Source organism: Lepisosteus oculatus, chromosome 9 (genome assembly GCF_040954835.1).
Source record: "Lepisosteus oculatus isolate fLepOcu1 chromosome 9, fLepOcu1.hap2, whole genome shotgun sequence".
NCBI lineage: Eukaryota > Metazoa > Chordata > Actinopteri > Semionotiformes > Lepisosteidae > Lepisosteus > Lepisosteus oculatus.
The window spans coordinates 45,903,248-45,964,195 of NC_090704.1; the positions used below are offsets into that span (position 1 = coordinate 45,903,248).

At 44.6% G+C, this 60,948-nt stretch overlaps 2 protein-coding genes and 1 long non-coding RNA gene across 3 annotated transcripts in view; all 3 read right to left on the minus strand.

The window, feature by feature from the left end:
• The window catches only part of cacng1b (calcium channel, voltage-dependent, gamma subunit 1b), a 22,322-nt gene extending 12,784 nt beyond the window's left edge, over positions 1–9,538 (minus strand). The window contains exon 1 of the mRNA XM_006635213.3: positions 9,042–9,538. Within this exon, the coding sequence (XP_006635276.1) occupies positions 9,042–9,282 (241 nt within the window). The 5' untranslated portion in view covers positions 9,283–9,538. The remainder of the gene's footprint in view (positions 1–9,041) is intronic.
• An 8,472-nt stretch (positions 9,539–18,010) lies between these two features.
• Positions 18,011–23,638, minus strand: LOC138241292 (uncharacterized). The gene is made up of 2 exons (XR_011190521.1): positions 19,581–23,638; positions 18,011–18,779 (listed from the first exon to the last, which is right to left on the minus strand). It is a non-coding gene; the product is annotated as an uncharacterized lncRNA (long non-coding RNA).
• Positions 23,639–23,648: 10 nt separating this feature from the next.
• cacng4b (calcium channel, voltage-dependent, gamma subunit 4b) lies at positions 23,649–40,759 on the minus strand. Its single transcript, XM_006635214.3, has 4 exons — positions 39,942–40,759; positions 26,990–27,073; positions 26,099–26,239; positions 23,649–24,705 (listed from the first exon to the last, which is right to left on the minus strand). Exons 1-4 carry the CDS (start codon positions 40,162–40,164, stop codon positions 24,182–24,184), a joined length of 972 nt encoding a protein of 323 aa, XP_006635277.1. The 5' UTR covers positions 40,165–40,759; the 3' UTR covers positions 23,649–24,181.
• Positions 40,760–60,948: the final 20,189 nt, after the last annotated feature.

Sequence of the window (60,948 nt, forward strand, 5' to 3'; positions counted from 1 at the left end):
ATCAACAGAGCCTGCCTTTTCACTTCATATCCTACTGTAGATTCGCAAAACACGGCGTGTGACTTCGGATGTCCGGGCATCGCAATCTAACTGTAGAGACGCTTAAGAGCAGGAAAGCGAAATCTGTGGATTTCTATCATAAAAAAAGGTTACTTAGCAACTGGCTTTTCACTGCGTTATCAGATATGGAATAGGGATGAGGAGGGGAGAGGAGTTCATTCCGCCTGATGTTGAACATACAAATTATTTTTAAACGATTATTTTGAGAGGGTATAAATGTCATCGTGTTCGTGTCTGTTTTTCTACAAGCAAAACAGGAATAGGCTTTTTATTACTAAACGCATGACTCCACATGATCCCTGAGGGCAGGTCAAAAATCAAGCTGCGTGGGGCCGTCTTCGTGGCTCTGTGTCGGTAACCGCCTGTGGCTCGGTCCGACAGACGGTCTGCAGGGTGACACGCCGACCATTTCCTCTCCCCTAGCACGATCTCTCCGGGTCCCTCCTGTCATTCTCTCTTATTTTTTTTTTTTAAAGACTGTGATTTTTTATTCAATGTTTCACAACAAATAGAAACACAACCTTTCCCGTCATTACACAAAATCCCCTCGCGCTGGCCACAACCCTACTTGATGGCTAAATAAATGTCTGGACTACTGCTTCTCTTCAGATTTCCTTTTTAAAGGCTCTGGAAAAGCAGCAGATCGTCAAACAACTGGGGAAATATCTGACACACCTGTCTGATGAGCTTTATTAAAATCTCGTGATGTCACATGCTTTGTATCTAGGTACATTCCTGATTGAAAAGACAGATTTCTGAAGAAAATAGTAATAGTAGAACAAAACAAGAAAAATCGTGCATATCTGAACCTGAAATCAGGATGTGAAGCACCGATTTCAAGAAATAAAATGTATTTATTTTCCATCCTTGGTTACTTTCTGAATGAAGTGAGAAGGAGTAGAAAATGAATTAAAAGTAAAAAAACACAGGATGGGAGATGAAACGGAGAGGGATGAGTGCACCCTTCTTTTCGGTGATTCTGGCTTCAGGGGACTGTGCTGCTCTGCAGGAGCACGGGCAGCAGGCAATGAGCACCAGCCCAGTGTCTGATGCACAAGCCACCACTTCCTCTCCATCAGCAGAAACAGCAGCTCAAGCCCTGCAGTGATAAGAATGCAAATGTCTTGCTCTGGCTGGATAAAGACGGGTAAGACGAGAGGCCAGAGCCCCCAACCTTGAAGACTGTGGACTCTTTCGAAGGTCATCCATCCCTCCCTTTCCTAACCACTTTGTCGAGTGGAGCGTCCTGGGGGGGGCCGGAGCCTATCCCAGCAGGCAACAGGTGCAAGGCAGGGTACACCCTGGATGGGACGCCAGTCCATCACAGGACACACACTCACACCAGGGCCAGTTAACCCAGAAGCCAATCTTCCAGTATGTCTTTTGGACTGTGGGAGGCAACCAGAGCATCATGCTAACATCCAGACTCCACGCAGTTAACAGCCCAGGGACCCAACGCAATGCTAACCCCTGCGCCACCATGCTGCCTTGGATCAGGTCACTCTCGTGCTTTTGTTCTTGTTGTTCCTCATATCAGGTAAGTACACCAAGGGCTCCCTCAGGAAAGGCAAAATGCCGTCATCCTTTACTACACTTTTACTATGCTGTTACTGCGCTTAGCTGCACTCTGGTTTGTGTTTTTCCAAGCTATGCCGCAGTGAACTTCTCTGAGCACTGCTGTGAAGGGAGAAACGTCCCGAGGACGTCTGCGAGACAGGCGTTGAGGCCAGGTAATTGACCTTGTTGGTTCATTAACTGAGAAGCTCAGTCCTTGCTGCGGTCAATTATTCATCTGTACTGCCTGTCTTGTTGCGTTTTATTTCTTAATTAAAACTCCGCTTTTTTAGAATCTCGATACGGATGCTGTCAGTCAAGATAATCTACAGACAGTCTGCAGTGAAAGACAGGGTAGAGACAGGGCATGCCAGCTTCGCATGAGAGGCACAATTGTTCCACTGGGGTTGCTTATTAACTTTGACCTTTTGTGTTTATTTTAAGACCAGGTTAATTTCCTTTCATTTGAAAGTCTGTTGTTGATATGAATTTGTCCCGTTAGGAAAAAACCCGTCAAAGATTGACAGAAATTAAAGCCTTTCCACAGAAACAGAGGAAACAGGGAATAGATTGCTAAAAGGAAACCCTCAATTGTCAATTCTCAATTCTGTTGTGAAGTGTAAAGACGAAAATGCTGATTATCAGAAGAAATCTTTTAGAATCATGCATTAGAACAGATAGCCTTTTGTTTTTAGGACATTCTGAATAAAGCATTTAGTAATTTCCCCATCTGCAATAAAATTAAAATGTCTGAATTGCTCTTAAGGGGCATTGCAAATGCCTAATGTGAAAGCCTTTAGGATTCTTGTCTTGATACAAGTGGTACTGTTGCCTTTTTTAAACTGTCTCTATTTTTAAATGGGGTTATAATACAAGATGGGCAGCACAGAGTGCCCAAGGCTCAATCACCTGACCTGACACTTTACACTCTATGCCTGTAGACTGCCATGCGCCAGTTCAGAGCCTGGGATCCGTGTTGCAATCGCACTGCGGCTTCATGGACAGTCGCCAGGGCTTTCGGAATCACAGCACTGGGAAGCAAGACCATGAAACCCATTGAAAGTGTGCAGACTGTCTCACACCGGCCGGTGCCCGGAATGAGCCTGACTAGCCCCAGGCTGGGGCCGCTGACCTCATCTGCATGGTGTGGAAGCGCGTGGCTGCCTCTGGGAAGGGAAACCGCGACACCGTAAAGCTTTCACTGCGCTCATTTCTGGCCAGCGCCGGGTGTATTTCCAGAACAAACAGGTGGTCCTTCTGAACTTGGAAATCTATTTACTAATGTCAGCTGGCAGGGGACTCGCATGTGATACTCTAATGCTCTGCCTGATTGCAGGGTTCCCGTTAGTATCCACTGAATCGAGCATTTGTCAGTTCCGAGGATTAGCCTGCCACTTTTTACACTCTCTTCAACCTGCTGCAGTCGCCAGGCAGAGCTGCAGCCTCGGGATCTGGAGTCTGGGACGACTGCTTCCCTTTGGGTGAGCGGGGAAGTCCCTCAGTGAGGTGGCTGTTCTCCCACCCCCCTGTGGGACTGCACAGAAAACAAGAGTGTGGCGTTGGCGTCCTCGTGGGAGAGCACCGTGCTGGCAGGCTGAGTAACTGTGGCACTCGGGGTCATTGTGAAAGGCATGTGTGGCACAGCAGGCTTGTTAGCAGAAGAGCAGGATAGGTTCCTGATTAATCTAAAATTTTAACCCAGTTACAAATACCAATCTTAACACTTGGCGACAGCTTTGCCATTGAGGAGCACAGATGAGAGCAGCCCGCGGCAGACAGAAAGCTTTCATCACGAGATGGGTATAGCACTGACCGTCGTGAAGCTGCAGTTTAATACTGTGTGGCTCGGGCCTTTCAGAACAATTTTTCTTATCATCCCATTGCAAAATGACCAATTCATCTACAACATTTGATCCTTTATTGTGCCACAGTGAGCAGAATGTATGAGTCCTTAATGATGCAATTATGTCATTTATTTTAGTTCTAGTATTCTGTGATAATAGTAATTAATTATTAATTGAGTGTAATTTTTTTTTTTAGTTTTTACCGTACAGTCCGTTACTGAAGTAGGTCTATCCATCCAACATCAAAAGCCTATTTTGAAGAACAGGATGTGGTAACCGTACAACACAGTGTGCAAGACGGGACTACACCATGAAAGGAATGCATGTATGCCAAAGGTGTTCTTGCAGTTACAGTTACATCGATGATAATGCCTGTATTTTTTAAATTTGTACTTTAAGATGATAACAGCCTGTGAACATCCTGATCTGATCTGGAACAACAGGCACTCCTTCAAGCATCAGATTTGCACAGTCAATACTCTGAAGAACTGGTCTCCCGGCACAGGCGAATGCTTGTTGGAAAACTGTGGAATCACAGCCACCTTTCAGACTGTAAGATTCGCTACACTTACAGTATGTGCGCACACCTCATGTCTGAGCTCACATGCTGTCCCCTGTCGAAATGCGAAGCACTTGAAGAATTTAACATTAAGAAGGAGGGGCCGTTGTATGGTGTGTACATGGATATTAGCCCAGGAACAGCTATTTCTGAGCTTTCGGTTTTGATTTCCATAGCAAATGCAAAATGATTTCAAGTCAGAAGTGGAAAATGGGTGCAGAGGGGAGTATTCTGAGGGGTTTTCTCTGGGCATCCAGCTGGAACACGTTCTGCTAATACCAAGCGAGTCTCAGAAGGCAGCCACGTGGGGACTGTGTGACAGGCATTGCTTCTAAGAATAAAGGGCTCTTCTGGGCTTATAAGGGACATGCATCATCCTGTAGCTGTTGACATGACAAAAGCTGTTGTATTATACCATTTCTGTGCTTCTCTCCCAGCCTGGCTTTCTCCTGACCCCTGTTTTCCGACCCCATGTAAACTCTTTTTTGTCAACAAGAGACACATTTTTAATCTCTTTTGCATTCTGCAGGAAACAAGCATCCCATGAACTATCCAAGCAGATGACTCCGAGGTGTCTTCATAAGTTTGTTGGTGTTGAGGTGAAAAAAGTAGCTTGGTTAAATGCCTTTTAATTAAAAGGTGTGTATTTTAAATTGTCACACTTCTGGGGTGCCGTTTTGTCAAATGCAAATGAAATCGCAAGCTCGGCGACAGCCCAGGCTGGGATTGAGGGCGCAGGGTTCTGAAACAAGTTGCAGAACATTGTCACAGGGGAGCCATGTGTTTAATGATAACGTCTTAACCTGTTGGCACTATCTGCAAAGCTAAAAGGCTTTCAGCTTGACTCCGGCAAACAGGTGTAGACAGAGCTTGAGGGTGTTCTTTTTCTAATCACAAGGAGAACAGATGGCACCTTCTGTCCTTACCCACTGTGCTTGCTGTGTGTCTTTTGATATACTGGGAACCAGGCTGGACTGTCTTTCACCAAAAAATGACTCCACAGGATTCAACGTTAGTTTCTCTAATGGTTTGTGAGCTGGATGGGCCTCGGACAGGGAGCAGTCCCTGCTGGGCTCCTTGCTCTGCATGAAGTATGTGTGCTATGTGAGCCCAGCACACATGGCTCTGTCACTCACTGGTGTTTGGAACTTCAGGGAAAAACTTGGCTCTGCAGCTTCTTTTTATTGGGACAGCTGGCCATTGACTGAAGCCTAAAATTATCCAACCACATGCTGGAGGAAGAACCAAAGTCCCTTTCTGCAGATACAGTACATTAATGTGGTTGTTGCAATCATATATACTGTTTATGTAATTAAGATTTTCTCTGTGTCTGTCTGGCTACTAATGAGTAGTCCTTCATGCTCGCTTTCAGCAGACAGGGGATCTCAGGAGTGCTCGGACGAAGTCAAGCAAGCCAAAGGCAACCCGTTCCCAGCGGAAAGAGAGACAAACACACCTCTCTCTCAGCACTTCACCTGGAAACCCGTAACCTCTAGTTTATAGTCTGTTTGTGTTCAGCTTCGTTTCTTATGCAAAATTGAAGGCTGAAAAACAGTTGTATGAGATCCTTGGGTCATTTAGCTATTACCATCTAAACATGCCAGACTGGCCACATGTCCACCCCTCATTGATAACCTTTCTCAAGTTCATCTGTTCCTACACAGACGCAGAACTGACAAATTGTTCTTTTAGTGAAATGCCCAGAATTTCTTCACCTTAAAAGCTACATCTGGAGAAATTGCTGTTATATCTTGTAGTCAGTATTGAGCCCATAGACCCGTACTGGATTTATTTTTAAAAAAAGCAGAGCTCTAAAATAGTACAGCCTGACCCCTCTTAGGCTCCAAAACTACCATGATACTGCTGTAGTGCCCTGATGATATCTGCATGCGCTGTATCAGGCGGACTTTGACATTTCGAAACCGTCCTGTCTTTATGATACCAGGTAAAAAACAACAGCAAAGCAATACTGTTGTACAGCACCCAAGAAAACCTCTGCTTATTTTTTAATAAAGCGAAGGTGCCTCAGTAAACTTCAGCCTGCGCTGGAGAGCACTGGGTTATTTCTGTCCTGGCAGCCCTGCCCACTGTAGCCTCATGCACGCAAGGTGGTCTCATACCAGCTGGCCCCGTCCAGATCTCTGGGTGATTAGAAATGTTCTGCTCCCCGGGGAGCTCATACATGAACACGCACTAATGCACAGTAGCTGTTCATGCCAGATTATATCCGAAGCAACTCACATTTGTGTCCGTTCATACAGCTGCGCATTTTACTGAAGCAATCTGAGTGATGTGCCTCACTCAGGGGTGACAGCGCCACATGTTGAACCCATAGCTTTTCTGGATCTGGGTCTAGAGTCCTAGCCATTATTCTACACTGCTGCCTATATATAGTTTTCATCAAATGAAACCTCCAAAACAGGAACCCCTATTGCACACATTTTGCACAAAGCATGCAGAGCTTCTCTGTTTCCCCAACTGTTCTTTTTCACCTGCCTTGTCTTATTAACACTGTCTTATTAAATTGGGCGGTTTTTTGAATCAGTTCCACTGTCATTTTCTTCGGTCTCTACTCGCTGCTTCTCCCTGCGTCTGTTTCATTGAACGAGCTTAAGCAAGCCGACACACTGCGCTGCCCCAGGCCGCTAACGGAAAAGTGAAGACTCTCAACCCTCCAAAGACAATCCAGTGGCAGAGTACGATGAAAGGAAGGGAGACTGCGGAAAGCAAATTAAAAACCGAAGGAGCAGGCAAAGCAGGGCACTAGAAAGAGAGGTTGTCCTCACTCCAAAACAAACTAAAAGGGCTGAATGACTTTCGTTATGTTTTTTATGTGTTGCAAAGCAGGTCACAAAACTGGGATAGCTTGATAAGGATTGGACTAGTAACAACATGTAACGGCAGAAGTCTCCGTTTTGCTAGAAAGCTGTGAAAAATCACATTGTGAACCTGCAGGATGCCTTTGAAACGCTCAGAAGCATGAGGGTCTGTGGTTTTCTGTCTCTGCGGCGACGAGTTCAGAGCTGTTCTGCACAGCCCTTGGCTGTTCCACTTGTGAGGGGATTCTGTGTGCAGATCTCTCACAAGACTCGTGCGTGTAATGTCCTTTAACTTCATTTTTTCAACGCACAGCGAGGGAGCTCTGCGCTGAGGGAGGGCTGGCCGGCTGCAGATTCGGCACACTGCGGCGGCTGTAGGAAGAGCCCTCAGCCCTATCAAGCAGGGAAACGGGAAGCAATTGCAGTGGAGTTGTAGCTGAGGTACTGGATGCGAGTAATTCAAAGAAAAAAAATGCAACTTTACTTGAAACAGCCCAGGTGAGACACAGTGAAACATAGGGTTGATCTTTAAACATTTTTTGAATGACACAATATTCACAGTTCACTGAATATTCACTTATGATCCTCTTCTTTCCACCTTGGGTTTGGGGGCTTTTCTCTAGGTGCTGTAAGTGCTGGAGGCAGAAGAGAGCTTTTCCCAAATATGTGCTGCGGTTAAATGCTTCACTTCATGAAAAAAAAAAACTGAGGCCACATTTCTCTTTTTTAACAGACCCTGCTTTATGAAGACATGTCTTTTTCAACCAGGGGGCATTTAACGCCATAGACTTAAGTCTTAGGGAAGAAGAGAGAAAAGCAAATGCCATTCTTTCTTTCTTAAAAGCTATTAGACAATTGTTTGCCAATCAAATCGGATGGGTTAATGGTGCACATTTACCATTGCTCATGCAATAATTCTTTTTTTGATGCACTACTACAAAAGTGTGCAAAGTGAGACCTATTGCTCTGTGACTGTAAATAGTGTTTTTAGGCAAACAGAGACCTCTCCCAGCTCCTATCTCACCCAGATATTGGAAGCCAGGTCAGCCAAATATACAAACAGGCTCCTTTTTAAGAGCTCTGTCTTCCATGGTACCATGCCATCTTGTTTTGCAAACATATAACACACATACCGACACAGACAATTACTTGCTTCAGTTCACTGCACATAAATTGTGCATTTAAAGGGGCCCTTGTGACAATGAAGAGCCTCATTTTCTTTTTTCTTTTGCAAATAAATCTTTCAGGCAAAACATTTCTATGTCTACTCTTGTAGTTCATGATGAAAAGGAGCTGGGGTTGTGTGTTGCTTTATGATTTGCATCAAATGAATCTCTGCTCTTCTGGTATTAAGGTTCCTTCTCTATCAGAAATCTCTCAGTGGTGAGTTGTCTTACCGTCTGTGTTAAAAAGACGCTGTTTCAGCAGAAGAGCCTGTTTCAGTTTCTAACAAGCAGACCAGTGGGCTGGCTTGTCTGTGACTGGTGGCACAGAGTTGTCATCGCAGGACTTTTCTTGGGATGTTACAGCACAACACGTGTGAAGAACAGGGAAGACCTCTGCTCTTTTGTTAGGCTGAAGTTGCATAAATCATGTTTGTACGGATGTTGGTTTTGTCTAAATCATGAACACTAGTTTCATTAAAATGTGCGTGGAGCATTTTTTTTGTTAAAAAGGATTAATAGTGCTGATTTTTAAAGACTGTTTTTCGCCATTGCCGTGATTATCTGAATATTCTGTGCGTCCGATCGGTATTCTCAATAACGTAGTGTTTTCCCATTTTGGGCTACAGACAAGCTAATGGATAGATGTACATATACAATACCCACAACTCTTCTATGTATAAAGTGTATGTGACTGTACGTACTGCAGCTGGTCTTGGAGGAATTTGAATTTGAATTCGAACTCCGGGTGTAGTGAGTGATCCCGCTTGTCTGCGTGAGCGAGGTTTCCAGGTCCTGAGCGCCCGAGCTGGCTCTGACCGGGGCGCGAGGAGCACACCCACAGGGAGAGGCGCGGTGCCCAGATGTTTATCTGTCAACCCTGCCAAACTAACGCTGTAACAGCGCCTTCCTCCTGGAGCAGCCCTGCAGCCCTGCTGGGTTAGAGCCCCTCGCTCTCTCTGTCCTTTCACACGGCCCCGCACCTCGGTGTTACCCCTGGTGGGCCTGGGGCCCAGAGCGCTCAGAGACGGAAGGGTCTTACCTCCAGGCAGACTGATGGGCCCGCAGCCCTTGCCCCTAGGGTCCGGCTCCTCCATGTAGATGGTCTTTTTACAGAGCCTCCAGAGTCCGAAGTGAGCCGCTTCGCACGTCGTGTTGAGGCGCTCGACCCGCGGGCTCAGAACCGCCCAGTGATCCGTCGTCACGGCGGCGAACATGGCGGAGATCCCGACAAGGATGACGAAGAACGCTATCCTCACCTTGGTGGTCTTGTCCTCCAGCATGGCTCTGCTTGTCGGTTCTCACTGGAGCGGGGGTTTTTTTTTCTTGCCTCACAGCCTCACCTCCGCCGCTCTGCCTGTGGACTCTGCAGACCTCTCCTTAAGCCTCCACTCCCACGTCCCCTCTGCTCGCAGCTTCAGCCCACTCCAAATCCCTGTCGCTCGTTGGGAGGAAAAAAAAAAGTGGCCAGAAAACAGTGCCCTAGTTTTCTTTTCCTCTCTCTCTCCTCATGGAGTGAGGAGGAGTGTGGTTCAGACTACAGCTGTTGATGCATATCAGAAAAGTTGATGACCACACTGGCTGCCTGTGATGGGCGGGTAGCTGCTGCTATTAATGTGAGCTGTGAGTCAGGTTGTCAGGATGTCCACTTATCAGGTTTCGTCTCTATGTTTTCTCAGCATGCCCGTTAAGCACAGGGCTGTGGCCGTCTGCTAAACTACAAGTACTTCATTAATCACCGAGAAGAGTGTGGGCATAGTTTTTGAGGTTTCTGCTGTGTGTTGCTGAGTTTTCTACAGTTAATATAAAGCCTCGATTTTCCTGGTGTTGTTGTGTTAGTGCAAAGTGAAAACGACTGAGTCTGAATTTCTTTTCTCCTTCCTTGAAATCACTTTGCAATATCTCTCTCCTTAATTTTTGGAACAAAGGGAATAATAGTTTTTTAATGCATTTCTTAGTTGCATTCGAATTTTATTTTCTGATGAGCTTTATGAGGATAGCTTGGATAACCTGAATGTGTGAAAAGCTCTGTTTTGTTCTGAAGAGTGCAGTCTGTGTTCACAGTCTTGATTTGTCCCCATTTACTGAACTTTTATTCAATTGCATCATCATAGTATTCTTAACATTCCTAATCTAAACTTTATTCCCACCAGGCACTTAGTTTAAATGCTACTATAAACTATTTATACAGAGAAATCTGTGTCTAAACAACAGCTGTTGGTTTTCGCAGACATGCAAACGTGCTGTCATTGCTCTCAGAGATGCAGGAGGTGTATTTGTTACCATAAATTAGCTTCTCATTAAACAGAACATTTCAGATCTCCGATCTACAGGCACTTAACGTTTGACGGATAAACAGATGGGAAACTATGGGCCTTATATCATCCTTGTTGTTATTGGAGTGAAAGGGGAAGATGTGACCCTTGTCACACCAGTGATAAAATAGTTTCTGGCATAGCATCACGTAGAGCTGTTTCTATTCATGCTGTAGAAATAAATGGGAAACAGGAAAGTCTGAGCCTCTGTTTAAGACACTTTGGTACGCACGGTGAGTATGTTAGATAAAGGACTGTCTGTGTAACTGCTATTGTAAGTAAAAAAGAAAGTTGGCTTCTAGAATGTGTTAAATTCAAAATCATCCCGGTGCCCCTAACCTCTGATCCTAGTAGTTGTCTCTCCAGCACTTTTCCGTAAACCCTAGGAATTGCTGTGTAGTAGCATACAACTGTGGACATTGTAATCGTAGAGGACTGCTATGAGGTGCTGGGGGTCTGGGAGGTTCCCCTACCAAGATGACAGCCCTTAAAGAGACATCTCCATTGTTGGTGAATGGAACCTGTGTCAAATACCAGTGGGGCTGATTCGGACCCTGCGCGAGGCAGGAGTGAGAGAGAGTGCGTGTTCCATTACCGAAGTCCAAATCGGAAAGCAGTGCTGTGGTCAGGAAGGAGGGCGGAGATCCGCTATCCAGAGAGCAGAGTCCGAACACCGAATCCGGTCGGTGAGGCAGGTCCGTAGTCGGTGGTGAAGGCAGTGTCCGTTATCCAAAAAGTAGTGCGACAAACAGGCGGCAAAAGGTTAAACTCAGGTGGGTTGAACTCAATGGTGAGCATGGAGAGGGCAGGTAGAAAGGTTTAAGAAGAACAGAAGGGGAGACGTGGTGGGATAGCAGGTTAATTGCAGTGAAGAGAGCGTGGTGGAATGTGGTGGCGAGTGCGTGGAAACTGTCCTACAGCTCCCCCTGGCCCAGTGTGAAGAAGGACTGCACCCTGTCCCAGGCTTGCTTAACCCAGCACATCGCAGGGACCCCTGCAGAGTGAGGAGAGGTCAGGGGGCCACCTCGGGTTTGGAGCCCTGACTTTCTGGACCCCAGGGCTTGACTCATGGCCGTTGAGAGACGAGTGGGTCTGAGAAGACAGAGGGTCTTCTTGCTCCGAGGGACAACTGGAGCTGAACCGAACCTGCTTTCAGTGTCCTTCGTCCTCCACATTTCCTGTTCGCTCAATGTCAAGCGGCCCTTCACGCCTTCCGCGGTCTGCAGCATATTCTCCATAGGGCACTCCGTAGTGAAGTGCTTTTTATAAATTGTCAGCTGTGCTCTACTTTCTTAGTCTTCTGACCCAATTACTCCTGTGACAATTTAAATAGAGCTTTTGGATTTTAACATGGGATGCCAAAGTGTTTCTGCACTTACAGGTTTCTGTTTGAGATTAGTAATGAAATCTGAAATGATATGCGACTCAGGTGTGCACAAGACAGAGCACTTATGTACAGTAATCACACTGTGGTTGGAGCCTGGGTTCCCAATGCATAATGCATTACAGTGGTAAAACCCAGTTAGATTGGATTCAGAAGCTGGGGAATGCTGGTGGGATATATATTTTGTATTTATGAGATGCAATATAAAAAAAATCCAAATGACAACTTGAACCATTTAATCTCTGTTAAAATGCAGTAGGGGTAGTTCTTGATTCATGTGAATGAATGCGTTCCTGAAAAATGCCGCACAGTTCAGAAATGGGTAAATTAAAAATGAATTCCACAGCAGTTTCACATAAATATGAATGTATATAGGGAGGAAGCATTCTGGGGTTCACCCTCACCCAAAGATTTTAACCCCTTAATAACTAAAATAAGCAAATGTTTCAATATAAGATGCTTATAGAGTTGCACTAAAAGTCATTTGGAAGAAATGTTCGTTAATGTCGATCAATTTCATATGAAACATGAAGTGAAGACTGTTGTTAGGGGAGGGTAGTGAATGGGGTGGAAGCTTATTTGATTTATTCAACGTCATAAATAAGTGCCAGCTTTTCCACATTATTGGACGAGCTCTGATCAAAATGTTATTCGCCTTACCAAGCATTTCTATAGCACGCTTGCTAAACCCTCGTCCCTGCGAGGCGTAGTTCAGGACCCTGTGCAGACGGTATAATCCGGAAGTAAGTGGAGAAGGACAACAGGGAAGGTACAGCAGGCTAGGACGGGTTGGCAGACAGGAGAGCGTGACGACAGTGATCCGGCGCTCGGGGGGCGTGGCATGGGCAAACGAGTCCAGACAGTCCAAGGGGGAATCTGGGGCACAGTCCAGGAACTGGGAGATCCATCCGAGACAAACAAGGTTAAAATCCGGAATGGGATCCGGAACAGGAACAGGGAATAAAACCAGGGTGACGAGGCCAGGCGCTCTGAGCCCTGGACTCAGATGGTCAGGATGCTGCTGGTAGGCGGGCTTCTGGGCATCCATCCCTCAGTGCTGAGCCAGGACTAGTGAGACCGCCAGGCTTAAATAGTGTCAGGCTAAACAGGGGGCAGGTGCACGAAATGAACTAAAATACGAAAGGGTCGGAGCGCCCTTAAGAGGAGGGATGACGATTCTGACAGCGCCTTAACACAACTTAACGCTAACAGCAAGAGTGAGTTAGGGAAAATGTGTTCCTTCGCATACAGGCCGATACTGGGTACACGCAGAATACACTCTCTAAGACTTTGTGGCCAAGCATGTTAAAGTAAGAGTTATTCTGTTCTAAATGAGGAAATATATTATAAGGAGCACTAAATTGGAAACAAGCAAATTAAGGGAACATAAACAAAGAACTACCTGTCTGTCTTCACATTATGGTGGCACAGTGGTATATTGTTAATTACTGCTGCCTGGTAGTTCTTGAGTCCTCAACTTGATTCCATACTGTGCATGTTCTCTCCGTGCTGACCTGTGATTGTGTCTATATGTGGGCACCCTGGAATATACAGGCAACCCCCGGGGCCTTCTGCAAGCTCAGGAGAAGAGCTTTTCCTCCGTCTCTCCACCTCCTTCTTTCAGCTTTCCTATAGACAATTTCACCCCCCCTCTCTCTTTTGGGTAGCTGAAGGGTCTTCTGCAGTCAGCAGATTTACTGCTCATGTCTCTGGGTAGACAGCCTCTTATTCCTTGGCCATCTGCCTGAAATAAGGACCCAGGAATGAGAATTCCTAGAATTCCAACCTGCAGTCAGACCACAGGCTGACACTGAGAGTCTCAATAGAAAGCACTATTGCCCAAGGTATGGCAGCACACCACAGGGATACAAAGCTGACCAGAATCCAGTGAGCACATTTGTTGAGGTGGAGTGTGAAAGGTTATCTACCCATCCATTCACAATCACAGTTATCTCTTCTCTGATGCCCTTCAAAATGTCATGCTGTATATAAGCTAACTTTGCTGCTTTTGGTCTGATGGCATTGTAGATTGTTTTAAAAATCTATTACTGTCCCTCCCTCACTGCAATGATGTTAGTTTATCTTTCCCAGTTCTCTTCATCATGACTTGAGCAAAATGCTTTTACTCTGTAAGTGTGGATATAAACAGATCTATGCAAAGGCTGAAAGTCTGAAGAGGGAATCTACACCATGCACCTTATTTCCTTGAGACACACAACTTAACTCCAGCAAAAGTAGACTGCAAAAGCCCTAGGGCCATCTGTAACAAGGTCGAGCAAAATTTAGCCGTCTCATATCAAGTAGGTTAAAGCAGTCCTGATATGCCTTCGATGGAGGCTGCAGGAGGAATGGGCTGTTCTAAATATAGGTGTGTACAGTATATGACTGCAGCCATTTTCCCGTTTCTGTAATCTTTCATGTGTCTCTGAAATACTTGACTGACCTTCTGAAGGTGCGATTGTATGTATTTAGCTACCAGTAAGAACAATTACAGCACCATTAACAAAACTTTAAGATGGCACAGTAAATGATTTGGTTTCATTGTACAATTGTTAATGCAGATAATCTTGCCTGCAACACCTGGATTCTAATGCTGAAGGAAGATCCCTGGGACTAGAGGTGAACACGGCTGTCCGCAGTCGAGATCTGGACTCTAGTTTGCCTAAGCACACATGGTGTTGTTGTATTGTTCTCGTTTTTAGTCTGCTAATGTGGATTTAAAGGTCAGGAGATTTCAGGTTTGGTGCTCTGGCGCTTGTGAGTGAGGGACAGAGCGGCTGTCCTCTCCAGTGGACACCCATCACGGAGCACCCTGGGACGCTGTACTGCTGAAGGCACACAGACCGTGTCCCACAAGCTCTCCTTGAGGAGCTCACTTTCCACCTTTTCCATTCATCCATCCATCCTTTTTTCTTACTGCTGATTCCAGTTCAGAGCTGTGGGGGAGTCAGAGCCTATCCCAATAAGCAAAGGGCACTCTGGAGGAGACACCTAGTCCATTGCAGGACACACACCCACACCAGGGCTACTAACTTACCACAGTAGTTGGACTGTAGATGGAAACTGGAGCAAGCAATCCACACGGACACAGGGAGAACTTGTAAACTCCACGCAGATAGCACCGCAGGTCCGCAATTGAATCCAGGACCCTCGCACTGTGAGGCAGCGGTGCTGACCACTGCACCTCCGTGCCACCTTCCATCTTTTCATGTGTGGAACTGCCCATAGACATGTAGTCTACTCGGCTGACAGACAGATTGGTTAGGCACTCAGAGTCAGAGTTGCAAAATGGCAAGCGCTGATTGATGTCCATTCCCATGGTTCAGAGCTTTGCCATTAAAGACGGTATGGGCCTGAAAAATCATTCCTCCATATATGCATCTGTGTCAGTGGTTAAGTACAATATACCATGCTGAAGAGCCATATAAAAGGCAAACTGCTGCTAACTTTGACCTTATATGCATGAGGCAGAATTGTCTCATAGTTCTGCTTTCGTAGCACTGTGAGGAAGAGCCACATAAAAGGCAAACCGCTGCTAACTTTGACCTTATATGCATGAGGCAGAATTAGAAGTCTTGTTACGTAGTTCTGCTTTCGTAGCACTGTGATACAGCCAGAGCTGCATAATATTCACAATTGCCTAATTCCTAGTAAATGCTTAATTTTAAAAGACTTCCTATTTCTGTACGGTAGATGGCTACATGCAGTACATACAAAAGTTGCATATTTGATTCTTTTTATTCATATACAATTGAGGTACAATAATGCTAATACATATTTTGCATTTTTTTAACAGGTCGCTGCGGTCATTATTATAAAGGGAGTGTTTAAGATGACCATGCAGGGGGCCCTGCTGGCATTCCGCAGTGACATGCCTCTGTCTTTGGGATCCCCTGAGGAGCAGCTGCGACCTAGAAAGCCAGCTGGGAGTGACCCCTCCTGCTGTGCCCGGCCACCTCTGCGGACAGCTGCCGTGCAGCCCCCGAGCCCAGGGGGGTCTGCTCAGACAGAGAGCACTTGGTTAACACAGGGTGAGACAGCTCTCTTTCAGGGGTCCTGCTGTGAGGGAAAGTGAGCCTGGGTGCACAGAGGAGATGGCAACCGCAGGCCAAATGACTTTTGCTTTGCTGAGTTTGATGAGGCACCGCGACCGGCCTTGTGACTGTTTGTGCTCTGCTTTTAGATAGATATATACTGTGTAAGACAAGCTGGCCGACTCAGAGAGCAGTGGAAAACAATTCCTTTTTTTTATTGTTTGCTACCCAGTCTAAATAATGATTCTCACGTCACTTTCACTTCTGTTAAAAGCTGTACAGTATATGTGAAGCGTGATTATATTTAGGGATGTTTCCTGTTCCATTTAATCTGTCTGTACTCTTATCCTGTCAAATGCCTTTTATTTCAGCGCCTGCAGTCTAGCTCCTTCATGAGCTGTTTTCAGTTGAACTGCTGATTTATTTTGTTTTATTTTGTGCCCACAGAAAATGGAACGTCCATCTTGTCTCGGCATTTCGGCTCACAGTGGCGGGGCCAGTATGCAACCTGGAGACTGAGGTAAAGCAGAAACTTCATAATCTGACACTGCAAGCACTGCTGGAGGTTCAGTGCAGATTGGAGGACATCACTGACATCACTGTGAGCCTCCCAGGAAGTCACAAGGCCCACTGTTTCCCTGGGGGAATCTTGGCAGTTAGCTAGGCTTGAACCTGTGACATCTCCATCACAGAGCTCAACCTGTGCTTGGAGTGAATGCCTTTTCTGGTTGAAGCACTAGGCAGCCCCTCCTCAAGCATAATTTTTTAAAGAAACACCGCTGTTCAGATATCTGCTAGTTTTTAGCTGTTTTCCAGCATTCGTCTCTGGAATCTGATAGCACACATTATGAAGAGAAGCAGATTGTGCAGATTACGGGGAGCTGGAAAAGTGTCCATCAACTAGGTGAAGGAACTGAATGGAGGGACTGTGCTCTGAAGGTATGATATGGGCTGGTGTCTACATGTTCTCACAGTGCGCCTCCTTGTTTCAGAGTAAACAACATTTAGCAGGGAACTATCCCAGCACTAAGATATAAATACTTTGTTATGTGCAATTAATGCATCTTGCTACTGTCTGCAAACAAGGCATTTACCTGGTGTTACAAAGATCAACAAGCCACTGTCTAATGCAGTTCAGGCATTATGTGTGCTGTGCATGCAGAAAAGAGCTCTTTTTTTTGTGTGATGGTGCCTGTGTCTTAATACCTTACTTTGGCCTATTGGTTATTTTGCTGCTATTAAGTTATGGCCAAAACACTTTGGGCTTTTAGAATTAATTCACCAGGTTTTCCGCATTTTGAAGTGATAATGTTTCTTTATAGATAAACAGGATAGCCTGAACAACACAGAATGTGTTACATACTGAGTACATACTGAGTACACATATTTACATATTTAATATTGTCATGATATTAAAACTGTACACCAGAGATGGCCAGTCCTGGCCATGCAGAGCCAGAATCCAACAGTCATTATTTTGTGGGTCACCCTGAAATCATCAGTTTCTAAATTGGTAGAATTTTGTTTTGATCAGTGAAGTGGGGGGATTTGTTCAATGAAGTAGTTCAGATTTAATTTAAAAATGGAAACTCCAAAACCTTGTCAAGGACCCCAGATGGCCATTCATGACTTAATTGAACCAATTAACTCACTAAATCGATCAAAAATCACACGTGCTCCCAGTCTTTATAAATGGATGACTTCAGGGTGACCTGCAAGACCTGCTGGGCTGCTGCTTTTCGGGACCAGGACTATCCCCCCAGCTATGTCCTGTAAAGGAATACTCAGTGTGAACCCTGGACAAGTGTGCTCCACAGTTCCTCCTCCCTGTGCTGTTGTCAACAAAATAACGCAGTAGGTTGGGTTTTTTTCCACCGCTAGTTCGTTTTTTTAAACCTCCCCACCTTACATGGGCCTGTGCTGCATGTGTCTATATTCAAATCAATACAACAGATTGAGTTTGAATTCATTGCAAAGGCCTGTTTTGCTAAAGATATGAAAGAGGTGGTGCGCGCTTGTTCTGTATTCAGGAGAGCGCCGTGAAGCCACACTGTTAACAAGTTTATTGAAATGTCCAACTGTTCTTGACAGGTTAAAGTAAGAGCTGTTTGCATTCCCCCAGTTTAGTTGTTAGGAATTTCAGCCGGGTGTTGTATTCTTACGTCAAAGAAATAAACCTTATAAATGAATGACCGTTTCTGTGTCTTCTGATAAATCAAAATGTTTCAGAAAAGGGCAAAGTATGGTGGAAACAATTCAAACGCAACTCTCCAAGAAACATTTTTCAGAACAACTTTGCTTATTTTTAATTTGTTCATACAAAGAAGGGGAGTGACTGGCGTTTCCGTCTTACTCGGTACACACTTAGAAACAACAAATAAATTACACTCAAAGATACATGTACAGTATATTAAGTACATAAAGAAGGAGACCTTTTTGATAGTGATATGACAGGGACACCAACCAAGGAGAAAGAAGCCGACCCTACACTTCAATTACGTACCTCTCATCCACCAAAGGGTCAACACAGCCTCATTTGCTCCAGGGTGGGAAGGGTGTCTTTTTAACCCCCTCTAAAACTGACACTGAAAAACACAGTTGTAGCGTGCTGTTTGGAGCAACCCTAAGACAAATCTCCTAGTCGTTGTACTGAGCTTGCAGTGTAACACTGACAGTATTGTCCGCATCAACGTTTCCATTTCTGTCTGATTCGTTTCTAACACAGCTGTCACGAGGCCCCTCAGGACCACCCTGCGGGTTGTCTTCGGTGTCAGAGTTCTTTTCCTCCAGCAGGAGGTTCCTCACTCTGGCACTGCAGTCTCAGATGGGCCCTAGACCTGCTCGGGGTACAATCCCGAGCGCCTTCTGGTCCCGTCGACGCCCTCGTTATTGCACACACAGTCACAAAAGGTCCGACCAGCAGGGGCCGGTCAGTAACAGCGACTCGCTGCGAGTAGAGGCAGCGGGTCTGAAAGGGTGGCGCCCCCTGGTGGGGGCAGGATTTCAAAGAGAGAAGAGCGTTGTGGCAGCACACCTGACAAACACAGCTGAAGGAGAATTAAAATAAACCGTAAGTAACAACAACAAAATAGAAGTTCTGTTTTCATAAATGCTGCACAGGCTTAGGGAAAAATATATATAGTGCATTCCACGTGTTAGTTATTTTGCAGATTCCCATGGCGATGGCTCTGTCACCAGAAACTACCTACTGTATGTACAACTATGGCACATTGTTTAGAATAAGACTTCATGTAAACAAATTAGCTTTTCTTCTTAACATACACAAATCTACAAACAGTAAAATAGAATTCTCATTTTTGTTTTCGTAAAAAATACACCTCCCAAGTGAACCTAACAAAAAAGGACACATTTAACAATAATTGAATAATTCAAGTTATAACTTCTTAAAACAAAATAGTACCCCCAATCTTTTGTTTTAGTTTTAAAAACAAGGCTTAAGTTGTAGATGGTTATAAAAGCCTGGAGTTTATTTCCCATACCGGTGTCTCAAGTATGTACAATGTGAAGTTCTTTATCCTAGGTTAAAAAAAAAATTAAAAATCAATCTTTCTGATCACGTCTTACTTGATGCTCTATAAAGACAGAAAATAGCTCCTCAGCGGTAGAGTAAATTAAACGTGAGAACTGTGTTAAAACGCTGTCACGGAGGAAAATAGCTAGACGTGAGACGCTCATCTGTGCTGTGAGCAGCGAGGCAGTGAGAAAGGAATTAAGCACAGGGACAGCGAGCTGCTGTATCTCCTCATCAGCCCTGCTATTGTGCTGGGTCTCCAAAACACAGGCACATAACAGCAGCAAGGGCAGGCCTTCGTGTGAATTGCACATACCTGTTTTTTGAGAACACAGAAGCCCAAAGGAACGTGAGTGTCTTCAAAAGTTCAAGCTCGCACCCTTTAGCTTCATGCTCGGGTCCAGTGGTTATAAAACTCCTATAATTTTTTTAAAAACATTTTTGACCTCCTCCTCCTGCCCTAGCTGCGGCGTGGCCATCCCCAAAGTGAGACTGGTCCACAGCCGAAGTCTCCCAGCCTCCCTCTCCACACAGCTGCAGAAGCTCACAGTGGAGCAGGAAGGGCAAAGTCTCAGCAAAGGACGCAAACTCAGGGAAACTGCAGGGTTACGACACCTGGTTAAAAGACACAGCTGGAGCAAAGTCTGTAAATCTCCTCCACCGGAGGCGGCCGTCTTCTGTTCGTGTCTGTTTCTCTACTGCACCCCTCTTGGCAGTCAAAGGGCGGAGAACGATGCCGATGTTTGATGTTGAGCTGAGCACAGTGACTCAGTGAAAGACTGGGTCTGATAACACTGGTGGTTTTGTAAAGGCATCAAAACACTGGGTTTTAGGGCTTTGTGCTGCCACTTTGATCTGGCTGGGACAGGAGAGATGTCATCAGTGGTCCCTCGTTTTTGTGATGTTTATTTTCCAGACTCTGGGCCTCTCACAGTGCCCAGATATTCACTGTTATTGCACCCCGCTGGGAGTTCTGTGCTCTTTGCTTCCAGAACCTGCTATTTGCCTATTGTCCTTTTATTCAGGGAAGACACTCAGTTTCAGCACGCAGTGGAAATTAGCTTAACATGCCCCGATAAAGGCAGAGAGAAGGCTGGTGGCAACAGCTGCAGGGAGCCACAAAGCGATTATTCTTTCACATGAAAGAAAACCAGGGATTTAACCTTCATTCAGGTAAATGTCAACCATTTAAGGAGGAGAATGGAAGTTCAAAGCTAACAGTGCAAAGAAGAAAAAACAGTGTGCTGACATTCACAATTTCCACCCTCCTTAAAATTGGACATTTTTATTCATCTTGGCTGATGTTTTCTTAGTGTTATCATTTGCCTGCTCCTCTCCACTGTCTGGATTCAGGCTGGTTTATTTTATTTCATCTTCTTTCTGCTGGGAATTTCCTCAGAGAGAACAAGTGAACAGCCAGCCCCCACCCTGACGCCCTCCCCAGTCGCTCGATTGTGCAGGCCAGATCCCCAAGGAAGAATTGGCACGATCAGTTCCTCTGCCAGAAAAAAAAGTTCTTACGGAATCAGTTCAGATGTGAAGAAAAAATGAGGTTACATGGATTGTTTCAAGTAGAATTGCAGAAAAGAAAGCCTCAGGAGAAAGCTGCAGCAAAAGAGATGTGATACTCTCCGATATCTCCGCCCCACTGCCAAACCAGGCTGTTCAATACTGATTCTCAAGCTGATCTTTGCAGAACTCTACTCTTGCAAATATCCTGGTTTTATAAGGCCATGTCTTTACCCTTAACACAAGTAAGACCATAGCCATTGCTCCTGCAACATGCTGTGAACGTCTGTAAGTGAGACAAACAGCTCAGCACTGAGGACGATCTCCTGCCCACTGCTCCACATCAGAGACCCACACAGGGACCTGCAGTCCTCTGAGGTTTTAAAGTTTGGAAGCAGACAAACAACTTTTGAAATCTGGCCCTCGATGGGCTCGGATTGTTTCTTCTTTCGTCCAGCTTATATCGTGTGTGATAGCAGAGCTGCTGGGCAACAAGGAGATGTACTGGTCAGTAACACTGTCTCCCTGTTTCTGGCTCCTGGGTTTGACTCCAGTGTGCAGTGCCAATTGTTGTGGTACCTGCATATCCTTCTTGTGTTTGTCAGATGCTGTAGCTAAATAAACCACTGGGCGCCATTGACTGACTTAATATTGCCGTTTTGTGATTCAGTCAGACTGATTTTAACTGGCAGACAGTGGCACAGGAGAGACTCTGATAGAGCTTGCAAGCTCTGGTTGTCTGAAGAATCTGCAGAACAAAATCTCTTTTCAAACTGTGGCATGTTTCCAGCGTAATGCCTCTGAAAATGAGCTTGTTGCTACAGCAGTATGAGAAACAGAGGGACGTAAGCACAACTCTCCAATCTCTATTTTCTAAAATGTGTAGGAATTAAGATTGTGACAAAACCCCGAAACAAAGCAGGCATCTTCATTAGCTTAATTAGCTGTTCCAGCTTTACTCTAACATACACAAGATTCCCATAATTTCTTACATGGAATTCCCAGCGACATGAGTGAAAACAAGGCAGATGTCACGCCTGGCAGAGGATCTTCAAAGTAACATTTGCGTGTGAGTAGGTGCTGCTCCACATCAATGGACCCATTTCAGAAACAAAAGCAAAAGGGAAAAATGGAATGTCTTGTTTGGTTTTCCATGCAAAACGGCAGATTGTATTGCCATATTAGTGCTGGCATGGCTCTCTGGGCTCTGCTAGGTTCCTTACAGGGCTGAGTCAGGGAATGGTGCAGCATACAATGCAAGGGGCACAGGGTCTGGTAAATAGATTATGTAGCTCTAAGTGCCCTAGGAGTTCTGCAAACATTCCTGGGTATTGCCAAGGATTAGAGAAGAAGAGAAACGCACAACTGGTCCCATCGGACACTAAATGATCTGCCAGATAAGAGACATGCTGCAGGGTCAGACTTGGGGAGGTGGGGAGCTATGCTGAGGAGCAACAGTGCTGGCTTTATCAAAGTGACAAGACTGGGCTGCTTTAAAACAGGCAGTGATCTGGCAGCAGAGTTATTGCACTGATCTCCAGGAAACAAAAGGATTCACACAATCCTCTCTCTCTCTCTCCCGCTGTTTTTCAATTGAGTGACGAGAGATTCTGAATTGCAGAATGGTGTGAGCCTTGTGGAACTCACCCAGAAAAACGGGAAAATATGTTTAATACTGTACAATAAAATACTGTAGTATAGTAATACAGAATTTTGATCTGTGCATCACTGTAAAATCAAGATACTCCCTTGACTGATGACTGACTACAATGTTACAATGAAATAATGCTGGACACACAAGGAGGAGAGACCTTTTGGGACAAATTTGTTGCCAGTGTTCCTCATAGCCCTTCGTTTCTGCACTGTGCCGAACACATTCGAAATGTCCTTCAGAAAGCAATACACACTCTATTGTAATTAGAGTCCTTCAGTACTGATTTTTTCCTGTTTGATGTGATGGTACTTAAACATTAGGTTTTCACTCTAAAGATGTGAATTTCAATGCTGTTTGACTGCAGGAAAAAGTCAGTTGTCTTCATTTATTAAGTTCATACAGACTATTTTTTAGCCCAAGGTGATCTTTCTTACGGTTGCTGATGTGTTCACATAAGCTGTAAGTAACATCAGGTTCTCTTCCATTTGCATTTCTCAGCGCCTTTGGCATTTATATGAAATGAGTCTGCATAAAAAACACTGTTTGCCGCCTACAAGACCTCTGCTTTGGAACGATGCACAGTTTCAAACGTTACTCCAAGCCTGAGACACGGTCACTCTGAGGGCAAGAAGAAAAGCGTCTCCTTATCGCTGTGCCAGGACAGTAACAGTCTTTCTGCGATTTACAAAAAAAGTGTAAAAAAGGTAAAAGTTCTTCTTTAAAAACGAGCCTTTTAAAAACTTTTGTTTTGCGTTTGTTGTTGTCCCCCCCGAAAATGAATCCATGACCACACCTTCCCTGAGCAAAATAAGTCAAGTCCTGCCTATTCTTGGAGCGTTTCTAGGTACCCAACGTGTTAGACGATAAGATTTTGAGGATAAGTTCAATTTTTGTTGTGAAATCTGAGGCTCCCGTTCCAGTGTGTAAAATATCCGATGACAAGACCAGTGTGATGGCAGGGTCTCTGTGCCTGTGACGCGGACGCTAGCTGGGCAGAAGCTGTATGGATGGGAACACTTGGTAAGGTAGCGCAGGAGCAGAACCGAAAGCACGGAGCAAACAGCTTTTCTCCCTGACTGCCGGAGAAGCAAGCCCAGAAAAACGTCAGGAAAACAGAACCTGCGGGAAACTTGGTGTGTGGGGGTGGAGGAGGGGGTGGGAGGCCTTTGCTTTGCGGCTACATTTCAACTAGCACCAGTTTATGCGATGCAGGCTAACATCTACTCAGACACGTGACTCACAACAACAGCGACAACAACATCGATGACAGAAACCGTAGAAGGAATCTCCAGGTTCAAAGGTGTGCTGGGACAGGGGGTTGTCACTGTGGCTTCCTGTGTATCACAGAATATATTGCTACTAAATCTGTTTTTACTGTACTTTGAAAACTAGGATCTTTTTTTTTCTCACAAAGTGCTATTTAAAATGCACGGATGGCTTTCCCCCAGTACCTGTGTAGTATTTTAATGCATGAGTTCAGGCTCGGTGCTCCTAATTGTCCCCCTCCCCCCACCACCATCTCCTTTCACTTCCTTTCCTGCACATCACTCAGGTTTGTTGACACTTCGTTCCAGAAAGGAGATGCTATCTTCCTGCTTCCATTTAATACCCATTATCCTGGCTCCCCACGTCAGTTTGCACTGAGTCCTCGGTCCTCCTCTGCAAAATAACATCTTCATCCGGAGCTTCTTGTTGTTATTGTTTTATTCCTTTTTTTCGTTTGCTGATATTCTCAGCCGAGTCTTCCCGTGCTTTCATACAGGTGTCGTCCTTCTGTTAATCCCGTCCTTGTCCTTCGGGAAGCAGTTGTGCACCTGCAGGAAGCCGGAGTCCTGCTCCGGGCTGTAGGAGGCTCCGGTGCTGGATTTCGATTGATCCCTGGTCAGAGTGTACATGGAGATGTCGCCCATGGGGACGGAGCCAACCATCTTCAGGCCCACGGGGGAGGTCTCTCTGGACGGGGAGGGCTCGGTGGACCGCGAGCTGGACCGCGAGCTCCTCCGGCGATACCTGTAACTGGGCATCCTCGAGTACGGGGAAGAGGAGGAGGTAGTCTTGATGAACTCCCGGCGGGTCTTGAACCTCATCTCCTTGTTCTTCTCGATGTAGATGTTGACCGCCAGCACGCCGATGGCCTCGGCCACGATGAAGGACAGGGCCCCGAAGTAGAAGGACCAGCCGTAGTTGTACTGGTTCTTCTTGTCCTCATCCTTCTTGTCGCTGGGGTCTCCCGCGTTGCTGGAGATGTAGACGATGATGCCAATGATGTTGCTCAGACCTGTTGGGCACAGAGAGAAACGGGAAGGAGGGAAACGGTCTGTAGCTGAATGGAGTTTCTGAAGCATGAGATAAGGAGGCATTTGCCTTTTCCTGGGGCGTCTCCTACAATGTCTGCTGCTGCCTTCCTCTCATGCTCATAGCCGAACAGCTTCCTTGGCTGAGTCAGCAAGAACACTCCGTCTCTGTCTTGGGGAACCACGGGGTTTTCGTACCAGATGGGGTCTTGATGACTTCATCGCATCTATGATTTGACTAATTGGCTGGAGCTACCACACTGCCTTTATCTTTAGCCCTTGAGGACGTTCCTCTTCCTGTGAAACCAGCAGGATGGCCCCTGCAAGATCGGGGCAGACAGTCTCTTTCTCAACATTTTTTTGTACCTGGGTCCAGCTCCCTATGGTATGTTCCACCTAAGCTAAAAGGGTTTTGCATTGCATGAATGCAACGGGATGTTATTACAGGGGCCAGTCAGACTAGCTTCTGGGACAGGTGTCGGTCTGAGGGCCAGGGTTTGGGGAGCACAGGCTGGTTTGAGTTTGTGGTTTTGCAGGGCCAAAGAGAACACATTAGGAACTCACTTGTCTTACTTTTCTTACACAGAGAGGGGGCTGGAGTTCCTCAGCCCTGCTGTTTAGGTTCTGCTGTACTGTCTCATTCGCAGCCGAACAGTGTTCTTGGGGATAAGCTTATCACTTTGCACCCTGTTACTAATGTGGTGACGCTGCTGTTTGCTTTATCTGGAGGATGTCAGCCTGCTGAACTCCTCACAAGCAGCACCCACAGACCCAGCTGGTCTTCATTTGGAATGTTCTTGCTCCTCAGCAATGTACAAGCATTCAGCTCTTGGCTATGTGTCTCCATGGTGATTATTAATTTCCATATGAGGCTCCTTTGTTTCTTTGGTAAAATAACTTTGAAGTGCGGAGTCAGCTTCTGTTAACTTATGTACCCTGAGAGATTCTTAAACCCATATTTCCTGCCTACCAGAAGAATGGATGCTTAGAAATTATAAAGCAAAAGCATTTCAAAATTCCACCTATTTACTGTACTCACAGAAAAGCACTTTATAGCTTGGACTTTGGACTTTCCAGCTTGTCTCTAAATTATAATCACCCATATTCAAATACATCCTCTATAAAACTCTATATTTTTAACACAGTAAATAGAAATGTGAAACGCAATCCATTTTTTAATCCCAAAACATGTTCCCTTTTAATACACCACCGTATTGTACAAAGGAACTCCTCAGTAACTACGGATATAATATCTCGTAATAACATTGTCAATTCATGGTTTTTGAGTGCAGTTATCTTACTGTCTGACTGCTGCCTCTTTGCTACCAGCAGACAAATGTGCACTTAAGTGGCTGAGGGCTTTATGCTGCTCCTTACCTGCTGCTACAAACAGGATGCCAGCGCTGAGAATGATGTTGTTCTTGTTGCTGTAGATTCTCCCAGCTCCCACACACAATCCCCCGAGCAGCAGCAGGATGGTGCTGAGGATGGGAAATATACTGGAGGCACGAACTATACCTGCAGATCACAGAAGCTGTAGTGCATGTGGTTGGGAAAAGGAAGTCATATTCACATACAGGAGCTGCTTTTCCGTGTGGACTAACTGCCAGAGAAAACTGCCCACTCCAGCGTAATTGGATTAAGCAACTGGACAGTTGTTTCCGTTGTGACCATGGCCTTGGCTCAGGCATGCCTCGTAGGGCAGGGGAATATTCCCTGAGCGCAAGGAGTCCCACTGAGACTGGCTTTGTGTGTAAGTCACTGTCAATCACTTGGGTTCTTATGGCTGAAGGACTGATTTCACTCACACGCAGGTTTCTGCACTGTGCTGCAGTCGCCTGTGAAGGCGCTTTGTTCAGCAGCTCGTAGTTTTGTTCCAGTACGTCGGTGAGCGACGTCTCAAGTGATTTCTAAGTATCCCTTTACTGCAAAATCCTCGCCATTCAACTATTCTCTCTGAAAAAGTCTGTTTTCTAATTAAAGGGTCTGGTGTTCCAAGAATGAAAAATGGCAGAGAAAGTAAAAAGCTATAATTTTCTCAATCAGACTCCCTATATGCTACAGAAAATATTCACCCTCTATACCCCCCCAGTTTAAATATTGCATTATTATTGCACTGATCACAAATGCAAGTTACAAGCATTTTATGTAGCTTACAGAATGTCCTTGAGATTGAACATGCCTGAGAACTACAGGACTGTAAATCAGAAATAAAAGCAGCATGAGACAGAAACGGGCATGCACACACTGAAGAAGCAGGGTACATACGGAGAAGATATTCAGAGCTGTCAGTGTCGTAGTCGTTGTCCTCTGGAAAGTGATTGATTCGGTAACAGCTTCCTCTGTTTAGGCCTAAAAAAGAGCAGTAGCCGGGAATAAATCCGAGATGGGAATGGGAGAAATTTCCCCATTCCCTATGCAACCATCAAAATTCATTGTGGGATTTTTGAAGTATCCCCCTTTTCCTCTGGGCCCTGAGCATCAGCGGCTCCATTTAGCACCCAAAGAGTATCGAGTATTTGGTCTGACAACATTTTCTGAGTGGGATTGGGCCTGCGTCAGCCCAGACCAGGGGGCCGTATGCAGGTCTCTCTGTCTGCAGAACATGGGCGGCACTTCCTGAATTCTTGCAATCGCACGTCCATCCCTGCACTCACAGCACCTTTCCTGTAGTCGTGAGGGGAGGATTAATTCAACTCCTTACAGCCTAACCCTTCAACAGGCCCTGCAGTTAGTGCTTCAGGCAACCATCACCAAAAGCACCAGTTAGCTGCTCCCAATTGGGAGCTATTAAAGCTTTTGATAATAACATCCCTGTATTCCCTCCCATGCAACTGTTCATACTGTACACAAATTCACCCTCTTGTTTTTATTTCAGTACACATTTTTCTTAAGGTAAATTAAGGAGGCTAAAATAAAAATAAAAAGCAGAAAGAATGACCGAATTCAAAACGTTGTGTTCCGTTTCTGAAAGACGGTGCTAAATTAGTCCAGAATCTCCTTAAACTAGTCAGTAATTAACGGCATTTTCAAGTAATTTGCATCTCTAGCCCCTGCTTTAACCTTAACCCTAATTAGCCATTCTCTAATGAACCAGAAAAAATTCTAGAATATTGGCATGGTAATTGCTCTGTAATTACTGTCAGACACTGGCTTGTTTAATTTAATGTGACCAATCCCCCATATGCTCAGGGATTTATTTTTAAACACCCCAAAATGCCTCATTCACTATTTTCTTTGAAACAAGAAGTGACGAATCACATTAGTAACAAAAATGCTAATCAGGTTTAAAATACCCACCGTTTCGTTTCACTAAGGATGCATTATGAATTATAAATGCTGACAATATATATATATAGAGAGAGAGATTATCTATGTACAATATGTAAAGGTCAGCTAACAGGAATCCAAACGTTCAAACTATGACATCATATACACTGAAAGCAAGAATGCATATGTCAGATTAGACCTTCTCTTGATTTCTTCTTATTTTGAATTAAGGTGATGTTTTTGTATTGACAGGTTGGTTATGATAAACAGGGGCTCTGAATTGCAGGGCTGACATCTACATGTGCTCCTCTGCGATGGGGTTGCGCAAAATGCCATCTGCCACCCGCCTGTTCAGCTCGAAGTGCGATTCCTCTCCAGCACCGAAGCCCAGGCTGGATAAGTAGTAAGTTATTATATAAGTAGTAGTAATGTATCTTCCAGCTGTCTGCTCTCCGTGTGTTCATCACAGTCCAGACACAGACATGACGCAAGACCGGAAAGACAATCCCAGGAAGGGCAAAAGCTTGACTGGTATTGAAAGAGGGATAACGATACCCAAGAATTACTGGAGCTGTGTTTGAGGTGGGAGGGAGGTGCAGGACGAGGGGACTGGAGCCCCCTGCAGAGTGCGGAGTTACCAGGGGGCAGCTGCAGAGGTGAAGGTGGGGTGGAGGAAGGATGTGTGAGTTGAAATACAGAAAGAGAATGATTTGTGTGCGATGTACTGTAGAGCTTTAAAAATTCACGCTGGGAACGATTATGATTTAGAACAGCCGGAACAAATGTGGCGAAGAGCTTCCATTGAAAAAATACACCAGCAACATGCTTCAAAAACATTTCCCAGTCCCTTTTGCTCCCAATCACTTGTGGATTCATTTCTGAAAAGCCAGCACCAGTGTGCCATTAAACATTTAGAAATTCATCAGGGATCCAAACTGTTGTGTTGTTAGCATTTTATTTAACTTATATCTGTGAAAACACTACTTAGCAATGTTCTTGTGTATTTGAGAGCATACTAGCAATAAATTACCCACAATGCTTGGCAATTGACCAGTTTGCAAATGGCCATTTTAAATGTTACAGCCCCAGCGCCCATGAGCCGATCTCAGAATCAGATTTCCATCTGTGTACCTACTGAACGTCACGCCTTTTTAACATTTCTGTTGCCGTCTTCCAGGCTACCAAACTGAAACTCAGAGCCGAACCTGGTCCATAGAGCTAACCCACTGAAATGTTCAGCGTGTTGTTCTGCAGTTCTCACACCGCATTTCCCTCCCCTCTCTGCACTAATTATGACCACTATGGTCCAATTTCCTGGGCGCGGCGGAGAGCTAACCTCTGTTTTCTCACCGGAAGCTAGCCTTCGAGTGTTTATCTGTGCACAGCCAGCGGCAGACATGGCCGTGGCGTGATTACATAATGTGTGAGACACCTCCACGGGTTCGGCCTGTGAATGAGCAGGCCAGGCCCTGGCAGCAGCAGCCTGGCTGCCGTGTGAAAACGTGCGCGCTCTGATTTAATTCTCCTCCCAACCAGGTCCTTCTCTTCTGCTTTCATGTGCACAAGCGTTTACACATTAATTAACTTCGTGTTCAGCGCAGCCTGGCAGACACATAAAAGCTTGCTTCATAGGTAATCTGAATCAGAGCCTTTCCTCTGCAAAGACTAATTCACCATATGCTAATGCTAAATAATTGATGTGGACAGGGAAGATTGCCTTACAAGGCTGTCCGAATGTTCCAATCAGCACATACAAGGTGAAATAACTGCCCTGCATTACTAAGGTGCCTGTATGTATCATAACATTCAGAATGGAGTGATAACAAGAATGAGAATAATAAAATGAAGAACCGCAACAGTGCTGCTGCTGCTGATGGTGACGTAGTTTCACAAGGACGAAAAACTGGGAATGGAGACCAATCAGATCCCACAGAAGAGAAATAATAGCTTAGAAAAAAAAAACAGAAAAAAAGGCAGAAAGGAAAATGTTCCTGAGAATGTGTTTTATATGAAGAGGAAGAAACAAAACGTTCTGTCGTGCACAGATTGGGACAGTTCATATTTGCTAATTAACGTCAGTGATCTGCATTCTGGCGTTTTTAGTACACAAGTGAAATTTGCAGATGATGGCAAAAAGGAGGATCAGTACACACTCTAGGAACTCTCAAGGAAATTCAAAAAGTACACGGTGCTACATGCAGGTAGTAAGAGCAGAGAAACTGAGCTTTGAAGAAATGATGTACGGCAAAGGCTTAGGTATTTATGTTGACACAGCTACATTCAGATAATGTAGGAAAGCAATACAAATGCAAAGACAATCCCAGAATATAGAGTTAAAAGCATAGTATGTAAAATAAGGGATGTCATGACCAAACTGTACAGCGCACGGGTAAAACCTCGTTCAGAAAATGGTGAAGAGTAGTTTTGATCACCAGGATTCTCAATATTCAAGCAATATTCAGTAGTTGAGTCAGATTCCAATGACGAAGAAATGAGCCGGCAGGTAAGGGGTTAGTGCTCCTAAAACTGCAGTGTGAACTAAGGCTGAGGAGGCATCAGGGAGGAGGAATGAGCCAGGGAGCTGCAGAAAGGGTGCAGCTGGGCTGGGGAGTATTTACACACAGGAGAGCCACAGTGTCAGATTCCTCCTGAACATTTGCAGGATCTGGAATCGGTCTGCCAGGTATGTTCTTGGATTTGAATGAATGACAGGCCAAAATAACTGAATATTTTACTTTAAAAAGTTAAAAAAACGTGTAAAAGTCTTACTTTAGTAAAAAACTAAATATTGTACTTTAGAGCACAGAAGACTATGAGGAGACCAGATTCAAATATTTAACACCCTCGTCCCAATGCAGTCAGCCCTGTGGAGCTCTTCAGGATAAACAGTGAAACGAGACCCAAAGGACACACGTGAAAGCTAAGGGGAATGCATCTCAGACTGAGAACAGGAGGGAAGGTCTGTATGAATATGGAGCAGCCCTGGAACACCCTGGCGACTTTCAAGACACAGCGGGATGACTAACTACCGAGTGGGCTGTATGGGCAAAACGGCTGCCTTTTGTTTCTGGCTTCTCTTACTGGAATTGATGCTCAAGACTCAGAACGTGAAGGGAATGTCTCAGATTCTGGTACGGTGTGTCTGTTTTCAACTTCCTATATATGAAAAATATATTCCTTGATACATAGATATAGACGTACATCTAAAATATATATAAACAGTATATGCATAACAGCAAATGTAGACAAAGTTTCCGTGTTTACCACTTTAATATGAACATTCCCAGTGGTCAGAGGTACGGTTCCCAGTTCCTATCCCAGTAATATATTGTATTGCACAAGGGACACAAAAAACCTTCAGGTTGTCACTGCCATGCCAGGTCTGGCTCTACAGTATATCCCCACCCTGGGGGTGAAATGAAGAACAACCATCTAGCTGTGACACAATGTTCGTGGCACAGCATGCTTTTAATTGGGTCTATTATCTAATCAGGAACACCAAGTTAATTAGAAAAAAATAGGTCTAAGAAAACAGAGCAGAAGTGTCCCTGTCTAGTCACTCGTTTTAGAAAGAAAGGACATTTGTTCCAGGACAAAGTAAGAGCTTATATATTGAAACTGGATAGTGTTACTCTGAAATAGTTATAAAATAGTTTTAAAATAGTCATTAAAATAGTTTGGCTTTTGGCAAAAATATAAGTTTTTTTATAGTTTTAATAGAATAATACATTACAATACTGATCTCAATTAAGCATAAATATTAAAATCTCTTTCTTTGAATTGCTTCAGTGTGCTTCAAGAATGTTCTACATACTGGATTTTTTTTAAAGGACTTTGAATTGCATAATTCTTATTTTTGTGTTTTATACCAGCCCAATGCAGGACAGCCAGTGCTGGTTTTCTGCCAGCAGGGCTTGTGCTGCGCGGGGAGATCGAGGAGGTGCAGACCTGTTCTCTGACTCGTCCAGCTCCCAGAGACACTCCTTTGACATGCGGTGAGCCCCGCAGAGCCTTATGGGGAATTTAGTGCTGACCGAAGGTGCAACACAGTGACATCAACGCAAGCCCGCAGATGCCTGGTGTGTAGAGGGAGCTGTGCTCTGCTGATCGTGTACCAGTCCCTGGGGAATCTTTGTCACTGCCAGCTAGTTCAAAACCCAGGTTTGAACAGGTAAAGTCTGCACCATTGAACTCTATGTTTTCTCAAAGCAAGTGCCTCTACTGGTCAAGAATCATTTTGTAATCTGCAAGATATTCCATATCACATAGAGAACTGCCATGCTGGTATAAACCACAACAGTCCAAGCAACAGATCTACTGGTGTACTTGTAGACTTTACATGTAGTTACCTAATTGGTACATTTCTTTCTGCTTTCATGGTGTGAAACTCTATGCAATGATTAAGAAAATGGCTGATCTTAATGCTTAACAGAAAGCAGGAAAGCCTGTATTGTGGTCCCTAGTGGTATATTTCCTTAACATACTTTAATAAACTATTACACTGCACAAATTGACTTTGGGTGCCGGTATCTGTAACAGTTTAAAAAGTTTAAGATGAGGCAGTTACGATGTCAGTACTAACTAGGACTCTTGAGAGTGTTCAGAAAGCCCATGGCACATTTAGGGGGCTGGCATTCTGGAGTAGTGGGTTTGTCCTTTGCTTATCACAGCCATGTGGCTCATGTTCTCCATCTTCTCCTTGTACAGGAATGCCTGGGAGCATGTTGGATTCCTTGCAATGATGAGCAGAGTTTCTATAGAGATCACAAGGCTCGTCCTGTTTGACTGACCAGGCAACACAGCAGCCCTTGCTTGACAGGGATAGGGACAAGGTGGGGAAACATTTCATATATTCAGTGTCTCTCATTCTCATAAAAACATCTCAGAGACAACATTTAAGTTAGATTGTGCCTGCAAATCTGGCAGGGAAATTAAACAGATAAAATAGTGCATTCTTTTCATATCTTTGAATAAAAAATGCATTCAGCCTAAAACCGAGACACAAAATAATTAATAACCAGCACTTGTTTGCTGAGCATCTCCAATTCCAGCTCTAGCTGGAACTGCGGTTGATGTAGTCCAGTGTTTCTGTGTTGTTCTTTTATTAAAGTCTGTACTTTATCCGTTTTTAGGAGATCAAATGAAAAAGTAGGGCCCTGTCCAGATGATTTACGGTTGGGATATCCAAGCTTTGTAATATGAGAAGTCAGGTGCCTTTTGCACGAGCATCTCACAGTGAAGCAATAAACCTCATCTACCGACATGGCAGCGCATTGGAAAAGGGCTCTGGTCCCTCAGGCCTGTCTGCACAGTGCATTACAGAGCACATCTTCTCCATAGCAACCTGAGGTCTGTTCCAAGAATCAGATTTCCATAATGTCTCCAAGGAAGCCTTTGACATCTTCATTCTTTTTTAATACCAAACCCCAACCTGGTGGGCTGATACCATCAATACATAACACTCAGCTCCGAGCAGGATGGCGTCACTGTTAGAGAGCAGGCAGCAAAGATGCCTCATCGCTAAAACTGATTCATTACTAAAATGTTGAAAACCACCAGGCTGGAGCAGCTGAAGCTTCTAATCCACATGCAAAATCAATGCATCTATTCCTTCAACGGGTTTCCAGAAAAGCATTCGAAGTAAAATTAAAAACTGTCCGTTGCATGGCTCACATTCACAAAATACATTTTAATGGTAAAAGCAACAATCCACACAATAGAGCCAGGCTCTTGGTTTGTTTGCTTGTTTGTTTTTTTCAATGAGTGTTTTACACATCGCTGTGATTATGTGCCGTATGTAGGGATGAGTGTCTATCAGCTGGTGAATCGCTTTTGAAATTTTCATGCCTGTCAGCTCATCCCCTGCTGGGACGCCTGTACTGGTGTATAATACCCTGAAGAGGATCACTTCCTCTGTGAAAACACACATCCCAGCCGTGGGAAGTCTGATTAGCCGGCACCCTTTCAGTGTCATCTGGATTGCAGCTACAGTAGCAGGCATACCGCGTGTGTGGGTGCCCTGTGTCTTAAAACTATTTCATGTACCACTTGCTACAGTACACGAATAAAGAGACTTAAGTAAACTTCTAATTCAGTAGTAGATCAGTAGGGGGGCTGCGTCAGCTTGCATAGGCTGCAAAGGAACAAGTAATAGGTTTATTCCATGCTGAAAACAAGAAGAAAGAAAACACAACGTTTCGGACGTGGAATTCTAATTCACAGTGTGCGAGTGTGTGAGTGGAATTCTAATTCAGTAGTTCGGTAAGCTCCTAATGAATGTGAGAGAGGGAAGAGCCATGGAGAGGGTATCTGGTGTGACTCACCCAGCTGCACCCCTCCTCCCCCACCACCGCTGGCAAGGAATGAGCGAGGGAGCTGCTCCAGGGGTGGAGACGGGGAATCGGGGGGGGGTTAAGAGAGATATGCGAAGGGAAGATCAGGGTGGAAGACTCATACACGTAGGAGAGTGGAAGTGTGCGAGACTGGGATCTAACCTTCCTCCAAAAATGTCTGTTAGACACTCCGTGAGTGTAACACTGACTCAAATTTGAGTGAGCATTGAAAACTTTGGTTTAGGTCCAAGGTGGCAATAACTACATATCCGCTTGTGTGTATACAAGTGACAGACTCTGCCTCTCTCTTTGTCAGGACAGGTTATTTCAGTAAAGGCACAGTTTCTGGAACTGAGACTTTCAACTGTAGCCGAATGGAAAACACCAGATTACCTGTCTTTCCCCGGGGAAAAGGGATCTCTTTGTGTGCGTGTGCGCGCAAGCTCCCCTTGCTTATGCTCGAGCGTCAGAACTTGGGAACGAGGTGGAAACGGCATTTTTCAGCCAAGAGCCAACTTCATCGCTCAGTGGTTTTCGGAGCTACAGATGGCCGTAAAATGACTGATTGGCTGCTGAATCGTTGCGTCGGCCAATGAGGGCAGAACATCCTTTTGCGAGATCATGTTTGAGATGTGAGTAGCTCTCAGTGTACAGCTCTCAAAACAAGGTCTGGCACAGAACAGTTTGCTTGTTATCGCTCCTTTTCAGCGCAGAGCGGTGCCGGAAGCTGTAGCCTGCTGGCTAATTAAAGCCTCCCTGCCCTTTCAGCTGCTGCATTTTAATCACAAACCTGTAGAGTGCCAAAGGGAATAGCAAAGCGGCAGTCCCCATTTTTTTCTTTCCTACTTTTTTTTAACAAACCAAATCACCCTGGATAAATCATTCCTCTGTTGCACAGACCGATTTAAAAAATGGTGCCCTGGCTCCGATTCTTAAGCCCGGCGGCTTCATTGCAAGTCCTTTCACCACACATTAGGGTGCGTCACCTGGTGAAGCACGCGAACGGATCTGCCTGTTGCTGAGGACATGAATATTGTGGTTTCTGATGGTTTTCTGGCTGATATGTATTCTTTATACTGCATACATCTGCAGTCACTGCTGGTTTGTGCCAGAAACACAATTAACACGATGTGCGGCCAAGCTCACACCTTAACCTTTGCATTGGTCTTGTGCTGAATGTCTAAAAGCAAAACAGCTGGTAACAGACACTTCTACTGCAATGGCTGTTTCTCTTATCAACTCGAAATCATTTTTATCCATCCTTGAACTAATACATCAACACATCAGGTGTGTCTTGGGCTCCACAGGGGAATGGACGTCTTGTGTTCCTGACACAGAGCTGCTTGCAATGCTCAGATCAGTCGCAAGCTTTTTCCTACATTCCAGAGCCCCCTGACCAGCGCCTTCACTCAGGTGCATGTCTTCAGCCCTCTGCTGCTCGTTCCAACAAGGCTGAATCAGTGATTCAGTGCCCTCACTTGGGATCAGGCGCCGGAGGGCGGTGTGGTGGCTCACACCCAATCTGTCAGTCTGCCTAGGTCAACGGTCCTGCCCTCGGCTCACTACTCACACATAAAGTCTTTGCAATTTCCCATGTTAGTTAAAATCCCGAAACAACTTATCTTCACCCCAGTTCCTCGCTGCAGGAGCAGTACGTGCACACCCTTCCTGAGATCACTCCTTCTGAAGGGCGAAGCATGTGAGACATGCTTTTGTCACTTTCATGCGAGGCTTTGGGCTCTTGAGTCATTGACACAAGCTTGATAAAGACTTCATCCAGAACAAGGTACTGGCAACTGGATGACGGAGGCTCCCTAAAGCTCGTCTTCTGTTTTGGGATGTCTCATGTGCTGTAGTGATATTCTTCTTTGTTAGTGTGTTAGGCTATTTTTGTGCCATGTTGTGTAAATCCTCTCATCTGAGTATCCAGACAAATTGCAACAGGTCTGCGAGATTTCCTTTTATCAGCTTGCTTGAGGGCAACGTGAGACACTGGTAACCTTTGTACAAATACTGTGACAGGTCACACTGACTGCAAAAGGACAGATTGCAAGCTCCTGAAACACACAGAGACTGACGAGGACCGAGAGGCATTTCTTAGTTTTGTAGGACACCGTATCTCCGCAGTGATACACAGATACGGGATAGTCTGTTCAGTGTGAGCTGGTCAAGCCCGTACTGTACAACTTACAGGAATTGTATTAGCGTTGTGCAAGTTAGACACTGTCCGTGTAACCCATTTGCAATGATGGGATTTACAAGTTGAAGTATTTGGAAGTATTTAGAAAGCCGGGCCTGTTTATCACAACAGAGCGTCTTTGTCCCTTCGGATTGCAAACACGTTTCAGCCTCAGAGACAGTGACCTCCAAGCAGGAGTGCGAGGATGCGCGCTTCATTGTGATGAATGCCCCCGGCACATTCAAGGCAACCTTTTTCAAAACAACAAAAGCGTCTTTCATCGGGCGAAACTCAGACCTTCGCTGCAACCTGCTAGATTGTAAAGCCATTGAGGAATGAAATCCGGAAAACGTGCAAGACAAATCAGTTTAGTTCTGTCTTATTTTCTGAATGGTGTTTAAATGTAGTTCTCTAGATATAGTTGACTTTCCTTTCAATATACCTAGAATTATTTTACCGCTTTACCAATTCTGTTTTTAATATAGAACACCCTCGTTGTTGACGGATTTTTTATTTTCATGAAGACGCACTTGAAGATCGTGTTGGGCCATATTTGTGTCCTGTGGTTCAATCTTCACTGCGTTATAAAAAAACCAAAGAACCAAATAAAAGCAAGAATATAAAATCTTTAGGTGCTTTAATCAAATGTGTTTGCGTTCCATATGAGAACATATGAGACTTACATAACAATAATTCGAAACCTGTAATGCAAATTTGAAATTCACAGAAAAAAAAACAGAAGAAAGGGAGTTTAATTGTGAATCTCCGAACGTCAGTAAGTCTACCTCGTTCTTGTTTTTTTGAATGAATGACATTCTTACAAATGTCTAGAGAACCTTGCAAAACGAAAAGAACATTTAGGGACTTTTGAAAGCCTCTCAGTATCAAATATCTCGAAAAAAAAGAAAACCCGGTAAAGACTTAAATAATAAAATTGAATAAGCAGTAAGGCGTATTGTCAGTATCTAGGCGAGATGCACTCGCCATAAAAATTAACAGCATTTAAGTGATTTGGCAAATTGAAGGAACACTGCGAGTTGAAAACCCCATGTCTTGTAGTCTTAGTTGCAATTTGGGGGGCCTCGCTTGGACTTGGGGCTCTACCGAAAGCAATGCTTATTTTCACGCGGAAACGAGGGGGCGTGGACTCGTGAACCATTGTCCATGTGGAGTAAGTTAAAAAAGGAATATGTGAATTAAAATGACTAACAGTTGAAGACCATACGTCGAGAGAAACATTCCAGAAGCGGGGAAAGGACAACCCCGGCTTGTCTAATTCCCCGTCGCCGTGAAACCCGCTGCCGTGTGTTCACGCCGGCGGAATGTTAATGGTTTACAGAAGCGGTTCAGCACCACAGACCGTGGATAGCGGTCTCGCCTGATCGCTGCAGCCTGCCCGTAGCGTGCTCACCGTGTAGGACCTGTGGGCGCAGCACCCATTCCGAGCAACAGAAACTTGCTCTCTCGTACAGGAGACTTTCCGAGGTTGTGAAGGGGGGCATGTTTGTGTTCGCATACTGGTGTAATCGTTTAGATCAGTACCATTCTGGGGACAAAAGAAGGTTCCCCCCACCCCACCTCCACAGGAGGCGAACATAGCAATGTAAGAACTGTTATAAAATGAGAGGAGGCTATTACGGTAGGACCGCTTTTAGCGGAGGAATACGTTCAATTCGTTCTTTTGAAAAAGACAGGCTATCGGGTTGGAACATGGCCGAGCGGCTTGTTACAGACTCCCACGACCTTTTGTGTACAGCGGTGACTCCGGTTCTCCATTTTAAATGCGCTTTCCCTTAATTTCCCCTGGTCCTATGGATCGCTTTTCACTACTGATCCTGGGGACATCCACGGGCTTGACTTTGCAAGAGCTGAAGCGGAATTTGGAAACGTGCAGCACGTTCCCTCGTAGTCTGCTGGAGATGAAAAGGCTTCGGTTGCGTTACACGGTCAGTGCAGGACGTTGCTTTGAACTCAAGAATGTTACTCTCCTCTGGACTGATTCCAGAGCAGCGGTATCGTTTTTGCACCGTGATGACGAGAACTGCACACAAGACTTAAACGGAATCGAAATGACACCTAAACTGGACGTGTAAAAGTCGTATTTTATCAATCGGGGTAGGACGGTTCAGGGTGCTGAATGGGGAATCTGAATAGAGAAGCAGTAACTAATAGGCTTATCGATCTAAATGACTAATTCACCAAAGAATGTCCCTTGCTGTTTAATGTTAGGGGCTCCTGTGACTCAGTGCAGTGAAGCCCCACCCTTGAGGCAAGATCTCGGCAACGTGAAATGATATTCCCATGTATGTTGTTTGTGTTATTTATTGAAAACAATATTCAAAACATTGTGAACAACAAATAAACTGAATGTTTTTGGAAATGTACCAGTCCTAAGAGTCGGTCTGCTGTGCTTTTTCGTGATCGTTTTTTTAAATATAAGTGACTTCAAAGAGAGTGAGAAGGTTGCAGTAATTGTAAAACAGTGTCTACAAACAAAACGTCGGTATCTCCAATAAAGTGTGATAGATTGTGAGTTACTGAAGAATTATCTTACAGAACAATACACAGTTGTAGGGAAACTACGCCCCGACCCTTACTCTTCTCTCTCGTGTTATTTCACTGTGTACAAAAAAACAAACACGCGAAGCAGAAGCGAAAACGCAAGAAAAACGAAAACGACAAAAACATCGGAAATCTGTTCAGTGATCTCCTACATAAAATTACTTTTTCTTTCCCAGAACAACAACAAAAAAGCGTTTTCAGACTTGTCTATTTTTATACCTTGCCCATGTTTCCATAGCAATTTCAGAGATGCAGTTGCCAAGCAACAGCATCAAATACAATAAAGAGCTAAATGAAGGCAGACTGTTTATGAAGCGCATGTTACGTCTCCGTTCGTTCGATTCTGATATTTCGTACAACGCGCATTTTTCCACCACTGGATACTTTTTTTATATATATCAATGATTATTTTAGAAAACTATCTTTTTTTTCTGTAAAGAAACCTGTGGATAACAGTCTTTTTATTACTCTCTAGTAATAGCCTACACTGTATACAAATATATGAGGAGAAAAAAAAAAAGGTTAGCAATTATCTTTCAGCTGTAGAACCCCGGGTCAGAAAATAAAACACCTGAAAATGAACTCTTTGTCGTTTCCACACTGAACTCGATAACCTGTGTCTCGCTGTCTGCGCTTCTGTGAAAACGCCAATCCCCCCCGATATCCTCTCTCAGACAGTTCGATTCCGCTCCTCCCCGGTAACTTTTCCTCTGCCTCCCCACCCTCTACATTCAACTACACGGCTCTGCAGACGACAGCGAGACAGGTTTCACGGCCATCCACGCCCGCTTAAACAACCCCCCCCCCCCCTCTTCTGTACTCTTGAGTGTGTGACTTTGGATTTGTAAGAAAAGAAACCCCACGCTGCCAGAGATACCTTCGATACAGCAGATTCTCCAAAGCCCGGAGTGTGTGAGATCCCCCTTAGTTTTCTTGGGCTGCGACTGAGTTTCGTCCGTGGTGATGTTGGTGGCATTGCATATGTACGCCCTGGAGTACAGCCAGTAGTCCGTGCCGATCGCGATGGTCATCAGACTAAATGCTGCGAATGCCCCCACTGTGGTCAACAGCGTTTGAACCCCGCGATCCCACCAAGCCATGCTGCCTCATAATACTCCGCGCTCCGTGCACACACTGAAGCCAGTCAAGCCGAGAAGCGTCCGTTCATAGTGTCCCCGGGCAGTGTCACGGCTGTTGGGTCTTAGTTCTGTCAAAGCGCATTTCCTGCGAAGTTTCAGCACTTCTCCTTGATGGGTGGCAAACTTGGATGAAAAATCCCGGACAGGAGCGTCGTGCACGGTACGGACCCGGGAACAAAAACCCTGAATACTTTCTCGAAATCTTTTGTTTTTGGTTGGGGAGGTGGGGGATAACAAAACCTTTCAGTAGCTCCCGCTGTCGGAGCCGGCCGTCTCTTGCCTGCTTCTTTGCCGCTCGGTCGTCTAGCGCTCCGTCGTCTCCTTTCAGCCGGGAGCCGCTTTCACAAACTCCGACGGTTTGATTCAGAAAGCGCTTCTGAAGCGCTCCTCTGACCCCACCTTCCCCGGGAGTAACCAATGGGAAACAAACATGTAAATACTCGGCTGAGTCGGAATCGGGGAAGAAAAGAGAAATGCATCAGAAATTGGTCAGTAGGAGGAGATGGATTTCAACGTATGGAGAGCCCGAGGAGGAATGCCGTAGAGGTGTGATAGATGGAAGATGTATCAATCTTTGCTCGGCGGAAGCTGAACACGGCTTCTTTTTGCGCCTCCTCTGGAGGCAGCTGGGAGGGATGTGAAGCAGGACAGGGCAGGTGTGGACTCTCCCCTCCCCCGGGTTTCTCAACGACACCACAGCCCCCCCGAAACAACGCCCCAGCCCAATTCCAGCTGTGGGGCAAGGGAGAGTGAGGCTGAGGCCGAGGTTTTTGCAAAATGTCCTGAACCCCTGAAGTAGGTACTGCTGGGCTTGGTGTTTCATAGTGTCACCAGCACACTGCTGCTACACAGGCCTATTACATGGGTGAATCACTGAGGCGCGAGGCATCACCACGCAAACAAACAGAAAAACATTTGACTCATCCATCCACTCTCCATATCCGCTCAGTGCACTCCTGGGCTGGACCGCGATGAGCTGCAGCCTGGGTCTGCAGCCCACCCACCCTGATCTGGACGCCAGTCCATCACGGGGCATGATTCACTCATCCTCGGCTTGTGCTTTTATCTTCCGGTCACTCACCAATGAGCTTAATGAGTTCTCTGGTGGCCAAGAACATTGACTTTTTAAAATAATGCCAGTTTTTATTTGTGTAGTTTTTTTTACAAAGAGGCTAGGCCGTACGAGAACATTTAGAACTGATCCCATCATTTAGAATAGGACGAACAGTTTTGCTAACCCTGTTACAAAAACAATAATCCTGTTCTTTAAATCTGTGCAGAGAAGAGCAACCAGATACATTACTGGGCTCAAAAGAGTGTCCTGCACTGACGGGTCAAAGGCATTGAGCCTTCTCGACCTGGAGCAGGGCAGAGCCCGAGGCCACCAGACCCACACCCTCAGAAGGTCCGCCTGGTGGACGTCTCCAGAACCAACAGTGAAACACGGACCAGTTTAGAGCACAGGTGAATGCACTTTTAAAACCAAGTACAGGGGGCTCTTCTTTACACACAGAGTTGTGGGAGCCTGGAACAAGCCACCCAGCAGTGTTGCTGGAGCCAATATCCCGGTTCCTTAACCGGAAACAGCTGGAGGAGATCCTGGCACCAACCAGCGACTGTTTATCGAATGATTCAGCCTGCCATCGTCTGGAGCCTTTCTTATGTTGTTATAGACTCTCGGGTCTCTGTAACAGATTTTGTAAGGGCACCACTAAATACCTGGAAAAGAACACTTCCAGGGTGTGTTCTCCAGTCACTACAACTGCAAAAGGGAGAAGATGAGTGTTGAGCACATGTCTCAGTTAAGTGTGTCATAAATCAGCCTGGACTGAAAGAGTGTCACAGGCCCATTAGGACATGGTGTTTTACAGAGTCCCTGAGAGCAACCTCTGCTAATTTTGCTCATCTAAAATAAGAGTGGTGTAAGTCCACATCGCCGCAATGGATCAGACATTGCCTTAGAGTCCTACCTTCTTTGCTGGGCCGGCAACAACAGTAGACTTTATTCGCAATTTGTCGGAAATTGCAGATTCTCATTATACACACAAGTGGCAAGTTGCTAGTTAGCTCTAAAAGGCCACTCAGAGCAGCCATTCAGAGCCTAGCAGATGCTCACTTTTCCAAGTCGGATGGCGAACGTCACATGTGAGCCGAGGTGCTGAAAAATTCATGACTTGGGGACTGTTGCTGCCACAGGGACTGGAACACCCGCTGAATACCCCCTCATGACTGCATTCCAGACTCTAATCCCAAGGCTAAGACAGGTAATAAGTGCAATACTCCTGAGCAGGCTCTGTGCTGATTTATAGGTACTGTTACTGTTAATAAGTAACGGGTTTATTCCACGCTGAAAAGAGAAGAAAGAAAACACAACATTTCAGCTGTGGAGCCTTCTTCCGGTGTAAGAAAGATGGGGCAGTCAGCACAGATAATATAGCTTGGGAAAACAAAGGCCAGGAGAGAGGAGGAGGCGGGAGCAGGGGAGAGGCAGGGTGGCCAATCAAGTGGTACGAGGTTGAGAGAGGTGAGGGGAGGTGTGAAACGAAACCTACAAATGAACAGAGAGAATCAGAAGGAAACAAGTCTGTCGTTGAGAGAATGGGGAAGGTGTGAGCCAAGTTTCAGGATCATTTTAGTTTCTGGTGTCTTTCTGCTATTGGAGCTTTGAGAATGCAGATGGAGAGATCAGTGTGATCATGGCCGTCAGAGGTGAAATGAGAAACAATAGGCTCTGAGAAATCTTTCATCTCCACAGCACTAACATGTTCTCTGAAGCGGTTTTCGAGTCTTCTTCCTGTTTCCCCAATGCAGAAATCTGGGCATTTACTGCAAGAGACGCAGTAAATAAGGTTGCTGGAGGTACAAGATGCCATCTGGGTGATCCAGTATTGTCCTGAGGGGCCTTGAATGAGTGTGGTGTTAGATATGTATTTGCAGGTGATACAGCGAGCTCTGTTGCAGGGGAAAGTGCCTGGTGTGGATAATAAAGTTACTGTACATTTAATGAAGCCGATGTTCTGATCTTAAGAAAAGTCCTGCTGTATATACTGTACAGTATATCTAGTTAAGAAAATAATTTGGTTAATTGACCTCCTGGGTTGGAACAAAAACAAGAAGATATGAGACCCTCAGGAAATGAGATTGCTGTATTTGTTTATTTATGTAATGGCCTTTAAATATCAGCCTTGATTCAGAACAACTTGTAGGTTTTATTTATCAAAGATAGAGCCTGCATGGTGCTGCAGGAGAAATATACTTCATCACCTACAGTACCTGTGTCTTTCTTTTAGCCAGGAATAGTGGGGCCCAGTCTGTAACATCTGAACTTGAACCAATTATTGGGACAGGAAGTGGAGCCATCTGTTTTTCCTGGTTATTCAATCGCTTATGAAAAGCAAATCTGCAACCTGCAGGATTCCAGATTTTCTGGGATGGACTTAACTGCTGGTGATGTAACCTTACTCATGTTTGATTCTGTGACTTCCTTAATCACCTTCGCAGCTGTGTGCTCATTCTCCTGGGGCACAGAGCACCTCATGTCTGACTCATCTTCTCATTTTTCTCCAGTGAAAAGGAAAGCAGCACATTTTTTACCTGCGTGTGCTTGTTTATCGGTGTGGGTGTGTGTTTATTTCACACACAGGTCAGATTCAGCCACTCAGTGGATAAGTTATATTTTCTTTCAGGATGTGATAATAATGATCTTTTAATATTCTCCCCCATTTATATAGCTCCTTTCACAATGCTTCGTGAGATACTTTAATATAAACCCAAGAGATGAAAAACTTTCAGGTTACAAATACAGTAAAGCAAAATTAAAAGCTAAAATATAAAATTGTGATTCAAGACACAGTCTGAAAGTGCTGACTGATTTGCAAGAACTGATAAGAGCTGATATGAGCTGGGACGTCATTTCACAGTCTTAGAGCAACAAATTGGTTAACTATTGCTTGAGAAGCTCAATTGATGATGATAATGAAGATGATAATAATTAAAACAACTAGCACACCAGTTTGTTTTGTATCCTTATAGGCTACCAGTACGGTTGTTCTGCATTGCCTCTCACCGAGCTATGATCTGTTATGGTTACTTCAAACATCACAATAAAATAACACACTGCCAAAATTAGCATGGAGTAGGCACTGCAGACTATGGTGTAATTGCAGCTGTCCTCTAACCCAAGCCTCCCACTGCTTCTGTCAGTTAATGCCCTGCAATAGGGTCATTATTGCTTGTATGAAATCCCAGCTGTGAATGAAAAATGTAAGGAGGATACCTGATTTTGATTAACAGCTCAGGTTCTGTCGACCCACACCGAAGTGCTTTATATACAGTATATGATTTCCTGAATGCTTTAGTACCTTTAGTGCTTGCACTTTGATCTAAGAATACATCACTGAAAGTCCTACAGCAGTGAGCTTGGTAGCAATACCAGGCTCGGTTGTACGGTGGTACTGTACAATTCACTTTTAAGTTCCCTGGTCATATTCTTACAGATGTCTTTTGTCCAGTTGCTCAGCTCCAATACTTAACATTTTGGAGGACTAGACAGGGGATGTGTAGGGGGGTGTTATTATATAACAAGAGTCCTCCGTTCCTGACAGGCCACTGTTCTGCAGGTTTTACAGATGTCTGTAAACAGCAGCAGGAAAGCAGAGAACACCTGTTAAACAGCTCCCGTTGAGCCAGTAATTAGCAGAGTTACTGCAGATTACCGGTTAGTGCCAGAAAACTACAGCGCTGTGGCCCAGCTGGACAGGATTTTAGGCTTGTGGTTGAGTCTGAAAGCAGGAGGAGTCGCAATATTCTGAGGGAGCTCCACCCAACTCCAGAGAGCCTCTATCCTCCACGTGCTTTAAATCTGTGTGGGGCACACATGTGCAATGAAGAAGGTACTGATCTGATTGTTTTTAAGAAATGGGAAAGGAAAATGTTTGGAACAACATACATGCGTTTTTATGAGGTGCCGTTTAGGCCATTATTCAAAATTTACCTCTCATACACACACAAAACGCTCCCACATTCACTAGTCTAACCTTGCACTCCTTCACAATGTGAACGTGAGAGGCAAAACTAGTGAATGTGAGTGCATTTCATGTGTATGTGAGAGGTTAAACTAATGAATGTACTGTAAGAGCGCTTTGTGTGTGCATGTGAGAGGTAAAATGGAGAGTGAGAGAGCATTTTATGTGTATGTGACAGCAATTTGTGTGTGTATGAGAAGTAAAGTTTGAGTAATGGCCTAAAAGGCACATTTTGCTTTGCTTGTCTTCAGTGCTGTCTGTGAATTTGAGCCACTAGGCCTGTGGTTTCCTATCCAGGCGAGACAAGGTTGCTCAACCACTCTTACCGATACAGGAATGGCAAACTTCTTTTAAGACCTGCAGGAACTGAAGGCGATTGACGTGCTGCTTGGAACAATCCTTTAATGGTTGCTCACTGCTTTCCAGAGTCTCAGGAATGTTTTAGGATTCTGAGGGCTTCTCCGGAGGAAGGAGATTGACTTGTGTAAATGAGTTTCAGCCTTGCTAGTGGTTGACTTCAAGAGGGACCTGTCATGTTACAGGAATGGTTAGTTAATTAGTCCCGCTTTCAATCATCTTTTCCTGCCTTGCTTGCGCACAGTTGGACAGAGATAAAAGGTGAGGTTATTAAAAAAGCATGAGTGATATTCTTGAGTGTCTAAATGGGATTAAGATGAGATTATTAACATACATCATATTGTGCTTTAGCTTGCAAATCGCAATGAACCTTCTTTCAAATAAGATACTGTATATGAGTGCTTAAAATTTTAAAAATCAATTTACTAGGTTCTGCTTCACACACACGGCACGGACACGACCTCACAGATTATTCTTTTTACTGGAGTTCCACTCTGCTGGGGGGACAGTGTCATTCTGTACGTGGAGTTCAAAGCTGCTAAAAGAAAGAAGGGGTCAAACGTGCCTTAAACCCAGTGCTCATGGAAAGGTCCACTGCTCTTCCTACTCTGCTTAGCGCTGAAACTGAGTGGCCAAACAGCTTCATTCACAGAAGTTTCTGAGGGTGACCAGCAGCCACCCTGAACGGCGCAACAGAACATTAAACCTAAAAGAGACCTCTGTTGCCAGCCGCTGTCTTCGCAGTATCCGTGCGTGTGCTGCTCGGTGATTTTATCCCAGTGCAGCTGGGGTGGGCAAAAATCAGGTGCCCATCAACTCCTGTTCGGAAGCTCCTTGTCTGTTGCATGAACTGTGACAGCCCTGTGATGTAAGGAAAATTACCACGGACTGCCAAGCTGTTGCTTAGCAACCCAAGTTGGTATCAATTAACAGCAGAAGGGTCTCCCTGAGTGAAGTAGGTACAGAAAGGTTTTGGTTACATTCGAGGTGAACTAAGATCCGACCGAAGAGATTTCAATCTCATCTGTGTGTCACAGTGCCGCTGAACAATCCGGGCCCCCGACAAATAAAATGTGATGGAATACAAAAAAAACGAGGTGATTTTCTACAACGAGTTGAAAATCCGCAGCCCAGTTGGATTCATTTCAGAAATCAGGAACTATTGTCGGCGATCAGCGAGCAGGGCCCTGCGGAAAGAGCCAGGAAGACACAGGAGCAGAGATGTACATTACAGGGAAGCCTGGCCTGCCGGAAAACTGAACAAGATTCTTTCTGTTCTTTTGAGGATGCTTTTGTTTTTGTTCATTTGCATGGCTGCCAGAAACAGCCCAAGTTAATTTTGTCACCCGTGAAAGCACTTTTGAATGATTTCAAACAGAGCAGAGACTTGTGGGAGGTGTGAGTGGTAACAAATACACCCATCCCTCGATTACGCACCTAATTCATTCCTTGAAAACTGAAGGTGCAAATTCTTAAACCGAAAAACGAAATTCCCACTGCTTTACACGAGAAACTTCTGACTCATTCCCAAGGTTGGAAAAATCTCCAGATCTCCAGTATCACTTGTTTTAACCTTTACAGATCCGTGAAACATCAAAGTAAGAGCGCTGTTGCTTGCTTCCGATAATTGCCCTGTTTAATCTGGGACAGTAGTTAACAAGATAAGAAAAAACAAAATGGATACAAATGTTAAGAGTGTTTGCTGTGGGTGGTGCTTCCTACAACAACTAGAAGAAACACATGAGTTGTTCATTTCACTCAGTTCTTATTTTGCCTCAACCCTAGAAAAATGAAATAAGTGAAGTGCTAAAAGAAACAACAATTGTGTTGTCTTTTCAGAAAGGAAGATCGGAGCTCCATTCGGATGGCCTTGCGTAGAGACAGTAAGAGTGCTGAAATCCTGCTGATCATTCGTAATCGATTTCCAGAAATAAGAGAAGCTGGGAGGTTGATGATTGCTTTTTATTACAGCTGGAGGGGACAACGTGCGGCACAAAGTTTTAAATTATGTTTGTGACCCAGGAACTCACCCTTCGCTCCGTGGAAGAATGAGTCCTGCACTCTCGTGTACCTGAGGTCACGGCATCTCTTTCCTCTGAGCGCGTCATCCTCAGTTCCAGGCAACAGCTCTCTCGGTCAGGCAGGTTAAAGCCAAGCCTGTGTCTCAAACCGCTGAGGTCCCAGCCCACGGTAGGTCCTTTCTCTCACTTCTCACTTGCCGGCGTGTCATGAATTTGCGCTCAGGGGTCCCAGACTATGTCGGGGACTAAGCGCTGGTCAGTCAGGGCAGTTAGCCAGTGTGGCTGGACACTGGCTGTGGTTGGTGAGCTTCTGCTGAGGCAGTGAAGGCTCGCTGGTGACCTTCCCCCTCGCTTGACATGGGCATCTGGTCCCCTTTGAATGGCTGTTTTCCCTTGGAAAGCACAGGTAAGTCTCTGTCTTTGTGTCGTCCTCACTCTGTGGCAGGGGTAGGGGCGGCTGAGCCCTAGACGAGCTGTAGCTGGGGTTCCCAGGGAAACGAGGTGAGCAATTAATGGGCGTGAGGATGCAAGAGAGCAAAGACCTTTATTTTGAACCCAGCAATGGAACCTCACAGCCTCCTGCCTTCCAAACGTGCTTGGGCATGACCCTGCTGTGTTTATTTGAAACACTTTGTAATGGTAGATGAGTGTCTTCCAGGGCATAGACTTTTACAGGCTGATTTCATGAAAAAAAAATATATATAGAAGAAGACAAAGAGACCTAACAGTGCAGCCAAAAGCTTTTGAAAGATGGTCCGTCAACACAGTCTCATTCATCTATACACTGCCAGATCTTGAGACACAAAAAAAGATGTTGGCCCAATAAAACATATGATTTCAGGACAGCATTGATCCAGTGTGTGGGCCCTGACACTTTACATAAAAAATCTAGAGATACACATTAAATCCAGAATGTGTTGTAACTAGTGTAACCGTCAATTAAATAAAATGGGGGGAAATCCCATCATCTTATCACAAGACATGTAGATTCTTGCAGAGCCTGCAAAGAAAAAAGGAAAAGGCCTAATTCAGAAAACACAGAGATACTGTTTATTACTAATGATACATGTCGGATATCTCTAAGAGGATTATCTGCAGGTTTAAATGGTATTTTAGGATTTTCTAGCTCATTAGCAGAAATTAATTAATGAGAAAATAAAAGCCTCATCGCCCTACAGGCATGGACATGATTCAGGGATTTTAATTGGTTTTGGAATGCAGCCTGTCATTTTCTTTGACGCTACAGGATTAGTAATCCGAATCATTACATCACATCTCCAGAATTTAAGATTGGGGTTTGCCATGGATTTGTGGCTGCCTGTGATATCTCACCGCATCGCCACTCCGGTGTAGAGTGCATCGGACAGAAAAGCTAGCTCTTTCTGCCTTCTCATTAAAATTAATGCCACATGTTAATCTGGAGACAGTTGCTGCATTGGATGAAACCAAGATGTTCGGGGAAGGCATGGCCCATTTTCAAGTTAGATCGGAAAAGCATTTTTTCACAATCTAAAATTACCCCAGCGTTTACAAAAAGCTTTATTAAATTCATCATGCTTGGTTAGGTTTCTCTGAAGAGCGTGTAACTATTTGTTCAGGAATACCCAGACACCTGAAGACCATTGCAAGCAAGACATTAATTATTCATGCTTGCTGCCTATTTGCTGAAATAATATGTATTTATCATATAGCAGAGCTGCAGGGAGCCGCTATTAGGCAGAGGCAGAATATCTTTTAACTTTTTTTATGCATAGGTATAATTTTGACATGTGTAAACTAACAGCATATTGGATTTTTCTGTATTATTTTAACAAGTCTCCCACAGGTTAAAAAATGTACCTTATTTAAGCCTTTGTCTTTCTGCTAATTTGTTAGATGGGGTATTGCAGGAGTCCAGGAGTGAAAAGACAATATTATAGAACACAACATTATAAAGACTCTTCCATGTTTGTAAGCCTGAAATGAAGGCTTCTGTCTCTCAGTACTGCAGCGTCCTAGTTCAATGTAGAATGTCTAGAGGCAAAGGACTGCCATTGATCTACCTGTGTCTAGTACTGTGTGTGTTATTTACTGCTGGATCACGCTGGTGCGCCTGACTCAGGGCTGTGAGAGGTCCTTTCCTCTTCACAGACACTGTCAATTCAAAAATAACGATCGTTGTCAATCTGATTGAGCTGAGGCAGAGGACAAAAGTGCCGTATATCTGCATCTGTATGTCTGCACCTACTGTATGTCTTCAAAATGTTTCTTTATCTGCATCATGTTGGATCCCTACACTTGACTCAGCTTGTCTGTTATGACCCTCTTACCAGAATCAGCACAGATCAGGGTTGTGCACAATTTCCTCCAAAACCTGCATTCAGTATAAACCATCCGCCATTTTTCACACCACGGGAGATACTGTAATTGATGGAGTTACGCCTCTCCCACTGACAGCACTGCAGACTCATAGGCCGCAGAGCAAGCCATGGGATCTACTGCTGTGCAGGAATAGGAGGATACATTGGCGTTGTCTACCCCAGCTGTGGTCTTTGGCTATCCACATCTAGGAGTGGGTACCACATAAATCTATCTAATCGTAAAATACCCCAAATCCATAAAACAAGTAACATTACATGTTCATGCTTCCAGTTTCCATTTTAGCCCAACAGCATATCTACTCTTACAGTTCTACTGTGTCTTGTGGGTGGAAATTGCTTCTCTTGTGCAACATACCTTTCCTTCCGGTCTGTCAGATGTGGTGTTTGATTCATTGTACCACTCTTGGTTGCTGTCTGTTGTGTAGCTTGTATAGCACAGGTGTGGCAGTGTGGTGGTTGACAGTGCTGCTTCTCAATTCCTGGGTTAGACATCTGTCTGTGTGGAGTCTGCATGTTCTCCCCCATGTGTGGGGGTTGGGGTTTTGTGCCGAATACTCCAGATACGTTCCACGCTCGTAAAACAAGCAGATTAGGTTTGACTAGTTATCCCAAACTGTTCCTCCTGTGGATGCAGTGAGAGAGGAGGCAAGTGCTCTCAGACCCACCTGGTTCCTGATCGAACTCAGAAATGTACCTACAATGGGGGGATATTCACTCATCTACTCAATCACAACATCTTGCCTTGGAGCATAAAAAAGCAATAAAATATCTCATGGCAACAATATATCTTACAGCAGGAAAAGCCCTATATTTGTGTTTGGTATGGCAAGCCTGAAACTCTGCCTCTAACATAGATAGATAGATATTTTATTGATCCTGTGAGGGAAAATACAGAAACATTTCATAACATGCTGGACAATGAAGACTTTGTAGCGCCCTTCATGGGATGTGTAGGTATCTGACTGTCGGGCAACCTGTAGATGTTCCAGGTGTTCTGCTTACTGGACTCGTCCAGAGGAGTTTGCAGAGCAGCTGCAGCTATCTGTGCATTCACAGTGTACAGTGCTTTATACAGCATGCACACTAATTTGCTCTCAATAATTCAGCTGTTTGCCCTGAGGCGACGAATTCATACAGTATGTATGAGTGCTGTAATGTTCACAGCAACACTGCTGGGCTACTGGAAGGGAGTATCTAAACCTGAAGGAAGGGAGTTTGAAACTCTGACTGTTTCTCCTCAGGGTCTTCATCAAAACCAGGAGGTACAGTATATTCACAAAGTTTTAGTTCTTGAGCTATTTAAAGAACAGTTTTGCTCTTTGTTTCGTATACGCACTTTTAATGTATGTATCATTTACACACTGCTGTGCTGTAGAGTACTGTATCCTGTTTAGAAACCTGGAAATGGCTTGGCTATTTTTAATTGTATTTTAGTGATCTGATACAAGACAGCACAGTGGCATGCATGGCAGAGACGCTGCTGTGTCACAGGTGTCGGGTCCTGGCCACGAATCCAGTCTGGGGGTACCATGTGTGGAGTTTGCATGTTTCCCCTGGCACTCACATGGGTTTCTATGGGTACTCCAACTTCCTCACAAAGACATGCTGGACAGGCTCTGGGTTGTCATGGCCTTTACTGGGAACCAGTGGTTTTCTGATAGTGGATGGAATCTGAAACGAGCTAGTAAAACATGTTGATTATTTGCACACTTTCCCTTTTCTAATTGGTTATTTCTCAGGATTTTCTAAGCCATGCATCTTTTTTTTTAAAAGGGCCTGAACTTGCTCTGGGGATTTTCATGTAAATTGTCTGTATTTTTCCACATAAACAGACCTAGCTTCTCTAGGTTCTTTGAAGACAGGTCTCCAAAATGTTATTTCCTGTCTTAGATATTCTTTTTTCTTGTTTCTTTTTTTTTCTGAGTCAGTATATTAGAGGCATCATGCTTCTTGAAGAGGCAATTTCTGTAAAATTTTAATTAGACAAAAATCTTCTACGTTTTGATAGGCTGTAAAATGTGGTAAAATTGGTGCAGGTGAAAGCAAAATCTTGCATTTCTACTCTGGCAAAACAGGAAGATGCTCTCCATTCAAGGTGAATCTGCTAGTTGGGTAATATTTTTTTCTTGAAACATACCGTACATGTCTATGTGCACAGTTTGTGTTAGTCCAGGGGCTCTGCTACTCAATCATTATCTGCTCCCAGCTCCCCAGCTTACCTGGACAGTGGGACTCATGGACAGTGCTGTCAAATAATCTATCCTGTTATCACCTTGCGCCTACATGTGTCTCTTCACACGTTATGAAGGCTAAGTGTGATCAGTACCTTCAGGTAGACAGACAAAGGTTTTTAATTGCATCTTTGAGGATGAGGAAAGACCATGCTCATGAGATTTGTCTTAGTGGTATTGTTATATGTTGCTTTATCTTGCTTTTATATTTCCTGATTACTTATGCAGTTTTCCTGAAAGTTCTGTCAGGACAGATGGACAAAAAAGGCCTTGTGAAAGACAAGACATGCTTTTAACTACTAAAACATTTACCACTGTAAAAATTAATTGAATTTCAGACAGATTTTTGTTTCAGAACAAAGTTTGGAATTACAAATGTGTTGTACTCTTGTTTCAAATTTGAGAACAAAACATTAAAATGTGCCCCCAGCAGGGTGACACATTCTGACTAGCTTCTGTTTTTTGGCCTATGAGCTTGTTCAATGGAATCGTAGACCTCCACAGCCACAGAGCTCTTATCTCTGAATCGCTTACAGCTTGAGATGAGTTCACAGTTTTCAGCAATTAGGAACTGGGCAAGAAATTAAACACGTGAAGGTTAATTCTATGCAACAAAATTGAAAGGAGAAACATGTTTCAGGTGTGTGACCCATTTTCCTCCCATTTTATTTTTCAATCTTAACAAATACTTTTTGCATGGCAGGCAACACACACTGCCACAGCTGTCCCCTGGAAGAAATTGAAACCTCTTTTTAGAAAGCTGTGACACAAGCGAATAAGTGACACAAAGTGGAATGTCAGTATCTGTGTGGATTCTGTTTGATGGATTTTTCCTTAAACTGACCAAAATTGACTGACAAATATCCATCAGACGGGTTACAGGCCAGGTAGTTATTTCAAGCAGAAGCAACGTCAGGAAACATCCATTTGCACCAGAGTTCTCTAACATTAACAATGCTTTACAATATACAGTATACAGAATTATTATTTAAAGAAGAAAGAGGTATGGTGATACAAATGGTAATAGGAACATTTTTTAAAAATGTAAATGAATACATCTAAGCTGTCAGGGAACCAATAGGTAGAATAGGAGGATCCTTGTGTAACTGTGAATCCTGCAGAATGTGGAGCAGCACAGTGACAATCCAAAACACATAATCCAGTGGCTTGGTTGATTGGAGAAGCAATGAGTCCAGTAACCAGGGAAATCCAAAAAGACAACTCCAAAAACCAAATCCAAAGAGCATGGTCAAAAGGCAGGAGCAAAGATTCGCACCCACGCACCCACGCACCCACGCACCCACGCACCCACGAGAATACTTCATGAGGCTTCTCAATAGTGATCCTGGGTTGGTGTGTGAGGGAACTTTAAATACTGAATGGAGAGGGATGTGGTTGGATAATTGGTCCGGGAGTGAGAATCTGTGGAATCTGGTGCATGTGGGAATGTGATGAGTTCAATTCGGAATGAGATTGTGAAACGGTGGGTTTGGGAATGTAACGGTGTTTGCGAGGGAGAGTGTGGGGTGTGACATGAGCTAGATAGTCAGTGAGTTAATGCCCTCACTCATCAAATCTGCAGGTACTGAGAGAGAATGGCGATGACTGTCTCATTCCCTGAAAGTGTCAGTCAGGGCTCTGGTCGTGCAGGAAAGCCCGCTTGCTCCCCTCAGACTGAACTGACCTCTTGTGTGACACGGACAGAAGATCCAAGACCGAGGAGGAGTTAACGAGCCGTCAGTTTGTTCCATCTGTTCTGAAAGCAAAATGATGGGTTTACAGAAAATCAGATGCACAGAGCCCTGGACATACAGTACTGTAGCCTCTATTCCATCATGCAGGGCTTGGTACAGTGACTTTCAATACCTGTGTCTCTCTTGTGAAGGCTGATAAGTTCACAATGTCTGCAGACACTCTCAAAGGTCAATTTCAAAGTGGATCGTCAGCCAGCAACCAGCTAATAGCTTTCTTCATACAGGCAGCTGGAATAACAAAAAATCCATCGCAAAACAGCGTGGGCCGTAAACGCTGCTTTCTTGCCAGAATTATTTAACAATAAAGAGGCAGAACATGTGGCTGGCCTACTGATATTTATGTCATTACAACATGTACTTCCAGCACAGGCTCCACAATAATATTGACTTAAAAAAATAGCTGAGAAGTCCCCTGGAGGTCACGCACGTGTGTCCTTTACTGCTCCGCGTGGTTTTGGGTGGCATTTAAATATGCCACAGTAAGGCTGAGTCCTTGTGCTCTTTGGAATGTGACCTTCTGCTCACTGCTTCTTTCGCGCGCCTCGTCTTTCAGCCGAATAGGCTCTGCAGCGCAACATGTACAGTAAATGTGTTGCGGGCTTCTTTTCTCTGGCTCAGTGTGCTTTGCTCTTGCAGCTCAGCTGTGCTCTCATCAAGCACCGTCATGTTGAGCTTGTAAGACACACTGTCTCACCTGCTCATGTGCTGGGAAGAGCATCAGCAGTACTAGTGTCAGAGCTCTGCAGGGTACGAAGCCCTCACAGGCTCTACGACCAAAGCTTTTTGTGCAGGTACTTTAATGGCATATTAGTTGCTCTGAATTTGTAGTGGGTAATCGGGGCTTGCTGGTCTACAAAGATCCCTGCCAGAGAGAAGGAAGTCCTCAAACCATCTGATGGATGAGCCTCATGGAGGCACAGGGCCCAGCTCCTGTTTCTGAGTAAAACAACCAATGGCAATCGGACCCGCTCCGGTGACGGAGCTCCTGACTTCCAGAAGTGTGCATCTTTCTGGAGGTGGCGTGTGAGAGGCAGCGCGCAGCTCCGGCCTGAGGGACGGAGCTCACTGGCTGTAACTGAGCCTCCCTGACATGCAGCCCTGGGGCCGCTCCTCTCGAGAGACCTCCCCTTCTTTCCTTTCGCATTTCGGCATTACAAAGGAAAAATAAATCTAATGAGATATCCTCTTCGTTCTTGTCTTTTCCGATAGACGTGATTTTGAACGAGAATAAGAACGAGACAGAGGGGCGTGTGCAAAGAGTTGAGGGAGTGAGGTACCAGCTGCACAGCCACAGTATTGCAGCTGAAGCCTGGCTTCTTTTTAGGCAATCTTGGGATCGGTTTGGAACCTTTCTTACGTTCTTATGGGATTCAGTTTTGAAGGCTCAAACAGGAGTGTCGTACAGGAGCACAAAGAGAGGAATGACTGGCGGAAGCTGACTGGTGATACAGTGACTCTTTACTGCCTGTCGTGTCCTGCATGTGAAAAATTAAAAAAAGAAATCCGATATGCTTCAGTTTCAACACATTATTACATTGGTTGCTATATTTTAAAATGCATTTTAGCTGAATTTGTAACAGCTCTTACAAAATGTGTATTTGCTTTGATATTTTGTGCTTTTTCACCATTAATATTGTATTTTGTTTGATTATCCCCCTTCTGTGCTTTCTTTGAATACCATGAAACCATGTTTTATGACTTTCCAATGTTACGCCGCCATAGATGTTCACAAGGGAACAACTTGCACATACCTCCAGGTTACTGGATCTCAGAATCAATTAAATCTAATGAAGTGAGAAAGGGGGCTGTTACAGAATCCATTCGTGTTACTGCATTTTACAGTATGGGAGCCCATAACTGCCCTGCAGTTTCAGTTGCTGCATTAATACACCTGCCCTTTTTAAGTGGGTAAGAAGATCAAATGAATTTTGTGCGGATCTACTTTCCTCCTCCTGAGCTCCTCATAGCTCATTTAACTCGGCAACAGCTTCCCTAGTCTCTTCCACGTGACTTCTGCTTCACAATGAGATCAAAAGCTTGTTCAACATGACAAAATGCATTACAGCAAGGCAGATGTCCAGACGTAGAAGCTGTCAGCTTTATCAATGAGCAGGAATGACTGGTCTGCATTTCCCGTGTTATGAAGAGTACGAGCAGCAGGAGAACACAGAGATTATTCTGTTTGCTTTAGAATACGATTATCAGATTTGGAGAGATGTGTTAGCCTGGCATTGGAGGGGAAAAAGAAATATGAAAGAACAGGAGATAATAATCTGTGAAATCCTCAGGTTTCTGTGATGTCACCAAGGGTAAAGAGTCTAGACAGAGGCTGCGAGCAGGCTGGAGAGCTGAGATAAAAAAATAAGGCTAGGGTTGCAGCTGTATCCTCTTTGAATTGATGCACCTTCATTTTAAATCGCTGCAGTCTAAAGGAGTTGAATTTTATTTCCAAGTGCAGATGAGCAACTTTCTCATATACAGACTACATTAGCACCTGATAGACACAAGTCCCCAACACCACGTAGTAGTGGTTTAATCAAAGACTTTAAACAGCATACAACACATCCCCCCCACTTCTTACTTGTTGTGATTTATGATAAGGCTGGTTCAGATCTGTCAGTACATGTTATTCCACTTGAAAAGACAAAGTGTATTCAACCCGTTGAGAAGACCAAGCGTCCCATTTTTAAATAAGCAACTAAGACTTCTAGGATTTTCTTAAATTAAAATGTTAGGATTATTTCGTGCTCTTTAATTCATACTGCTGTGATCTGAGCAGCCGATGTCACAAATAAATTTACATAATCCCTGACAGTAACTTCAAAGAACTGAATGCCGTGAAGAACGTGCACGAGGAACTGAGAATTCTGCACTGGTAAGGCTCTGTGTTCATGCTTTCCTAGGATTCTTACAAGAAACGCCCTGGTGCTGGGTGAAATTGAGACCTGTAATGGTGGATTTGCTTTTTTAAAGGAAAAAAGTTCATGTTCCCCATGAGAGAAGGGGTTAGAGTGCTTTATCAGGGCGCCTCTGATTGCTGAAGACATAAGCTGGGGTATTGATATCTTGCACGTAATGTAATGTCTCTCCAGGCCTGAACCACTGCCAAGACGTCTGTGCATTTGTTCTGGTTCTGTTCCACACTCTGCCAAAAAAGGGCCACACAGCTGGAACCTGAGCTCGGCTCCTACTGCGGTGTGGGAAGAAACTGGCACAGAAGAGAAACGCACAGCAGAAGAAAGGCGGAAATAATAAGAGCCTGAAAAACAGCTGCTGGAAAGAAATCCTTGAAAGGTAAAAGGGAAATCTACTATTCAAATGCAAGAAGGCGTTATAATGAATTAAATGTAGTTCTTCACAGTGTCTGGATTGCTGGCTCGCAGGGAGACTGGGAGTGAAAACGGTTTGTTAGATTCCTACCACTAGAGCAGCCCCTACAGCAAAACCAGAAGTTCAATAACCAGATAAATAAAACACAGGCTTTGTGCACACAAGGACTGCAATATTCACTCCTGCTCCCGGAGTCCACCAGCTCTTATACAGTAGGTTACTTCTAATTGTCAATGAGTGAAGCCCCAGAAGCAGTGGTAATGAGGACCAGCTTAGAGAACATCTGATGCAGATCAAGAGATTACAGCACGGAGTGACACAGACTCAGAGGCCCTGCAGGATCAGCGGTGAACCTCAGTGCGAGGATGAAACGAGAAGATGGATTTCTCAAGCGGAACCAAAAAAGTACAAGACGAATCGAACTGGGCTTGTGTTATGGCTCTTATTATGGGAAAGATCGACACCTCACTGTCTTCCACTTCTTCCCCTGAGCCGTGCTCCAGCTGCCTTTGAGGCAGAGCTACTGCAGTCAGGGTGGATTAATAGGGAAGGGAGCCCACTCTGTCCCTCTTTGAATGGGCAGTTAAGCACATGTCATTTATCAGTGGCAGGGAGCAATGACAATAGGGCTGCCACTGTGAAGACAGCTGCAGGCCTTTTCAGTTAGTAATACAGTAGCTCACCTGAACTGGGACTGATGATGGGGCCCACTATTAAGCTAAGCAGGTGTGAGCCTCCTTAGTACCTGGATGGGAGACCTCCTGGGAGAGCTAAGGTTGCTGCTGGAAGTGGTGTTAGTGGAGCCAGTAGGGGGCACTCACCCTGCAGTCTGAGTGGGTCCTAATGCCTCAGTATGGTGACAGGGACACTATACAGTACTTGTATAAAAGGCGCTGTCCTTCAGATGACATATAAAACCGAGGTCCTGACTCTTTGTGGGCATTAAAAATCCCAGGACGTTTCCCGAAAAGAGTAGGGGTGTTACCCTGGTGTCCTGGCCAAATTTCCCCCTGGTCTTTACCAGTCATGGCCTCCTAATAATCCCCATCTCTGAACTGGCTTCATCACTCTGCTCTCCTCCCAACTGAGAGCTGGTGTGTGGAGAAGGTACTGGCACACTATGGCTGCCATCGCATCATCCCCATTACCTATAAAGCGCTTTGAGTGCAGTCTCCAGAAAAGTGCTATAGAAGTGTGAGGAATTATTAATTATTATTACTGTGTAGGTTTCCTCTGGGTGCTCCCACAGTCTAAAGACATGTGGGTGGGTTTATTGCCCCCGGGGTGAGTGTGTGCGTGTCTGTGTGACTGCCCTGCAGCGGGCTGGTGTCCCATTCAGGGTGTATCCTGCCTTGCACCTGCTGCTTGCTGGGAGAAGCGCCAGGTCCCCACAGGCCCTGAATTGGAAGAAGTGGTTAGAAAATGGATGGAAAATGAGACTGATAATGGCTTAGTGTAACTGTCTGGAATGTGAGAATATTCAGTTTGTATAAGGGGTGGAAATGGAGCTGGAAACCTGAGGTTGATACTACAGGGACTTGAAGTTGCCCATACACGGGCAGCATGTCTTACGTACATGGCTGATGTCATCCTTTGCAGGTTTAGCGTGTTGTCTGAGGGGCTTCTTGTTTATTTGTGGTATCAATCTTACCACAAGCAGGGGGTCTTCTGTGCCATCTACTAACATGCCTTTGGGAGGTGAGAAGAAACTTTTCTAAACATGCACATTTCTTAAAGAGGGCACACCAGCATCATGTGAGTCCAGGAATGAGTGGCAACAATGCTCCCCCCCCCCCCCCAACACACACACACACACACACACACACCGCTGTCTATTTTGTGCTCGTCTGTTTCTCTCACATTGTATTAGATTTTTCTCTAATATGGGATAAATGAATGTGCAGCTGGCAGCAAAACAATAGAAAAGGCTAAGACAGGGAATAGTTTTTTGCTCGCAAGGGTGGTCTGGTGGTCTGGTTAAGTCACCTGTCAATCAATCCATCAACACTTCTCCTGCTATCAGATCTGGACCATTGGAGACCTGTGTTCATCCACAAAGCAGGGTGCTTGGCCAAGGGCCAAGTCAGGATCCTTACAGCTTCCGATTTCCAGCCCTGGGTGACATTCATGAAGAAAATCATCCTATTTTGTCTTGATCAATTTATTCATTCCCAGGTCCGAATGAGTCATTAACATTGTAATGGTGAGAAACAAAAGATCTTTGCATATGCAAAACTTGATCCATGCCAGTTTTCAGAATGCCAGGTATTTCAATTTCAGTATTGCTGGAATCTGTATTGTCTATTAAATTTACATATGAATCAAAGTTGCTAATATTTGTTTAATTTGTCCTAAAAATTGACCAGCCCCCCACCCTAAGCAGCATTTGAAATAAAGGAGATGGAGCTGGTGCCTCTTCCTCCTGTATTAAAATTGTTCAATGAGCTATTAGAAAGACATGCTTAGCAGTATTAGCATTACAGAATTCCTTCACTTTTTAAATTCTGGAAATATGGACTATTTCAAACCTGACATTACAATAACAGGTAGGAAGATTAATTCAGGTTATGAAAATGTTGTCTATGCTGAACAGCTTTCAACAAAATAACTGTTAAAATATTAGCTCAAGGCGGGCACTTGGGAGTCTGTTTATCAAAGGTATTAAAAAAGCATTTCTGAAATGCATCTCCATCTCCCCAGAGTTTAATCAGGAGTCTAAACAAGCTGAGCAGTCCTGAAGCTTAAAAGGAAGATACCGTTTTGATATTTCAACTGTTGCATCCCATAACAAAACCTTTTTTCACTAATTGCATTAGAGCTGCACACACAATGTAGTCATTATAATTCTTGGAGAAAAAACCCACGTACTGCTACAAAATCCTCTTTAACTGCCAGAGCTCTTTGCCTTCCTGAAAGCCCTTCAATTACTTCACCGGCTGAATTGAAGGGGAATGTTAGGGATGTAAGATTGTTCAAACCTGGAGTGGAATGTTGGCAGGAGGACTTCAGGGTCACCCCTACTCTTACACACAGTGCCCTTGAATCTTTAATGACAAACTTGTCCGGACTCTTTAAATGAATAAACCCCTTACATCACAATTTCCATGGTGACCTTACTAGGTTCTGGAAATTCTGTACGAGAAGAGTGCCACCTACAGGTCCATCCCACCACTTGCAGCAGCATGCCAGTTTTCCCTAGATTCCTTTCATCCCAGCACTGACTAGGCCCATCTTTGCTTAGTGCTTGAGACCTGACGAGGTTACGTGACAAGGTGTTAATGCTGCTGTCTGAAAATACGGCAACACTACATTCTGACCAATCCAGTTTAAGTTAAATGTCTAATGAAACGTTTCTTTCCTTCTCTTGTACAAAAAATGCTAGGATAGTCTTTACCTTTATAAATTCTCAGTGTCTTACTTTAATTAAAGCTTTTAAGACTTTTAAGATATTTCTTTCTTCAAAATTCTCAGTTCCATTTACAGCAAACAGAACTTATGATGGTCCAATGATCTTATTTCCACTGGTCCCCAAGGATGTGTGGAATCTTCCAGTGTGCCTCTACACTGTGAGAAGCAGAGCAGAGTCACTGCCACCATTCAAACAGCACTGCCCATCGTCCAGCTCCAGAGTCATTGCATGCTCTGCTGATGCTCAGTTCTGCCAAAGG

Coding starts and splice junctions, on each gene's coding strand:
- cacng4b (XM_006635214.3), bottom strand. CDS start 40,164: ATGGCTTGGTGGGATCGCGGGGTTCAAACGCTGTTGACCACAGTGGGG. Junction 26,240..26,989: donor CAGCTCTGAATATCTTCTCC/GTATGTACCCTG, acceptor TGTGATCTGCAG/GTATAGTTCGTGCCTCCAGT. Junction 24,706..26,098: donor CATCCTGTTTGTAGCAGCAG/GTAAGGAGCAGC, acceptor TGTGCCCAACAG/GTCTGAGCAACATCATTGGC.